The 72,089-nt window shown below is 31.5% G+C and overlaps 1 protein-coding gene across 1 annotated transcript; it reads right to left on the reverse strand.

Annotated features, from left to right (window-relative positions):
• Positions 1 to 31,675: 31,675 nt before the first annotated feature.
• Positions 31,676 to 33,724, reverse strand: LOC129218361 (leucine-rich repeat-containing protein 24-like). Its single transcript, XM_054852604.1, has one exon. It carries the CDS (start codon positions 33,722 to 33,724, stop codon positions 31,676 to 31,678), a length of 2,049 nt encoding a protein of 682 aa, XP_054708579.1.
• Positions 33,725 to 72,089: the final 38,365 nt, after the last annotated feature.

Below are 72,089 nucleotides of genomic sequence, written 5' to 3' on the forward strand. Positions count from 1 at the left end.
GTAACATCGTCAAAACGTTCTCTGAATTGCTACACATTGCACTAATGCAGTTTCTCACTGTCGTGAAAAATATTTTTAGCTACCAGTTCAAAGATTGACTGAACGTATTAATAAAGTGTATCGGCTTCTGTTCGAATACGGAATGTGTATTCGTCCATGCTAATCAGCTCCCAAAGCGAATGAGTATGAACTACTTTCGTTGCAAGAATTGCAAGCGCGTAAAATTCGAGATACATATTTGCAATTCTGGGTTTGCTTTGACAATGTTTGCGAAGCTGCTTATGGAGTTTTCTTAATAAATCATGAAGGTGCCAAACTATTATATGATACCTACCTAAGTTTACTCTTAAGGCCATGTTTGCAATACTTCTTATGGATTTTTCTAATTAAATCAGAAAAGTGCCAAACTGTTATATTATACCTACTTAAGTTTTATCTAATGTTCGGGAAACACGACTGGCTACAAGCGGGAAGATTTCTGAATTTTTCAGGAGACTTCAAGGAGAATTTAAGAAATGTTACTGAATTTTATCGGAAAACGTTTCTGATTTTTGTAAGGTATCTTACTGGTAGAAATTTGTCACATTAGCTGCATATTATTTTCCAGGAACAATTCTGAATCGTTTTAACAGTGATACTTACTGAATTTAATAAACGTAAGTATAGAAAGTAATGCTTTTACTGTAGAAAATTTAGTTAGTAGTTTAGAAATAATTAGTTAATAATTTAGTAGTCCTACTTCGGCCAAACACGACCATTCTCAATTCCCTGTGATTTAAAATCGACTGAACATTTGCCAGCATTGTTAAAAATATTGATTTGATCGTATAAAAATAATGAGTAAAAATTGATTTTCCATTATCAGCCACAGCAACGCGTGGCTGGGTCAGCTAGTATATATATATATATATATATATATATATATATATATATATATATATATATATATATATATATATATATATATATATATATATATATATATATATATATATATATATATATATATATATATATATATATATATATATATATATATATATATATTTTTATTTTTTTTTTTTTATTTTTTTTATTTTTTTTACTTTTAAGCATTTTAATATTGGATGCAATGTAACGCATAATTGTGATGTGTGTATTGCGTTTTGAAGTTTAAGGTGCCATTTATTTGAAATACTTGGATAGTTTAGAATTATTTGAAGCAGATGAACTAAGAAAACATACTTAGGTATTCTTGAAACTTCATAACTTTATTAAATGGCAACATTGGAAGCCAGTATTATTCATACAACGTTTTACTAAAGTAATTATCTACGTAATTGATAACACTTATGCATTGAGTTTTAGTTATTTTAAGTATTGGTTTTTATTGGATCAAATACTTAACAAAGGTAATATTCAATTAATCTATTTGCATCAATATTATTCATGCAAGTTGTTAAGCTATTTTATTTTCAGACTACTCAATATGAGCAATGAAATTCTGCGTAACAATTTTTTTTTTCTTCTAATCAATAGGGATGCATAAGATCTCTTAGCTTTTTGCAGGATCCCCGGATATGGCACCGAATCTTTTATGTGCTGCTATTAGGTGGCGGATGTCAAAGGCACACATTATTTTGACTCCCATTTTCAAATTATATTGAGGCACCTAGGCTCGCTTCGATGCAAAACTGTAGCAGAAATTTAATGTTGCTAAGAGAAATCAAGGCCGTAATAATACTCAATGGCTGTTGAACATACCCCGTAATAATGTGGCATGAGCTCTGGCGATCGTGTATGTTCATTTCCTGATGTTATTATTTATTTTAGGGTGTTAACTGAAGATATGGTTAAAAGTAAATACATCAGTGAAATGGCGTTTCGCTATTAAAAATATCATAAACTATTTAGTTTGCTATAAATAGAATTTATGGAAATTACACAATATCTTAAGTTTATAACGATTTTATTTTGACTATGTTAGAACGCATATACGAAGGCGAATGGAAATTTCAAAGCCGGTTAAAAGCGGGTTGTTTTGTTTCTTCAGAACCGGTTTCTGCTACAATCAATTCTGGCCTACATAGATGGAAGGTTAATATAAAATAAAACTTACGTAGAAGTATTTTGCATCCGTATAAACCATTTACGTAGAATAACTATTTGCTTGTTTGAACCAAAATATGGCAATAAACTGATACAGTTGAATAAAACCTGCTTATATCTTCTGTCGTTTCTGCCCAAAAATGTGTTGTCAGAACCTCTAGTTTTGTCTGTACAATTAAAGCAGCATAACCTCGGTGCATGAAGTTTAAAATAATTAGAATAATCTCAAATAAAATTATAACTTACTGAATATTTTTAAATTAAATGCATTGAATAAAGCATTTGTAAGTTAAACGAAAACCCATTAAAAGTTTTTCGCTAGCAACTGCTTCAAGTGAAATCCCGTTCTTTAACTTCTTTTTCATTCTTTATACAAATGGAGGAGACGAAAGGCATAAATATTTATTTTTTCTTTCACCAAATTGCGAATACAGTTTATGAAAGAAATCCTGAGACTTTCCTTTCTATTTCCTTTTACATCCCACACGTAAATTGTCTAGTGGGATTTGGAATTTTATCTTGCATCAGTTTTTCTTTACGATCAAAGGTAAAGCTTTAGAATCGGTAAGCATAGAATAGAAATACTCTCTGAAAAGTTACGACATCTTGGGATAACTTGCAAATGAGTCTGATTGAAATCTTCTGACGGCTTTTGCTTTCGATACTCAAGGGAATTCAACAATCAATTTGATTTGTAGACCTTGAATGCAATACTGTGTACGGTATGGCCAGTTTTTAGTGGGATTTAGATTTAAATGTGTGACTTTAAATTTGATTCCAGTGTATATCAGTCTGCTCAATAGCACTTTTTTTTTTATTAATCGTTGTATAAAGACATTGATGGATTTTTTCATGGCTTTTTTTTCCAGTAAAGAATTTTGAGAGACAGAAAGTATATTTTAAGAGCTCATTTCTGAATGCTAATGGTTAAGAGAAATTTTCTTGAGACGACTTTAAATAACACTATACAAGACGGTTAGTAAACATTCATGTTTCCCGTAATTTCTGCTTGTACAACCTTTTAGTTCGCTTCTAGTTATTTTGTATGGTATAACTCTTAGCAAACTTAATTCTAATTTAGAACCCTAAAACCATCATCATCACTTTCTGTATGAAAACTAAATTAATTATTATTTTAATAATTTATTTAAAACATGGGCAGGTGGTGTAATGGCATAGGTCCTATGGCTGGTTGTTAGATTCAAAAAGGACAGTGATAGCACAAGTTGATGACCGGATTTTAACAATCTAAATCTTCGAACTACACGAAAATATTACCCTAAGCAATTTTCTTTTTACATTTTAAAACAGCGATTTTCAATTTTTTTCACGTCTTGACCCCCCCCCCCCTTCTTTTTTTGCCAACTAAACCGACCACACGACCCCATATGTACACCCCCTCCTCCAATATATACATATTTATGCAGACATTACGCAAGTTTTACATCGGAACTTATCGTTCTTGAGACGATGTCTTTATTTTTGCGTAATAATGCATTTAACTCACAGTAATTGTACAAAGAAGAAAATGATTAGCGATTATAGTTTTAAATATCAACTTTAACGTATTCAAAACTCTTGCACTCAAGTATTCACTTTCGGATTTAACGTATGTTTGCGCTAAATACAACTAATTAAAAACAAATTTTGAAACCTTACTAAAACTAACACAAAATACAATTATTTTTTGATGAAATAGGAACTGTATGGCAACTCTTGAAGCAAAACATTAGGCAGTAATTTTTTTTCATAAAATTAACCGTAATTAACATCGCCACAAAGGAAAATAAGGATGAAGTTGTTTCCCCTTTATGCTATGGTTTTAAAAATGAGCATTATTATGTATTTCAAAAAAGAAATAACGTAACGACCGCATACGAAATGCTCTCACAGGTTGGGATCACTACAATGATTCGTTCATCTTGATTTTTTCAATGCGTTTTTTTCTGTATTTTCTAACTACTAGCGTGTGTGATTCGTCCCATAAATGTAATTATGCACTAAATATTAAGGAAAAATCTAATAAGTATGACCCATTTTACCCTTTTCAAAATAAAATGGAACAAAATGACATAAAATCAATGTTTTCTTATCTGACTGCTTTCAGCGTAGGTAATAATCTTCTCTTATGAGGAAATACCTTCAATTTGCCCTGCTAGATAATAAGATATAAATCCTATAAATACTTCTGACGCTGATAAAAAAAAATTCTTCCGATTGTTATGTTAATGATTTTTCTTCTTCTTCATATTTTTTTTCTGTGGTTTAAATGTGTTTGCAACAAACTAAAAAATATTACTATAAAGTTTGGCGAAAAAAAGAAAAAGCATCTTACTTGCATTTACATTGAGTTATTTACAAACTGACCCGTTTTACCCCACTCCCCTATATCATGTCCGAGAAAGATATTTCTCATTCTAAAATTAATAGTAAAAACACTAATGTTAAAAATGAAACACTGTTTCTTACAAGAGTGTAACGTCATCCACGATTTGAGTTTTTTTATTTTGTATCACTTTTGCAATTGTTATTTAAATATTTTTGTACTAGAAATGCACACTTTGTGATGTTTCTCTTTAATGCAAATCTTAATCAGTATTTTTTAAAAATTGTTAATTGCTGGTTTTTAAATCATTATTAAAGTTGTATTGGAAGCTAGGATGAAACTAGGAAAACTATTTTCAATCCTGGTAAAAGTTCTTACCAGAATTTCATTCTTTAAAACCTTTTTTTTTAAACTTAGACCAACTTTTTAAGGTACGTTATAACTTAGATAACATTTTTTTTTTAGGTAGCTTAAATACAATGTGTAGGTTTAGTTGGTGGTGTTACACAATTTTTTTTTTTGATAAACCTTCACTATATCCACCAGAGATACAGATGATCCATTAGAAGGGTTAAATCCGTTCAAGAGCCCGTTTACACAGACCAAAATATTAGAGACACTTTCAAATCTCGATAAGAACATTCTTATGGGTAAGGAAAAAAGAGGATCATTTCCGGTAGATTTATCGACCGTTCCCTATAATATGAACTGTAATTTCAAGAACTATGATCGTTTGAGCTTTGATTTTATAGTCCTTTTGCTTGTATAATATTTGAACTTATGAACAAATATGGGCTGTTTTCTGGTTTAATATGATCAAACTAAATTTTAACATATTGGTGTTTTAAAATAACTCTCTTTGAAACTCCTAGCTAAACTTTAACTATTTTAAACTGTATCTTCTTTCTTTTTACATACGCAGTCTTGTTCTCTATTAGGAACTGAATGTAAAAATTTGTTTTACATTAAAACTTTTATAAATGTGGAGTTTTATAATATCATTGGTTTTCGAACATCAAAAGAAGCAGATTTGTGCGTGCCCAAATCCAAAAGCAAACTCAGCAAAAACAAACTCATGGAAAAAAAAAAAAATCTGCAACTTTCTGAACAGATCGTTGCTGATGGTATTACGGCAAAATTTATGTTAAACTCTGTAATGGAAAAGTCACCTTCAAGCTTGAAATTCAAGCGATTAAATGCGGATTAGATATCAAGAGCGGGTTTAAGTCATATGAAGTCGACTGGATGGTTAATGAAAGCCATCCTTCATTTCCAGTCGGTCGGACATTTTGGTCGATGTCGTTAGTTCTGTCACCCTTGGTCGGTTTGGCAATCACATTTTCTATCAGTCATTATTAATAAACAGAAAGTTTTTAACCCACTATCAATTCTAAATTGTGAGTCAGTATGAAGCAGAAAGAATGGATTGTGTTGTACTGAAAAGCTATTTCTTAATGACAGTGAAATTGCTAGAGATTTTACTAAGCAATGAGCACAATTTTCTTCTGAAATATGGCTTAAAGGGATTAAACATGGACAGTTATCTTTCATAATGTATTTTTTATGAACTTTAATTGTAGGTTGGTTACACTGTGCTTCGATATAATTGATTTGCAAAACTCTCCTTCAATTAAGCTTTTAAATTATTCAGCAACTAAAATACGCAAAATGAAGAAAAAAACAACAACCTCCACTGCTTAAGTAAGTATTAACTAGTACAGAATTAGTAACTCAAATGCCACTTATTTATTTAATACGTATTATTACATTATTTTTTCATTAATGTTGGGCAACAGTGCGCGCACACGCACTCTCATTGTATAATTTTTGAAACAGCTTCTAAAATAAGCTAAGAATTGAAAGAAGGCTGCAGGTAAAGACATCAAGCTGTAGGAATTAACTCTATCATTTTCTGACATCTGTTTTAAACTATCTCTTTCAGACAAATAAATTTTATAAGGTGTGATAAACTGAATAAGCAGTAAAATGGATTTTTTTTCAAAGTTTAAAACTCCTACTAGGTACTATAAATTTTCGCATTGAAGTTATTCAGAGCCAAATTAGAGAATAGAAAAATAATTTACAATATTTTTTTCTGTTAAAATGCCCCATAGAAATTAAATTGTTTTTCTTTTTTTCTTTCTTTCTTTGTTTTTTTTGCCAATTTGTATTTGTGATAGTACAGCATATTTTAAAAGATGTGCATCTACCCTTAAGTTCAGCCACGTGACTTCTTTGTGTGGCACGTTTCCCCCCGTAAATGTTGCTAATTCATTCACAATCGATGTTTTCCGAATTCACCTATACTATTAAAACCTGTACACGTTAGTAGTTAGCTTTAAGTAGTAAATGTTTATCTTACCGTCATTGTATCCACAATCGGAGACATCTTCCATTTTAAATCGGAGCGTGTGTTCGGGCTGAACGCATACTATAATGAACTTTCATTTGCAAAAAAAAAAAGTACGATTTATTTTTCTGTAGAAAACACATTTTTTAATAAAAAATAATAAATGTTTAGCATTACGGAATAGTCGAGTAATCTGGAACAAATAGGTTAAACCACTGTAAAATTTCGAAAGTTCGACTTATTTTGTTTTTATTTAGCTTCTAGTCATTTCTTGTTTACATTGTCTTCAAGTACATACTTTAACACATTTTAGGTTACTATAGAAGAAACTGAGGTACTGGTGTACAAGTTGGAAAATATTTGTTGAGTTAGGCGTATCAGATCCAATGGAGAAAATAACCGGACTGTTTTACGAAAACGACCTGGAAAACGGACAATGGACCTGAGAATTGGAAGCTGGAATGTTTTGTCTTTATACAAAAGTAAAGCACTTTTAAAGTTACTGCAGCAACTAGATCAGTACAATGTTGATATATGTGCTTTACAGGAAATGAGGTGGACAGGTAATGGAACTTTCAACAGTAAAAACTACTTAGTTTTCTATAGTTGCAATGGTAGGAAACATGTTGAAGGAACTGGATTTGTTGTAAATAAAAGAATTTCACACCTCGTAATGGATTTTCAAGCAATTTCACCAAGACTATGTAAGTTGAGAATTAGGGGAAAGTTTTTTAACTACAGCCTTTTGTGTTGCCATGCCCCTACAGAAGATAAATCTGATGAAGAAAAGGAAACTTTTTATGAAAATCTGTCTAGAGCCTACAGTGGATGTCCAAGACATGATGTGAAAATAGTTATTGGGGACATGAATGCTAAACTTGGAAAGGAATTAGAATACAGCTCTGTTCTTGGTAGATATAGCCTTCATGATTTGACAAACGACAATGGATGTAGACTGGTTGATTTTGCGGTGGAGCATGGGATGATTGTTGGAAGTACCTTATTTTGTCATAAACTAATCCATAAAGAAACATGGAAAGCACCAGGTGGTACATGTTCAAATCAAATAGACCATGTTTTGATTGATGCTAGACATAGCTCAGACCTAATTGACGTTAGAACATACAGAGGTGCAAATATAGACTCTGATCACTATTTAATTATTTCCAGGATTAGAGCAAGGCTTTCCAATGCCAAGAAAGAACGGATTGAGCCCCTAAAAACGTTTGATTGTGAGAAACTTAGGAACACTGAAGTAAAAAAGGAATATGCTGAATGTTTAGAAAAGCATCTAACGGAAATCAGTGATAGCGACTACAGCATAGATGAATACTGGAGAAAAATAAAAGAAAGTGTTTGTCATACAGCTAAAGCTGTAGTTGGAAACATTGAACGCAAGAAGGATAAAGACTGGTATGACGATGAATGTGCTGAACTCACAAATAAGAAGAATCAAGCATATAAAATAATGTTGCAGAGAACTACCAGACATAACTCAGATGAATATAAAAGAGCTAGAAAAGAGGAAAAAAGGCTTCACAAGTTGAAGAAAAGAACTTTTGAAGAGGAGAACCTCAAAGACATTGATAATCTCAAACATAATCATAAGACATTGATCATCAATGAATGCAGAGCATTCTATAGAAAGGTTAATCGTAGTCGTTCTGACTTTAAACCAAGTTCTGCTCTGTGTCGAGACAAGCAGGGTGAAATCCTGGCTAACAAACAGGATATACTTTGTAGATGGATGGAACATTTTGGTGACCTTTTAAACTCGGAGGAACCAGTGGAAGACCATCGGCGCGACTCTATAGATTTAAATGATAACGAAGTCATCCCCCTCCCAGATAGAGATGAATTTCAATTTGCTTTAAATAAACTAAAAAATAATAAATCGCCAGGACATGATCTTATTTCTGCAGAGTTGCTAAAAAATGGATGTCCTCAGCTATATGAGAGCCTGCATAAACTAATAATTGATATTTGGAGCTCTGAATATATACCATCAGACTGGAACATTAGTATTTTGTGCCCTATTCACAAGAAAGGAGACCCAATGGTCTGCTCCAACTATAGAGGCATCAGCCTGCTAACCACATGCTATAAAATCCTATCCAATATTCTGTTTGTGAGACTAAAACCATTTGTGGATTCAGAAATTGGTAGTTATCAATGTGAGTTTAGAAGTGGAAAATCTACAGTAGACCAAATTTTCTGTCTACGTCAAATTATTGAAAAATCAATTGAGTTTAATATTGACACTCATCACTTGTTTATAGACTTTAAGTCTGCATTTGACAGTGTGGATAGAAAACATTTAATGGATGCAATGTATGAATTCAAGATCCCAAGCAAATTAATTAGACTTGTAATGTGCACTATGAACAACACTAAATGCAAGGTAAAATTCAAGGGTGTCCTCTCTGAAGATTTAAATGTTAATAATGGTGTTCGACAGGGCGACTCATTGTCTTGCCTTCTTTTTAATATTGCTTTGGAAAAAGCTATTCGTGACTCAAATATCAACACTAGGGGCACCATCTTTTACAAATCAGTTCAGATCTTAGCCTATGCTGATGATATTGATATAGTTGCTAGGACTGTACCAGCCTTGAAAGAGGCTTTTTCATCTTTGGAGATAGCTGCTGGTCGAATAGGACTAAAAATAAACGACTCCAAGACCAAGTATATGCCTGTACAAAAAATTCCGCCAAATGACAGGAACACATGTTTAGAAATTGGTACTCATTCATTTGAAATCGTTAGCAGTTTTACGTACCTTGGGTCCTGTGTTAATAACAAAAATAACACAATCTCAGAAATACAGAACCGAATAACGTTGGCAAACAAGGCCTTTTTTGGACTACGCCCCATCTTCAGATCGTCTTTGATTTCAAGAAAAACAAAGATCTTGGTTTATAAGACTCTTATTAGGCCAGTTCTAAGTTATGCTTCTGAAACATGGCCTTTGACTAAAACCGGAGAGCACAAGATATTAATTTTTGAGAGAAAGGTTTTAAGAAGCATTTTTGGAGGCATCAATGAGAACGGTGTCTGGAGACGACGATTCAATTTTGAAATTTACAGATTGTTTAGAGAACCTGACATAATAAAAAGCATAAAAATTAGGAGAATGAACTGGGCGGCCCATGTCTCTCGAATGAACGAAGAAAACCCAGTAAAAAAAGTTTTTGCTGCAAAACCTGTGACAATTCGAGGAAGGGGACGACCAAAAATGAGATGGTTGGATTCTGTTGAATCTGACTTCGATATTCTCAAAGTTAAAAATTGGAAAACCCAGGCAAAAAGTAGGACGTCTTGGAAGATTCTCCAAAGGAAGGCCTTGGCCCACCCTGGGCTGTCAAGCCAACTATGATGATGATGATAGGCGTATCAGGTACAGCTACATCAAGACTCTTGAAGCAGTAGACTTGCTTCGGAGATTGCGGATCACCTCGTATTCTATATTATCCAACCAGCCATATGTTGAAAAAGGATTCTATGAACTTATGGACATAGTATATAGTCAATTAACCACCCACAAAGAAGCCACGGTTTAAGAAACTTCAACTCCTTTGTTATTTATTGTTTTTAAAATCGGTGTTAAAGTCACGTGTAAACTAGTAGGGGAAGACCGTTTATATTGAACCACTGCTTAAATTGGACCGGGGGCTTAAAATCTATCGTAGTGATCTGTGCTACACTCTGCCGGTAGAAATACAAAGATTTGTATCTGAAACCTTTGAGGATGAAGTTTCGTCACATTTCGATCTGCATAGCTTAAGTTACGATGTGATTTGTGTTGAAAACGTGTTCGATCTTATTTTGAGAATTTGTATCAAGTAGAATAATACTATAGCTTTTAAACTGAGAAAATTGCTTTTATAGTGTTATAAACAGTATTTAATGGGGATTACAGCAATGCATTTACATACATGATTGGGAAACTTGTTGACAAGGAATAAATAAAAGAATAAAAAATGGCGTGTTTTCTTTTATTGGACCGAAAAAAAATTCCTTTATTGATCCGGTGGTCCAATTTAAGAATATGTAACCCAGCAAGCCTTTATATTTATACGTTATAATATAAGTGATTAGTGTAACTCAATAACGTAGTTAGGATTATTTAGAGCATATTTCAACACTAATTAAGTAAATTTATTTTGACTTTTTTTTTTTTTTTCAAACACACTTCCTAGAAGCTGCCACCCATAAAACTTAGTGTTTATCCAATAAGATTCAATTTCAGTTTTGTTAAATATAGTTTTTCGATTTGACTGAAATTCGTGCTTGTTCACTTTACTTGTTGACTGGTTATTTTATTAATTACAAGGACCAGTAGTCCAGTTTAAGAACATGAAATTCAAGCAAACTTTTTAATTTTTTATAGAAAATAACTTAGTGGTAACATTTAGATGCACATTTAGGATTACCTCAAATATAAATTATAAGGCTTATTAAGGCATTCACACTGGTTTTTATTAAGTAAGTTGCTTAGAAGCTTCAACCTCATAAAGTAGATTTTTTTTCTTCTTTTCTTTTTAGCCAGAGACTTCAATTTCAGTTTTGTTTGATAAAAGTCCTTATGTTTTTTAAATTTGAGTGAAATTTGTGCTCAATAACCTTTTTTAAGCTAATTTCTTTATTAATTACAAGCTACGTTAATTTCTATCATTCTTGGTTTTAGAAGATGTCTAAAAGGGGAAATGTGGTCCATAGGCGGGAAAAATGATGGAAAGAGCATTAGCTGTTTGTAGGAATGATGATATAAGGCTATACTATAAACTTGGCTAATGATAACAGTGTAATAATGCTTCCTCTTCCAGCACACACTAAGCATCGTTTACAGCCCTTTGACGTCGCCTTTTTTAAGGCTCTGATACGTGGATGCGAGAACATCCAATGAGGTCCATTACCCAATATAAAATAAGAGAACTGGTATGTGAATCCTTATGAACAAACGGCAAGCGTGGCCAATATTTTGTGAATGGATTCTCAAGAACAGGAGTTTGACCTTTTAGTATAATTGTGTTTAATGACAGCGACTTTGCAGCAACCGAGTCTGAAGTTTGTAGTCCAGATGAGACAACCAAAGTAAACAGGCTAAATGTTCGGTGATAGCTGTTCAAGTTGCACAAGAACAATGTACGGATAAAATTAACACAATTTCCGAGGAGTCAGTGGTTAGTTATCATCAAGTTATGATCGTCGGTTCTTTTGATGATCTTGTTAAGGTGGTCTCTTTGCATAAGAAGGAAACCTATTTCGGCAAACGCTGTAAAGTCATCGCCACACAAAAAGGACAAAGAACAAAAAAGGTCGCAAAAGAAGGAGCAAGAAGCCGCACAAAACAACTGGACTTTTAATATTTGCCATAAAGATGAAGTGCAAAGCATGACTTAGTGTATGAAATGCCATCAGTGGGTTCATCGACACCGCGCCTCGTTAGCCCAAAGCAAAGGAAATTCTATCACAAATCCTGTAAAAAGACTGTACAGTTCAAATTCAAGTTCATTTACTGTTACGGTCCAAGTTAGGAAGTGCATGGTTCACTATAGGGGCATATACTTTTGCAACTTCGTCAAAAATATTTTTTCCAAAAATTATCATCATATTTACAGAAAATTTAAGTACATATGCGGTTCCTAATTAAATTTGCCTTTAGATGCCCTATTTTTTATTTTTGTTTTTCTTCACATTTAGCGACGCAGGCCTCTTGTTCTTAGGGGGTCCAATATAGGCGGTCTTCCCCTAGATTGAAATGTTTAAAAACTTGTTTGGAAATACTCAGAAAAATCACAAATCACTCCTTTTTTTAGCTAGTGATAGAACAATAACAACGGTCACCTCTCACTGCTTTATATCATAGCAGTCTTTTTTTGCAGTTTATTATATTCTGTCTTGATATTGGCACTAAACAGAGCATGAATTTAAAAGCATGAATGTTGGTATACTATATTTCCGGCTTATGCCATTACACGAGCAGTTCATCTTTTTACTGGACTTATGACAAACCATATTTTTTTTCTTTTATAACCGTCTCCGAGACAAGTAACTTTTGTTCTTGGATTGTTATGGTAACTTAGCGCATTTTGTCTGGGTTAACTCAAAACAAAATGAATAAAAAAATAAAAATAAATAAATACAGTGTACAGTATTTTTTTTAGCTATAACATTGGAACATGTAAGTCAAAGTTTCTTGCACAGCGCCACACATCACTAATAACCCTAAACTAAGCATGTATCCGATTTAGAGACGAATGTTTTGTTCAAAACGTTATCATTGTTATACCACTAAATACTACCTGTACTTTGGGGGGTGTTTTAATGACTAAGATATCAGCTTTACAGAAAGTGATCGCAACGTTTGTTAAATATTTTTTGGCTTAAACTTTTACTCATAACCATAGTAAAATTTTGAACATTTCAAGATATCATTGTCCCTTGCTATATTAGAAATGTACATAAAAATTTTAATTAACTTTAACTATACATAAATTGCAAGTGGTAATTGCGTGTTTTAACTCGAATAAAAACCACATTAGGCTAGCTATAAAACTATTTTGGACATTATAATATAAATTGGTACTTCTTGGTAAAATGAATTACCTCAACTCTAGGGTGATTCCGAGAGAGATGGACCACCGTGTGAGATGGATCAGTCAGAAATTTCGTAAATGCGCCTCTCAATAACAACTATTTCAGTCGAATACGAAAATACATTTTGTATGGCATGTTTCTGTTTGCTTCTCAAAAAACATATTATTTTGTCGGCGCTAAGTCAAATAATTTTTTACATGGTAATAATTATAGATTCTAAGCTTTTTCATGAAATGTAATCTATTTCATTTTGATGCTGTAATATCTGAGTACATGTCGCTGCCTAATAAACTGAAATAACGACGCGAAATTCACAGTGAAGGTTTAGAGGGAATTGTACTTTTCACCCAGACGATCGGGAGAGATGGACCCTAAAAAAACTATGAAGTTTTAAAATACTGGTTGCCAAAGAACTGAATTTAAAATACAATAGGGTAGTAGTTTTCTGTTTTCAAAATATGCTAATTACCTATTGCAGAAAAGGTACTTCCACACGCGGATTTTAGATTCAAGCTAATTTGAAAAATGCTGTTAAAACCGTCAAAGAAAATATAATGGGTGTGAATGAAGCGGCAAAAACTTTCAGCGTTCCTAAAACTACTTTAAGGAAAAGAATTAAAATTCATAATTTTACCAAGTGATTGGTACTGGGGTGTGGCAATGAAAACAAAATTATTTTACCCATACAAAATCTACACAATCTGTTTTTCACCTTCCAGAGATTTTCTCAGCTATGGCTTACGAATTATCAGAAGAACTTAAGATACCTCATGCTTTTAGTAAAGAAGATAAAAGGACTGATTACGACTGGTAACAGAAATAACTTTAACAACTTACTTTTTTTTTTGTTGAAATTCAAATAGTAATGCAGGTAAACTTAACATTGAGTAATTTACTTGTATGTGTGTTTATTTGATTCTCATGTAGTGAAAGCAAGCAGTTATAAATATAATAGTACATGCACAATTATTTCATAATTTTATTGTAGTCGGTATCTCTCATTCAAATGGTCCACATCACCCGGACTACTTCGAGTGAGACGGACCGCAGGGCAAAAGTAAAAAAAAAAAAAAAAAAAAAAAAAAAAAAAAAAAAAAAAAAAAGTAAAAAAAAAAAAAAAACATTAAAAGAATTTTTTTAAATATATGACCTTCTACATAACGATTTTTATAAGAAACATCATACACTATATGTGTATACAATGATAAGCAAAAAATATATAAATGTACAGCTTTTAGAGAACGAAGAAAAATGTGGTCCATCTCTCCCGGAATCACCCTATATTACGTTGTATTTCCTTGTTTTTTGACGCACCGAAAAGTTTACTTTTTTCTGAATTTATTTCTATTATAAGGTAAAGTAGGTCAAAAGTCGATATTGGTTTTTGCTGTATTAATTCTTCACAGGTGTATTAAAATGTATTGTGTGAGATAAAACACAATAGACAGGTGAAATAAAGAGACAAATGCACCTTACAAACAGACGATCGTTTTACTTACAATTTCTTTCAAACATATGACATAAGCAGGGGACAGAAAATGTAACATAATCGCGCACAGAAAACTGTATCAAAGACACGGATTCCTTTTTTCTTCGGTTTACAGACTAGCAAATACTCAAAGATTTACAAATGAGCTCACACTCTGCGGGATTTCAACAAAAAGTTCGCAGACAGTGTGGCGTTAACAAGTGCACGCAAAGCGGTCATTCGCAACATTAGTATCAAAATACAGTCGAATTGTCATTTTAACATTATCTTATTTCTTTTCCTGCGTTTTGATTTAAAACTATAATAACATTAGTCCACGTGTTTGGTTACAAAATTCTAAACACCAGCCTTTATGACTGTACTTTTATAGAAACGTGTTGCTTCTGGTCTGCCTCGTACAAAGCAGTTCGTCACAGTAGAGTAAAACATTTTATGCATGCTGTACGACGGAACTTCAATCTTGTCATTTTTAAGAGTATAGTGTCTTTAGAGTAACTGTTCGAATAACGATAACTATAATATTCTCAAGGCAATTTCCATGAAACACATATTAAAGGATTCGCATCTTTAAATAGTCTGAGTGTAGTCGAAGGTATATGAAATAAATTTAGTTATACTAATGGCATGGGGGTTAATTTAAAATTAGTTAACTAGGACGCAAATAATGATGCACAATTTTATTATTCTTTTCCCAATAGGGAGGGACATATAATATGAAGGCTATCGTCATCCTTAACTCAGAGCAATTGATAATTTGCTTACCCATCAAGAGATGACGTCATCAGTTAAATAACGAGTTTTAAATAACAGAACTTTTTAAAGGGCTCAACTACTTCATAGTCGGAGCAAAATCGAAATTTTATGCAAGAAATCAATTTATGTTAATTCTTAGTAAAAATTGTAATTATGGCACATCTTCATTATTAACTTTCTTTTTTTAAATATGAAGGCATATTGCCTTTTTACTCCAGTAGAAATAGCGGTTGGGGTCAAACAAATTGCAACAGAAATGATTCTTGTGGGAAATGGTAGGTAACACGCTTCTAATGAATATTCAAAAAATATACATCCGTTGTCGGGACAAATATGCTTTTTGGCCGCCATTTTTAAAAATCACAGGAAAATTTTTAAATTAAAAAAAAAAATAATAATTTGATGGATCAAATAATAAAAAATGGTTTGTGGGAAATGGTAGGTAACACGCTTCTAATGAATATTCAAAAAATATACATCCGTTGTCGGGACAAATATGCTTTTTGGCCGCCATTTTTAAAAATCACAGGAAAATTTTTAAATTAAAAAAAATAATAATAATTTGATGGATCAAATAATAAAAAATTTGCAGCTAAAAAGGAACAAAATATGAGATATTAAAAGAGAAGTGAACATAAAAAAAACTATTCTCCCGTTCTATCGCGAAAAATAGTATTTTTAAGCCGACATCTTGAAAAGTCTTGAAAAAATTCATGTGTGGTATCAAATGAAAGGAAATTTCAAGCTGAAAAGGATTCTAGCATGATATTTTTAAAGTGAAGTGAAATGGTAAAAATATACACCCGTGCTACCGCGAAAAAGTGCTTTTTTTCGGCAGCCATGTTGAAAAAAGCATGAAACAAATTCAAAAAACAATTCATTTCGAAAATTAAATTTAAAAAAAACTATGGGTGGCATCAAATAAAAATAAATTTCACGCTGAAAAAAGATATTAATCCGATTTTTGAAGTGAAATGGTTTTTAAGAGAAAATAGGTAGAAAATGACAAAACTATTATGCTTAACGCTGTAAAACAATAACGCTCAAGATGCTTGTGAATTTTTAAACTACGCATTATCTACTTTGCCAACTACATTATTACCCCCATTTATTATACATTATTTGACCACAGTACTCAGCAAATGAGAAAAACAGATAAATATTCATTGGCAAAATCGTTAGATACCTTGAATGAAAAAAAAAAAGATTCTGCATGAGAGTACTTCCTACTTTCTTGATAGTGGCACATTGGTTCTTTAGTTACCCTTATCTACGTCTAAAATAATTGGAGATATGAAAGCAAAAGATTTGGGAAAGAAACCATAGTATTCGATGGGTGCAAGAAACAAAATATAAAACAATTTGATAAAAAATCACCTATAATTATTCCGAAAAACAATTTTCTTTCGAATTCTGTAAACAATCAACGTTTTGTCAATATACTGGCGAGTTGTTTTCAAAGGAGAGGTCATTCTGCGATTCAAGCGGAAGGTGACGCGGACACGGTGATAGTGAAAGAAGCTGTCAAAATTGCCCAGAAAAAAAGACGTGACGGCCTTGTTATGTTTTCTGAAAATACCATAAAGAATATACAGTAATAATATATCAAGTATTATATTTATTAAAACTTAATCCAACATCGGCATACAAATTAACCAACTATTAATACAACTAAATACTAATATCTATTATCACGAGTATCTTTTGTTTTTAAGATTTGGCTCCTAAGACTGTTGATCATGCCATTTCGGATCATCGGAAGATGTTACTTTGGAATATTTGATTGAAATCGGTTGTACGATTATTGTGTCACTATATGTAGGTAACATCGACACAGGCCACTAAAGCTATACCACTATAAGCAATACCTTAGGAAAACGACTTCAGCTAAAAAAGAATTGGTCATAGCTCGTTTGCCCCCAACGCAAAATGCATCGAAATATCATCTAGATATCGAATACATTTGCAGGGCTTTATTTGGAAAAACTTTGAATTACAAACTCGTGATCTTACACTTTCGGGATGGCAGTTGGTAGATGGAGAATTTCAGCCAATGTCCAGACTTGAGCATAGCGCTAGATCAACTCTTACTTGCCAAAATACGCTAGAAGAACCACGTTTCACTACAAAATGTATATGCCGTCGATATGGACTTCCATACTCGGTAATTTGTAAAAACTGTTGTGGAAATAACTGCACAAACACAAGAAACATTTTGAATTTGGATGAAGATAAAGATGAGATTTTATTTTGATAATGTGAATATTTTATTTTATATAACTCCTTTAAACTCATGATTTTGTTTTTTCTTCCTACTTATTTTTTTTAATGTGTTTGTTCAACTTTTTTGAAAAATGTCTTCGTACGCAAAGTTATCTACAGTTCTTATACCGCTTTGATTAAATGAATAATGTGTTTAACATAACAAGAGACTTCAGCGTTTCGGCTCCTATTTCATTATTTCCTTTCTTTTTAATCTAAAACAAAATCATTTTCACTTTGAGCAAGAAATTCCCTTTCATTTGATACCACACATGATGTTTTTATTTTTGAAAATTTTCTATGATTTTTCAAGATGGCGACCAAAAAACGCATTTCTCGCTTCAGTGCGGATGTCAATTTTTATTCTGCTCACTCCCATTTTATATTAGTTTTGAGCATGACATTTCCTTTTATTTGATACCACATATGATTAAAAAAAAAACATCTTTGTTCAAGATAGCGGCAAAAAAAAAAAAAAAACACCCATTTTTCACTACAATATAGATGTACGTTTTTAACATCATCACTTCACTTTAAATATCCCATATTATATTCCTTTTCAGTGTTAAATTTACTTCAATTTGATATCACACATGATTTATTTTTATTTTTCAATTTTTTAATGAATTTCCAAGATGGCGGCCAAAAAAACGCATTTGTCCCAACAGTACGGATGTATATTTTTAGTATGTTCACTGGGAGTGTGTTACCTACCATTTACCACAAGAATCATTTCTGTTGAAATTTGTATGACACAAGGTGTTTTTTGGCCTCCTATTTCTGATGCACTATTTCAGCATTTGCGCTTTTAAAAGCGATGAAATTGATGGTCTTTTTTGTAAAAAGGCACGTAATATGTCTGCCAGAATTATTCCTCAATCAGCTATAAATGGCATGACCATCAAAAGATGGCGCCACCAGTCATATCTACTTTTCAATTTGGATATGAGGTTGGAGGGGAAGGAAAATATTATTAAATCATAATTCATTTAATTTTATATGCGATACTTTTGGTTTTTGCGCATCCTTTTCGAATAAAAAACTCCCTATTTAACAAGGTAGAATATTTTATTTAGCGAACAAATATTTGCTGTGTTAGTTAACGAAGCATAAAATATTATCCGAAATTACTCTGATTAATATATACATATATATATGTTTAGTATTTTTTATGTAATGAATTTAGTTAAATTTATAAAATTAATGTACTTTAAAGTTGCTAAATAATTACAAACATAATAATCACGCTTGCTCTCGTTTGCTTTCTCTTTAATGAAGTAGTTGTAGGAAAATTAAGGACTTAAACTTAATCAGCAAGTAGTACGGATAAATATATTTTTGATGTTGTTAATATTCATTTTGTAATAGTTTAGTAGTTAGTCTTGGACATCGCATTTACCAAATTACAACGTAAAATAGATAAAATGCGCTCCTTCTTCATTTTATATGCATTACTAATGTTTTGTCTTACGAGTGAAAAAGAGGACTGACTTTTTAACAACAGTCAAGAAACCCTGCCATAATAAATTTAAACACATCCAACATTTTAAGGACTGAAATGGGACAGGTGTGTTCCCCAAGTTAAAAATGTATTCTGTAGATAATCGAATGAAAATAATTTAAAAATTATATTCATTTTTGTGGGATCAGAAACCTAATTAATTTACCCAATTCTGAAATCCCGATCCCGAATCCCTTGGGATACCGCAAGATATTTAGCGGGATTCACAACCCTGCAAATTTTTTTTTCCATTCAAGCTTTTTCCAGCTTTTGCCACTCATAAAACTACTATTTTCGCAAGCATCATCTGAAGTTTGAATCTTCTTCCTCGTATATCTGCAAGAGCAAGAAAAACTGTGTCTCGTATGACCAACGATGGATGTACCATTTAAGAACACAGTAAAAATTGAGTACATGTTTCTGAGAATGAATTGGTATACGAGCGGCACACTTTTGCTTACCAAACGATAATTGCTAACTAGGATCTGACTTTGTAGTGATTTACAATTGCTGCACAGAATTAAAGAAAACTATTAATTCAAGTAATAAAAGCCGTCATTCCTAAACAGCATAATTTGTTAAATATGAAACAAAATCCAGGGATCCCGTGGCTCCTTATAATCCCGAAATCCAGAAGGACTGAATTCGACGTGGGATTGGAAACCCTAATCCTAATATTAGAACAAAAAAATATTGCTCCACGAAATTCTGTTTTTTCTTTTCTTTTTTTTGAAAACCCTCATTTTTTTATATTCGACTTCAAAACTTATATTCCACAAAAGGTTAGACTATTATGATGCTTGAATGAGACTGTTTTTACATTTTTAGTATATGACGTAAAATTAAGCACGTTAACAATTAAATATAAATTCCCTACGTGCTTTCATCAAAAATTGTTAATGATCATATTAGAAATGAATCGGCGTTTGATAATATTTCCGTTTGAAAATTTCTTTACCGTATAAGATGCGGCACATTGTAATTTTAAATCTAATTTTCGAATTTGCTATTTAAATTTTCAATTCAAGTCCAAAAGACATGCCTCTGTGAATGTAATTGATACAGCGTCAATGTGAAATTAAATTTGTAATAATAAACTTACCTCACAAGAATGTAAAGCAGTATTTACCATAAGGGTATTTTGTTTATAAGCAAAACAAGCATTTTATTTTATCGATGAGATGTGAAAATTTACTTAAGTAACCAGCATACAAACACAGTGTTACAAAGTTATTTTTTTTTAACGACATTATTACGAAAGTGCACAATTTCAGAGCTTAAAGAATAAACACTTAACCAATCTAAGTTTATCATGCTTGAGTTATGCTAAGGATCTTTAACTGACTTTACTTAATAAGTTTTATACATAATTATGTGTTTTTTTTTTGTCGCATTATGTGGGTAAAACACAATACGCGTAATATGCATGGAAATTATAGCGTACTCTATGTTTTTACAGTACTTTTTGCTTAAACAACTAGCAGGAAGTCTGTGCACAAAGCTCAGTTCAGAATCATGACATTCAAATCATGTTATAACTAAACATAGCTAATTTATTTTATTCAAAACTTGCTCAACATGTTATTGTTTTTCCTCCGCTTCCTGAAGAGAATTATTTTGATATATCGAGTGAGTTTTCTGCTTTGACAGTTTAAAGGAGCACTTGTAAGATATAGGAAACAATCATTTTAATGCGTTATAATTTATTTAGCAACGAATCTTGTGCCTCAAAACACGTTTTGAAGTACCAAATATTATTGTAGGTTTGGTATTGTAATAAAAAAAGCTGGCTTGTTTTGAGAAATTACTTTTTTTGTCCATTCATTTGTGATGCAATTGTACTTTACAGAAGCTTAAATGTTGAAAATAAATGCCATTTAAGTTTGATGCGTTAAGATATACTTATATTTTAAAAAATCTAATCCGTTTACTCTTAAATATGAGGTTAATTGCAGTTAGAAAAAAATTTCATTAGAGCAACCGTTGATTTTCTAATTAGGAACATTTCCTGAAAACTCAAAGGAGTAAAAAATATTTTCGGTAGTACTTTTATTAAATGTAATTATTTTTCGAATAAAAATCTTTTCTAAAGGCAGGCAAGTACCTACTGCTTAAAATATTTGATGTTTGTAAATTCTCACTTTTGTAAATGCGAATTTTTCCTAGATATGCCAATTGAAAAGAAAACTATATATGGCAAAAAGCGTCTTAAACCATGAAAAAACGACTACTTTCTTTGTTCAATTGTGCTTTATTTTAGATGTTGATGAAGATATGCTGTTACGAATTTTAACTAAGAAAAGGAGTCATCAAATACCCTGCAAAGTATTAGTCTTATGCATCTCATTTTTATTTGACCAGATTAAATGAAACTCGGTTCTTGCTGACTACTAAAATCTAATCAATTTACCTGTAGTATTCAAATATTTTTTATTATTAGTATTATTATTTTAGAAATTAAAAGCCAATGTTTCATTTTAAAAGCAATTGACGCAAGCCACGAATAGAAATTCACGTAGCCAAGTAAAGGATGTTGGATTTAAGACTTTAAATCAATTTAAAACAATCAGCTTCATTTACATAATTTTAATTAACAATGTTTTTATCGGAATTTCAATTTTGCAACACTCTTAGGGATTTGTACGTGCTGTGTGCATTCTTCTAGATTCAGTTTAACAGTTTAATCCATGTTTCTGATGTGTCGTGTTTCGTAGTTACGTTATAGGTCAAATATGTTTGTTCGCCAGTCAAAATAAAATTATTTTTTATGAGAATACTGCTCAACTCTGCTGAGTAATTTAACAGGCTTCGGTCCCAGGCGTGTGATTCTCTACAGATAAATAGTAAAATTTTCACTTTAGTGTTTGTAAAATGGCGAAGAAAAAGTAACCTTCGTGAAACTTAAGAGCCATTGTCTGTAAGAATCAGGCAGTTTACGGCATTTGTGATTGTTGACATTTTTAATTTTTCTTATTTTCACATATGTTGTTCCTTATCATGAATGTAATGTTTGTGCAAAATATGAACTTTGTCTGCCTTACCGTTTTTGGGAAATTAAATTTTTAAATTTAGGGGGCGTAGCACATTTTTGCGTGTTTTTCAAATTTGCAGATTTTGAAGTTCTTGTTGCTTTAAGCGTCCCTGTAATGACATGGATTTTTAAATTCTATACCATTATATGGTCTTCTTAGATACTATTACAGCTGTCAAATCGGTGTCACTACGAGGGCGACGGCCACAAACTCCTTTTAAAAATGACCGAAAATGAATTTTTTTAGCACATTCAATGCCAATTTTCTCAAAGCGCCTTCATGATGACACCAACGTTTTTGCATAAATTCCTAGCTACACTTGCATACATCAAAAATATGTAAGAAAATTGGTGTCACTATAAGGGCGCCAGAAGATATTGGAACTTTTATGTGATAAATTTCACAAAAATGCAAATGTTTAAAATCTAACTACTACTCTCGCCCTCATAGCAGAGATCTGAAACTAATTAAGTTTGATAACCAACATGTTCGTCTAACATATGAAATAAAAAAATCGGTGTCACTCCTATTACTTTCGGAAACATTATCATTCGAAATTAGTATGTTATGGAGTCATTAAAAAAAAGACTTTTCTAATTCGAATGGCTTTTTGCACGGTTTGTTTTAAACTTTAACATAAAAGTACAGTAGTGACATCTAAAATAATATGTTTCTAATGCTTTTTATATAAAAAAAAAACTTTATAAAAAGCATTAGAAACACAATAAATCGATATAGGTACAGATGGACGTATTGTGTAATGTGCATTATGGCTAAAATAATCGTACTAATATTCATATTTTTTCAACCGTACTAATTTTTTATCTGTTATTTATATTAAATATGCAACTATTTATAACATAATGTTTTAAAGTGTGATGAACATAATGTATTATATAGCGATCATTCAGAATCTGAAACATAATTTGAAGATGACGTAGACTAAAACAAAGAAAACATAAAAAATCAAAACACCCAGTTCCAGAAAGACGGTCATCTCTTATTGATATCTGGTAAATTTGTAGCACTAAAGTTTGGGAAAACGTGGTATCCCGGAGAAATAGTAGAAGTTGACCGTTTGCTAATCTGAATACAACTAGCCCCCTCATAGCAGAGATCTGAAACTAATTAAGTTTGATAACCAACACGTTTGTCTAACATTTGAACTAATAAAATTAGTGTCACTGCTACTACTTTTGGAAATATATCATTCAAAGTTTGTATGTTGTGGTGCATTTTTTTCATTTATTATTATTTTTTTTTAATTTATTTTATTTTATTTGTTTATTTCTTTATTTTGTTAATTAAATCTTATCACACCCAGATATTATTTTGACCATATTTATTTTTAATTTATTACAAAGAAGCAACGTTTAACATAAATAGCTCTGGGCAGTAAGACCGTCTTTATCTGGAATAGAAAATGCTCGTTTTGATATAGGTACAGGTGGATCTATTGTGCATAATATGTTAAGATTATCATACCAATACTCGCCTTTTTTCCGGTCAAATAAATTTATTTATTCAAATCCTTCTGGCCATGCATTTGACCTTTAATTGCAAATGGTCAACTTCTACTGTTTCTCCGGGATACCATGTTTTCCCAAGGTTTAGTGCTACAAAATTACCAGATATCAATAAGAAATGACAGTCTTTCTGAAACTGGGTGATTTGATTTTTTATGTTTTCTTTGTTTTAGTCTACGTCATCCTCAAATTATGTTTCAGATTCTGAATGCTCGCTACATAATACATTATGTTCATCACACTTTAAGACATTATGTTAGAAATAGTTGCATTTTTAATAAAAATAACAGATAAAAAATTAGTATGGTTGAAAAAATATGAATATTAGTACGACTATTTTAGCCATAATGCACATTACACAATACGTCCATCTGTACCTATATCGATTTAATGTGTTTCTAATGTTTTTATAAAGCTTTTTTTAAAAAAGCATTAGAAACATATTATTTGAGATGTCACTACTGTAATTTTATGCTAAAGTTTAAAACAAATCGTGCAAAAAGCCATTTGAATAAGAAAAGTCTTTTTTTAAATGACTCCATAACATACTAATTTCGAATGATTATATTTCCGAAAGTAATAGGAGTGACACCGATTTTTTTATTTCATATGTTAGACGAACATGTTGGTTATCAAACTTAATTAGTTTCAGATCTCTGCTATGAGGGCGAGAGTAGTAGTTAGATTTTAAACATTTGCATTTTTGTGAAATTTATCACATAAAAGTTCCAATATCTTCTGGCGCCCTTATAGTGACACCAATTTTCTTACATATTTTTGATGTATGCAAGTGTAGCTAGGAATTTATGCAAAAACGTTGGTGTCATCATGAAGGCGCTTTGAGAAAATTGGCATTGAATGTGCTAAAAAAATTCATTTTCGGTCATTTTTAAAAGGAGTTTGTGGCCGTCGCCCTCGTAGTGACACAGATTTGACAGCTGTAATAGTATCTAAGAAGACCATATAATGGTATAGAATTTAAAAATCCATGTCATTACAGGGACGCTTAAAGCAACAAGAACTTTAAAATCTGCAAATTTGAAAAACACGCAAAAATGTGCCACGCCCCCTAAATTTAAAAATTTAATTTCCCAAAAACGGTAAGGTAGACAAAGCTCATATTTTGCACAAACATTACATTCATGATAAGGAACAACATTTGCAGAAATAAAGAAAATTAAAAATGTCAACAATCACAACCTGCCTGATCCTTACAGACAATGGCTCTTAACGGCACAAATTATGAAGTTTGGAAGTTTAAAATGGAAATGTACTTGACTGATAAAGACTTATGGGATGTAATAGTGCATGATGTGTCTGAAAAGGCTGGAGATGAACAGAATGCTTGCATTAAAGCGAATAAATCAGCTCGAGCTAAAATTGCGCTGTGTGTTGAAGATAATCAGCTGATTCATATCAAGCATGAAGAAAAAGCAAAAGGTATGTGGAATTCCTTACGAACGTTTATGAACAGAAGCATTTAAATACCAAGCTATTTTTGCGAAGAAAATTGTATACATTCAAGTGCGAAAAATCTGTTAGATTATATTCAAAATATTTTAGAAGTTGTCGATCAACATAGAGGTTTGGGAAAAATTATTCCTGAAGATGATATAGTGGCATTACTGTTGTGTGGAATGCCGGAAAGTTATGATTCGCTAATTACAAGTTTAGAAGCGCGACCTTCAGAAGAGTTGTCATTAGACTACGTGAAAGGAAAATTAATTGCTATATATGAACGTAGGGAAGAAACTGTGAAATTAAACTTTGAGCAAAATGCGTTAAAAACGGCTGTGAAATCTAAAAAGATTAAAACTGAAAACTTCAAGACGATGTCTGAAAATAAATTTCGAAGAGTTTGTCATTTTTGTAAGAAGCCTAATCATATAAAGAAATTCTGTTATTTGTAGAAGGCGGAACAACGTAAATTAGAAGACCATAAAGTCAAGAAAATTTTAGATGAGAATAAAGAATGCAAACATATAAAAGATAGAGATTTTCAATGTTTTAAAATTAATTCTAGGAATTCTTGTGAAAATTGGTACATAGATTCGGCTTGTTCTGCACATATGACGAATGAAAAAGACTTCTTTTCTGGAAATATGAAGTCAAAACAGGGAAAAGTAAGAGTTGCTCGTGGACAGCTATTAGATATTAAAGGAATAGGTGATGGTTTTATTGAATACGAAGTCAAAGATAAAGAAACCAATTATATAAAAATCTGCAACGTATTGTACATTCCTGAATTAGACAGTAATTTGTTATCTGTCAAGTGTCTTGATCAGAAGAACTATTTTATTACATTTGGATCCAGTATGTGCACAATTAAGAAAAATAATGAAATTATCATTGAAGGACATCTAGAAAATGATTTATACAAATTAAGCACTATTGAAGTTGCAAGTAAAGTTACAGAAGAATCGCATGTGAATTGTATACATATGTGGTACAGAATATTTGGTCATCATGAGCCTCGAGCGATTCAACAACTACAGGATGAACATTTAGTTACCGGTCTTAAAATGATGATCTGTAAATGTAAAATGAAATGCTTATGTTACGTAAAGACAAAGATTTCCACAGAAAAGTGAAGTTTCCTTATCCACAGAAAAGTGAAAATAGAGCATTGAAAGTTGGAGATCTATTTCACTCTGATCTTTGCGGAGCATTTCCCCTGCAATCTCCAAGTGGAATGCGTTACATATTGACTTTGATAGATGACAAGTCAAGATTTCTTACAGTTTATCTGCTAAGACAGAAAAGTGAAGCAGCAGATAAGATAATAGAATTCTTCAATTATGTGAAAACCAAGTTTGAAAGAACTCCTAAAGTACTACGTACCGATGGAGGTGGGGAATTCGTAAATGAGAAGCTGAAAAATTATTTTGTAAGGAATGGCATAAAGCATCAGCAAACAGTACCCTATTCTGCATCTCAAAATGGAGTCGCGGAAAGACGAAACAGATATTTGGTTGAAATGGTCAAATGTATGCTACAAAATTCCAAATTAGATCAAAAGTTTTGGGGAGCTGCAGCAATAACAGCATGCTATTTGCAAAATCGTTTACCAACAAAAGCGTGTAACTTAACTCCTTATGAAATATGGAATGGAAGAAAACCGACAGTTCAACACCTAAAAATATTTGGGAGAAGTGTTGTAAATTACATACCGTCTGTAAGAAGGAAGAAATTGGAAAATAGAGGAAAAGAAGGTATATTTCTCGGTTACGCATAAAAATCAAAAGGATATCTTGGATTACATAAAGAAAGCCACAAAGTAATTGTAACAAGAAACGTAATTTGTGTTGACAATTGCAGCAATGAAATTTTAACAAGAGTTGACGAAGATAAAAAGCAAATTAATGAAGTAACTTGTAAATTATATGAAGAAAATGAGTCTAAGTGTGAAGTTGATGAGACAAAAGACAAATGTAGACGTTCTGAACGATCGAACAAGGGTGTACCTCCAGATAGATACGTATGCGCTTATAAAACTGTTCAATTCGTTCAGGAACTTTCTTCTTGGAAAGAAATGAAAATGTTGCCGCAGGAAGAGCAGGAAAAATGGATAGAAGCAGCAAATGAAGAAATGAAATCTATCGAAAAGAAAGAGGTATGGGAACTGACCGATTTGCCAAAAGGAAGAACAGCAATTGATACAAAATGGGTATTCAAAATCAAATGAGATGAAGCAGGCGAAATAAATCGCTATAAAATGAGGCTTTGTGCAAGAGGTTTTACCCAGAAGCCTGATGAGGATTTCAGTCAGACATTTGCTCCAATTTCGAATAATGCAACATTTAGATTATTGCTCACATTAGCAGCAGCAAGAAATATGAAAATTAAACACTTAGACGTGAAAAATGCTTTTCTCAATGCTGAGATAGGAATTGTATATAAAACAACCAGAGGGCTATATTAAAGAAAATGAAAAGGAAAAAGTATATAAGTTAAAAAAAGGTCTGTATGGTCTAAAGCAATCTGCAAGAACTTGGAATGAAAAGATCAACAAAGTTTTAGCTTCAAATGGTTATTTAAGTAGTAACGTAGATCCATGTTTTTACTCAAGAAAAGAATCGAATGGTTGGAGTTATATTCTATTTTACGTTGATGACATTCTGATTTATACTTTGGATGAAGATAAAGAATTAAGAATGATAAATATGTTTAAACAGCATTTTGAGATTTCCGATTTAGGGAAAATCACATACTACTTGGGTGTTCAAGTAGAACGACTTGAAGATGGAAGCTTTGCAATTAATCAAGAAACGAAATTTAAGCAACTAGTAAAGAAATATGGATTAATTGAAGCAAAAGAAGCAAATATTCCGATGAATTCTGAATTTATAAAAGATGAAGAAAAATCAGAAGAATTAGAAAATAATGTCGCGTATAGAGAAGTTATTGGATCACTTTTGTACATTTCAACAACATCGCGACCGTATATAGCTACAGCAGTTGGAATTTTATCACGGAAAGTAAGCAAGCCAACAGAAAAGGATTGGAAAGCTGTAAAGCAAGTAATGCGATAATTGAAGAAAACCTCTCATTTCAAATTGAAATTTGGAACAGATACAGGCAGTTTAGAAGTATTTGTCGATGCAGATTGGGCAGGAAATATTCCTGATCGAAAATCAACAACTGGTTACGTCATCATGCTTGGAAGTTCCTCGATTGCATGGGCAAGTAGAAAACAAAATTCAGTATCCTTGTCCTCAACTGAAGCTGAATTTATTGCAGTATCGGAAGTGTGTAAAGAAGGCAAGTGGATAGTACAATTACTGAATGAAATCGAAGGTGATAAAAATAGAACATTTGCAGTGCATGAGGATAATCAAGGCTGCATAGCAATGGACAAGAATGAAAGGGTGAGTCAAAGATCAAAACATATTGATGTTAGGTACTGTTTTATTAGAGAACTGTATAAAGAAAAAGCTATAGACATTAAGTATTGTGAATCAGAAAATATGATAGCAGATATATTTACAAAACCTTTGAGTAATATTAAATTTGAGAAATTTCGGAAGAAAATTATTTCCGATGTAGCTGATTGAGGTGGGGTGTTGGATTTAAGACTTTAAATCAATTTAAAACAATCAGCTTCATTTACATAATTTTACTTAACAATGTTTTTTATCGGAATTCCAATTTTGGCAACACTCTTGGGGTTTTGTACGTGCTGCATTCTTCTAGATTCAGTTTAACATTTTAATCCATGTTTTTGATGTGTCATGTTTCGTAGTTACGTTATAGGTTTAATATGTTTGTTCGCCATTGTTTAATTTTAGTCAAAATAAATTTCTTTTTTATGAGAATACTGCTAAACTCTGCTGAGTAATTTAACAAAGAAAGCAACAATAATTGCAGTCGTTGATTCTGTCCGAGTTTCCCGAAGATACAGAAAGTAATTTGTGTTAAATTTAATGGAAATAATACAACGTTTTTTTGAGCAGGTAGAATTAAATACAATCGGAAAATTTAAAGAAAATTATGCACCAGTACAGATTAAGATATTCGCACAATGCCATACCCAAATCATCTGCAGTTTCTTTTACATCATGTTTTAATTTAAATCTCCATAAAATTACTGGTAGCTTGTGTCTATTGAGCTCTGTGATTTAACCTGGAGTTTCTGAATTTGAAATTGTAAAAGTATCAGTTTCTAGGTATTTGATAATGCCTTTTATTCAGATAAAAAACAAAGAATTCAGTTGATTCTGCAGTTTTGATACGAAAATGATATTTTAGAACCTAGTCGCGCTCAGTATTTGCATTGTTAATTGATATATCTTTATGTTTACTTTTTTGTAAAACTACTGGATATTATATTCTGAAGCAAACTGGGTGAAAAATCTATACATCATTTACTAAGCACCATAGATACATTATATGCTTTCCTCAAAAGAAAATAATTATCGCATGGAAATAATTTTACGTTTTAATTAATAATAACATCCATACAAAGCATAGAAAAAATGCCAAAATCTTAATGGGGGAAAAATATTTTTGCTTAATATCATCACATAGTATAAAAAAGAACATGTCGTAGCTAACGTAACAAACTCAGTACCTTGTAATCATCTCAAACGTATGTGTGGCAACATAGTGAAATAAGCTGTATATTTTATTGCACAAAAACATTATTTAATATTAGTGACCGGTGAAAAATGCAAGCAATACATGCCACTTAAATGATTTCTAATCATATATATATATATATATATATATTCATTTATAATTCAGCAGTTCTCAAATTTATTTAATATTTTTTGACTTTATGAAATATATATCTTTAGAACTTAGCAAGATTATTCACATAAGTATTAATATAATTGTACTTTTTAAAATATTTTTTTAGTAGTTATTGCAATTTGAACATCCCTGATTAGTTTAAACCCTGTCGTATGACGTAGGTTGTGAGTGGAATCGGAAAGTGAGCTCGAGAATAAACTTTGAGTAAATAAGAATGCAACTACAAAAGGATTGCACTAAGGCACAGAGGAAACAATACTTTCTGAATCATGGATTGGGGGATACACTGACTATAATCTAATTATCTTAATACATGCTTCAGACGAGACACATATGTTTTTTTTTAATTATATATCAAGAATGTTTCTTCGAATGCATGAATAGTGTAAATTATTTTGATCAATCATTGAAGGATAGCAATATAAAATTAGTTTGCTCAGCTGTGGTGCACCTGTTGTATAAGAATTTAAAATGTAGTAAATTTTAGTCATCTCTTTTCCTTATTCATTCCGTAAGAAAATATCATTTTCAATTTCATTCTACGTATCTTTCTATGTACTTTGAATTGCAAAATATCATTTTTTCTGAATTGGTAACGTTTTTCCAAAGTTTTCCATTAATTCTGAGACTGTGCGTGTAATCTCGAATAATATGCAAGATAACGCAAATACGTGGGTAGAATCATACAGACGCCGCATTTGCGGCATTTTTTTTCTAGAAATTTAAGCTACACTGTTTCATAAAAATACAACATTAAATAGTCTTTGAAGCTTAATTTCGTCTCTCAGTCACACGTGAACCACAGCTGCTGTAAAAATCCTTCTCGACCCGCTTGAGATTTCATGGTGCTGCAAACGTAGCACCGATAAAATGGCTTTCATGCGAGTAACAATTCTCTATGTAAGTTCTTTATTATTTTACACAGTATAGGAAAGGGACGCATCATTAAAAAATGAATACACTCTCGGCAAACATCCACGTGTTTTAAACAATCTTCGATCATTTGTATATTCTTGATAAAACTTTTGTACGACATGGAATCCTCATATCACATTATGAATGTCCGCTTCATATTTGAGCAACACCACTAAGCTGTATAGACGGCACACTTCCATGCAATCGTTTGCGTGTGTGTATATATATGTGTATATATTCTGTATATAATGTATATATGTATAATATATAACGCTTACATGCATATTCAACAACATCTCAATATCATAAGTTATTTTGTTTACAAATGAATTAATTCATTCGGCATACTTCGCAAAAAATATACAACATATCCATCGCTATCTCAAAGGGGCATCAGTGTACTGTTATGAGCACCACTTCGATTTAAAAAAAAAAATCTATCGCTGAATGTTTCTCTTACCAACATGCAACGGATTTTGTTTAGAGTTTGGGCTATATGCGTTTTTCCCATTCTTTGAATCATAGATCGTGGCAGCACACCGAAAGTATTTCTCCATGTGACATGAGGTAGAGTTACTTCATTACACTTCAGTGGCTGTCGATTCTCCGTCACTACTCATACGAGAAGCAGCAGTGATGCTTTTAGCTTGGGCCGGTCTCCTATAAAATTCTGCACCAGGATCCATATTGGGCTGATACATCCATTGCTGCGGTGGGCTGTTTTTCCAATCCTCGTTATCTCCGGGAATAGCACGAGCATGATCTATCAAATCAGGACCTTTTTCTTCAGAGCATTTATCTGACAAAAATGATGAAACACGGCTGTTTCTTTCCTCTTCACGTATAGTTGGGGTATCATAGTTCATTTTCATCCCTTCAGGATCCATCGCATCCATTTCAGAGCTGCCATCACCACGTTCTCTCTCTTTCCGGTCACCACCTTTTTTACGCAAGGTATCAGAAAGCTCATGGTGTAAGCGTACATGAATATCATCTGCGGAACCAGGCATCATCATGGGGACAGTGTTTCGTTTGTCATCAAGAGCTGCTGCAGGTATCATCATTACTGGTGGAGGATTATGACCGTCCCATTGCAAATCAGCTGTCGGTATATGTATATCTCTTACCATCCAAACTGGTGGCTCTTTAGAAGCATCGACATAGTGATCGGTTCCATGTCTAGCAGCATCCAAAACGGGATCGTAATGATCTATTTCATTAGTTGGTAGGTTTTCATAGCCTCCGATGCGATTTGCCTTTCCCATGGGATTAACTCCAAGTAGCTTCAAGTCAGAGTTGTCTTGAGCAGCTTTCGGAGAAGTTGGATTGACCGAGTTGCACATTTTGTGGTTAGCTTCAATTCTTTTACGCTGCGCATTTCTTTGTCTCCTACGGTGGCAAATATAAAGAACAGCCGAAAGGATAACTAGGACAATAACAGCTCCAGTAACCATACCGATGGCCATTCCAGCCATTGAATTACTTCTATCTTCTTCCTCTTCTTTAACTTCTTGAGTTTTCTCTTCTTCTATAATTTTTACACCAGTAACTGGAATTCTGGATACCATTAACGTAAAATTCTTAGCAACCTTTCCAGCTGTATTGGAAGCAACACAAGTATATACACCTGCATTCGGCTCTTGAACAGATGATATTCGTAACCTTGAATTCTTTTCTTTTTCGGCGTATTCAGACATTATAAAAGTCTGCATGGATGATATACCTTCGGATAAGTTAGCAATCACCCTTTCTCTCCACAGCCACTGTATAGACGGAATAGGATCCCCGGAGACTTTGCACTCCAATGTTACGTTTGAACCTTCAAATACATTCATGGCACTGGATGTATTTAAAAAAGTGGGAGCACAAGCATAGTCCTCAATATTGACCTCTGTCCATATTTTATCACGCAGTCTTACTGGTCTGTAGCAAGTAGGAGGAATATAAGGAACGTTGTTTTCGTGTAGCCACTGACGTAAGCCACGAAGTTCACAATCACAAGTCCAAGGATTACCATCTAAGGTTATTCCATGAAGAAATTTAAATGGCATCATAGTTTTTGCGTGAAGAGTTTGAAGGTCATTACTGTCTAATTTTAAAACTTCCAGTTTCTCTAGACCTTCAAAAGCTCTGGTGGCAATAGTATCAATTTTACAGCCGCTTACTTCTAAGATGATCAGGGTTTTTAATTCCACAAAAGCTTGAGTTGGAATGATGACAAGTGGATTTCCACTTAAAATCAGATGCCGCAATAATGGCAAATGACGAAATGCAGCTGTAGGAATGTAAGAAATAAGATTATCGCTGAGGTCAAGCTCCACCAGATTTGAAATTCGATTCAATGCGAAATCATCAATATGCTCTATCCCACAACGAGCTAGATAAAGCTTTTGAAGGTTTACTAAACCAGCATTCAGAAACGCATTTGGAGGTAAGAGTGTGAAATTGTTCCGAGTTAAATCTAAGACTTGAATGGTTGGTTCTAAACCGGGAGGAATTTTTTCAAAGCCAGCCATCGAACATTCTGCTGTTACTTTTCCTTTTCTCCATATGCATTGGCATTTCGGGTGGCACGAAATTGAAAAACTGTGAGTTAGTATACTCAGCAGAAACAAAACACTATAAATCATTCTTTTCATCATGAGGTACTTTCTTTCTCAAGAGGAGTTACTTAAGTTTTTCATTCATCTTCGGACAGCTTTCTGGGGGGAAAACTCCTTTGCCTTTCTGCAAAAGAAAAAACAAATAATAAGTAACTCATAATGTATTCAGAAATCAAATATCATTTAAAGAAAAATCGTAATTAACTTTAAAAGGCTCCTAAACTACTTAATGCCCTTTATCAGACAGATAAGCATAATATAACATTCATCCAGAAAATACTTTTTAAAAAAACATCATCCGTTTCTGGAAATCTCGAGAATTTAAAATACGTAATGATTAAAAATTAACAATCTGAATTTTGAACAATTTTTTTTCACTTTACTGGCACATAGTTATCTCGTATACCTGGCGCATGTAGTATAAAAACGCATAATCAATGATGACACATAACAATTTGCAAATTTAAATTACATTGAACGAGATCACAAAAAATAAGCGCATTATAAGTTATTGGAGTATAATGCAATATTTTAATATATATAAACACACTAAAAATATTACATTTAAAAAATTTGGATTTTTCTTTCTTTTGAGATGTGCTATGATTGTTCGTTGAGTTACGTCTTGCTTGTCATTGTTAAAATAATTATTGTTTTATGGATTTATTATATTAATGTTATTATGTTATACATTCATTATATATTCCTTATGTTATTAAGTATGGATTTTTCATTCTTTTGAGATGTACTATGATTGTTCGTTGAGTTACTTCTTGCTTGTCATTGTTAAAATAATTATTGTACAATAAAACACAGCTTTACACAAAAAGAGTTGACTTGTAAGGTAAATTAGTAAAAATGAAATTTAGGTAAATCATTTTGTCTTTGAAATTATAGAAAAAAATTACTGCCATTTGTGAAATAGAAATTTTGTTTTCAATTCCGGCACATATTTGGATAATTATTTGTTATTCTTGTTGAAAATAAACATTTCTTTGTAGTGGTAAATCGTTTCTGGCGCTTTCTTCTCACTCAGATTTCAAATATTTAATAATTCTTTTTGTTTCAGTTATAAATTTCTCTTATTTTACAAGCTCCCTAATTTTTTGATATGATTTCATTAGCGTCGAATGTTTTTGTATTTATATCTTTCCCAAAGTAATCGAAGTACATCAAAAGAATTTTTAACTGTTAAAAAAGGTCCCTAGTAGATATCCAAAAAGTAATTTGTATACCTATGTATTTTTCATTAAAAGTTCTTTCATTACAAAGCTGGTAACACGGCTTTTTGCTTTAGAACTTAAGTTTATCCCAGAAAAAGATCCCTTTTGGAATCGTTTTAAAATGCAAGACTTTTTGCATTAAAAGTTGGAAAGTTGACAAAAAAAAAAAAATGTTTGAGATTCGAAGATGTATTTAATAGTAATAAGAGAAACACCGATATAGAGGCATTTCGCAATCTTATAAATATATTTTCATTTTCATTTGTGTTATTGCTGGTCATCTATTGCTTGCTTATTTTTGTCTTTTACTCGTTTTTTACAAAACAATTAATCCATTCGTCCTTTATTTTTCGATATTTATTACATCATTTCTTTTTTTATTAGTTATCGTATGAGGGAATAGATAAATGAGTTAATCCCCTTTTTAAAACCAAACTTGACATTAATAAGTATAAAAACATATTTTAACAAGCCCCTTGTGAAAAAAATTTAAACCTCACCTTTAAACAGTTTGGTATTTCTGATTTTCAATAAATTTGACGAATAATATGCTGACGACTTTCATCGGGTGAAACAATTGCCATTTGTTGTGTTCTCAAAGCTTTCCGCAAACATTCGCTCGTTAACAGATGAACGAAGAAATAAGGTCAAGTAATAAGCATAATGACGCCATGCATTACAAGAGTTCTTTTGATCGGTTCAAGTTGGTTACAGTTAAACAAATTTATTCAACACCAATAAGTAAAAATAAAAACAATTATCCATTAGCACTAATGCTGATGGGTTTTTTTTAAAATAGTTAATACCAAATACTATCCACTATAATTTATTTCAAAATTGATATTACGGTTGAATGGGATAGCTCTGTTAAAAAAATGATTTTATCTTCTGCTCATTTCATATAAAAAGTGGTATAGTACTGATGTCGTGCACAAGCGACTATTATGTTAAGATGCAGAATACAAAAGAAAAGTATAAATCGTTATAAATGAACAATTAAAAAAAAATCAGGACATTTGTTACTGGAGCAACATTTTCAAAACAAAAATATGTAACATTATGTAAAAGGGGCTCTTTGTTACCCGAAACACGTGTCTACTATTCTTGTTTTTCAAAAAAAAAAAAAAAGGAAAATGTATTTTTACTTTCTGGCTCAAATGTATTTATTTATTTCTTTTACATTTGAAACTAATGGCACATCAAACTTTTCGTTCAGTATTATGTTAGAGGTTTTTATTGAAAGTGTCAGATTTACTACAAAATAATACAATTTTTAAAATTATTTATTTAGTTTGAAGATTAGTTTAAGTAAAGAAGTGCAGTTTTCTAAACTCCGACTAACATTATTTATTTGACTTACATTAATTCTAATACACTACTCGTAAATTCAAGCGCTTTAAAATTATCAAGCCTCCTAAAAGATATAATTATTAAATAAAAATTTCATTTTCTAAACGGCGAAAGAGACGCAATAACATTAAGACATGATAGAAATTAATTCCTTAGAGATTTTAAATGTTTTAAAATTTTTCATAAAAAAGAAATTACAAAAACTTTTTTTTTAATACAAAAGTTTGTTTATTTCAAAACAAGTTAGTTTAATTTAAGGTGTAGGAACATGAACTGTGTTTTTTATGTCATACTTAAATCGTTCACTTATATGATTAATTATTTAATAATTTCTTTTTAATGTAACTTGTTCCTCAGTTAATTCTATATGCCCTCAATTTTGTTTAAATTTGAACAACTTTTAAGACATTCGGAAAAAGAAAAAAAAAGAATAATAGCGGTTTTTTTTTCCTTTTTTTGCTGAGAAATGAAAATAGCATATGAAAATTTTATAAGCACAATGTTTTTGATGATGTCATTTTTTTCATTCGTTAAAAAATTTAAACCAACTGTCAGTCGAATATTTTTTTTGACATAATATAAAAGCAAAGAAATATGACTTCAATCTAAACTAATTCAAATTTTAATCCTTTTTATTTTTTCCATGAAAACAGCAAATGAAAACATGTGCTGAAAATATAATTCTTTCTTTTTCTTCTTATGAACTAAGTGATTAAAACAAAGTCTGCTATTTCGCAAAGATTTTATGAGATTATTATCAATTATAAGGTTTCTTTTGCGAAATGGAATTAATAATAATAATAATAATAAATCTATGTAAAAGTAAATGCGAGTAAATTGAATTATTTGAAGAATAATTAAATTTACCTCTTGGAAATTTCATCGCTCTCATTTTTCTTTATCTATTGTTTAGTTTAATCAATAAAGAAAGCTTTTTTTTAAATAGAATTCCTCCTTAAAATCTTAATGTTTGTCTGCAGCCATATTGCATTTTATTTTCCGTAAATATTACTCTAGATTTTTTACACATATTGTTTTTATATTGGGCTAATATGTTAAACATAAGTAGCCTGATTTATTAAATGAAAGTTAAATCTTGATGTTTCTTAGGTGTATCATTTAGCATTCTCATTAAATTAAGCAGTGTCTAACCTAATATTCTTTACAGAATAATTTTGAAGGCAGTTTTGATGTCATCTGCTAAAAAAAGTATTTTGTCTCGTAAGTTAAGCAAAGAAAAAATAATAATAAAATAAATACAAATAAAAAACGATCCGGAATAAAACACAAACTTCGAAGTATTTCAAAGGGTCTATTTCCTTTTTTCGTTACCCTACTTTCCAGTGAAAGTCAGAGAAAGAAGAAAAAAGCATGAAAGAAGGCTTAATGCATCTTTAAAATATCGCAAAAAATAAAACAAAGTCAAAAATAAATAAAAAAATTAAATACCTATCGAAAAATTACAAATTGGAAAGTGGGTGTTAAAATGCGGGAAAATGTCTGTCTATCTGTCAGTCTTTCTGCAACCAATAACTTTTGAGCGAATAGTCTGATCGGAACATATTGTTTTTTGTTCGAAAGAAATTTTCGAGGACACCTCATTCCTGTAATTCACTTTTTGACATTTTTTTGTTCAATTTTGAACAGTTGGAAAAAAAAAATTAACATTAGCGCTTACGGGGAAATTCAAGGCAATCCCGAACTTAGAGGCGAATTTTCTCCAAAAAACTTTGTACGAAAAAGCTTTTCATGGAGAACGTATGTAGAAAATATCTTTTTGATTTGAACAATTTTCCGTTCAATTTTTAACAGTTCAAACCCCTTAAGGCCTACGGAAAAACTGGTGGTCAATACAGATTCCGAATTTAAAGGCGGATTTACTTTAACCAAATTTTATTGGAAATAGCTCTTGACAAACAACACTCGACACCAACTCTGAGAATTTTGGGGCACCTGACTCTGACTCCTGTGCCCGAAAATTAGTCGGACTCCGACTCCCCGACTTCGACTCTTACTTCGTTGCTTTGGTAAAAATTCAAACACGGAGGAAAAATGACCGACTTCGACTCATTTATCCCAAAATAAGTCCAACTCTGACTCCGCAAACATAGGAAGAGTTGCGAACTTTAAGGACTGATTTCAACTCAGAGTTGAAATCGGTCATTTTCCCTTCCTTGTGTTTGAATTTTCTCTGTGCTTGAATTAAAAACATTCGGCTCCCGAATCTGATTCTTTTGTTCCAAAATGAGATTGACTCTGACTCCGCAGGCCATGGTTTTTACTGAGAAATAATTATTGCTGATACGATTTGTTTTTACTTTCACTCTAAAGTTTTAATTTATCTGTTCAGTTTTTGGCGGATAAATTCGGAGTTTTTTATGTTTCTACATAACGATATGCGCAAACGATTTTTTTTAAGTAAAATATATTTTTTTAAGTTGACGTTTTATTGTTTTTATTTATTTTTGAAAGAAGAGTAATTTATTATTATTATTATTATTTTTTTTTTTTTTTTGGAACCAGGGGAGAAACAAACATTCGTTTTTTTATATGATGTATATTTTAATAATCTTATTAATTTTTATCCTTTTTTCCTCTCTTTTTAAAAGCGGTTAAAGATGTTTTTTGAATGTAAAAAAAGTGTATTAGATGCTTTGTGTAAAAAGTGCTTCTGATTTATTTGTTCCTTTACTCTTTTTTTACGCATTTAATTCTTTAGATGAGTGAGGCAAATAATATTCCTAGAAATCAGTTTAAAATATTAGAAAATCATTTTTGAAATAATTTGCGATTTTAGCTATTTTTGAGAATATTGATCGGATACTAAAAAATCAAGACTGTTGTAGTAGGCTCTTTTAGTTACGGACAGAACTTCTTGTTTTATTAGTATTTGAAATGCTTTAGAAAAATAATAAAGTTTTATATCGCCGTTAGTATTAATTTGATTTTTTTTCAAGTCAGCAATATAACCGCTTAATCCTTGGTTTTTGTTTGTTCTTGTACTGTTAAGTATTTATGAATAGAAATCTTATATTTGTATTTGCTCGTTGAAACACAGGTGCGTGATAAGTTTCCCCGAAATGAAGATTTTTTTTTTTTACTAAAAAGGTAATTTTTTGTGTCACTATCAAGTGTGATGTCGCTTATTTGTCACTAATAGGATGCATAAGGTCAGATTACTTTCATCACCAATGGGGAAAATAGTAATTGATAAAATTCCATTCCTGAGCCTTCCTACTGTCAAGCATCAAGTTTGATTAAAAAATATTGTTTATTTAGTACTATAGCATTTTTACTTCCCTAAGTAATAATTTTATCATAATGGTAGAAGTTATAATAATTACAGAGGTATTTATATTTGTATTTGCTAATTGATAAAGGGAAAAAATCTTAGAGTAATGCAGTAAGAAATAACAACTAAGAATGTATAAATAATTTAAGGTTTTTAAACATATGTATCTTGTAGATGTTATATGTGTGAATTTTGATCACGTAATGCGATGGCTCAGTCTTGCTTCATTCAACTTAACATGTTAACAAACATTAACAGCGTGTTTTTTCTATTTACACAGTTCCGCTTAATCACGGGGCAAAAGCAGTACTAAAACATGGTGTTTTGCAACCCCCTATAGGAAAATAACACGTGCTATCAATAATGTTGTTAAAGCTTGACCACGGAGAGATGGCGGAAGACCTTGAAGCGGAACTTTCGTTTGTAATAGGTGAAAGCAACCAGAAAGCGCCGAATAGTAAGCGGCGGGTTCTCGCCGATTGTATTTATTACAAAACAATGACAAACAACTTATTACAAACGATACAAACAATGCTTCTATTTCAAGGTCATCCGCCATCTCTCCGTGGTCAAGCTTTAGTAAAATGTTTATTCAAGTGTAGCAGGCACTGTATCGCATTGTGTGTCTAAAGGCACACACATAGAACACCTGTAAGATATGTGAAAAACAAATCTTTTTTTTTCTGCATTCCTGCAAATGTTCTCTTTAGTTGTTTTTGTCTTTTTTACCTAAGTGATTAGAAATACCAGAGCAAATAATAAATAACCCTGTCCAATAATGATGCATCAATTAGATCTACAAATGTATATTTTTTATTTTGCATCGAAAAATTTGTTGTTCTAGACCTGTCTAACTTGCTTTGTATCACCTGTTAATTGTTATTAAACGCTCTTGTTCAAAGTTAGCAAACGTATGACCTTGCTGAAACTTACATGCGTGCATTTAATCTTATAACCCCTTTTGAAATTTATGCAGAGAACAATAATATACTAAAATGGTTCTCTGGATAACGTTTTTTACTAAATTTTAACAATTTCAATTACATCGCTAATAAATCTGACTAGTAAGAACTGAGTGCTACAAGGTCAATATTTAGCAAATAAAAAAATGTAAAAGTCAATGGATACAGAGCATAATCAAAGCTATCAATGAAAAGGATGACTATAAGTCATGACAGTGTATTTTTAAAAAAACTCGGTAACGTTATAAAGCGTTAAGTTACCGATCTTAAGCCATGGCTAAGGCATAACTACATGCAATATACCTACAGCCCGGTTATGCCATTCAGAGATTGTAGTTCGGTCCTTGTTACGGTTTCATCAGTGTGGAACAGTCTATAACCGAGCTGGAGGCAGATTTCATCTCATTGAAGCTAAAGGTGTCGGAAAAGCGGTATCTAAAATAAATTCAGCAAACCCGCAAGAGTCCTCAACAGTGGGGAGATTCAACTGTTTATTCATCATGTTAATTTTAAGTCTGCTGCAATGTGCACTTTTGAAACTAAGATAATGATACGATGCCAAATGAACGTCGATCAATACATACAGCATATTTATTTAATGCTTCTCTAAAAACAGTTTCTGCGAATGTATTTGTAGTTAAAACCTTTTATTTTAGCTGCTTCTTTGGATCAACACTAAGCAATTGAGCTCGTTCATTTGTAAAATAATTTTTAATAACGGAAAAAGTCAAAAATAATAAACTTGTTAGATTAATTTTCCTCCAAAATGATTTTTATAAGATTATTGGAAACAAACAATGTGTCACAAAAATCGCTTTTTCTTCAAGCAACTATTTCCCAACTTTGAGTCATAGCAGCCAATATCATTCAGCTGTATCGCTAGCACTATAAATAAGGCTTTTCGAATGGAACTAAGAATTGATACCAGCTGCAAGACCATAATACGGAATCTTGAGCTGAATTCTATGACATTAAGAAATTAATGGGTCTCCACTTGCACTTGCCCGAAAGCGGTAATATTACAGCGTTGGAGGGAGATAGGGGGCAGTTATAGGCCAACGTCACATCTTAGGGAAATAATAGCCAAAATTGGTCAAGTAGAGGTCATTTATCGAGGTAATAGCTACACGACGAAAATACTTCTGCTACGAATTGTGTTATTTGAATTCTATTAGAGCTTGTGATGTTTGATGTGGATTTCAGCATCTTTAGAGAAAGTTTCTTTATTTGGAATTGTTTCATAGGAGTTGGGAAAAAAAAAAGAACGTTGATTAAATGTTGATTGTGGATTTAAAGTTTTGATCCGCTGATACGTTATAAAGTTAAAACTAAACGTTATGTTTAATTTAAAAAACCGAACGTACAGCGCTAAACGGAAAACGGATAAAAATGGTTTTTATTCATTATATGCAAATTGCTTTTTATTGGGGTAACTGTTTCTAGAATGCTCGAAAGTGTTTTCATCCTTTTTATTTTGAAGCCGAGAATTTATTATTTTTCATGGCATACACTAGTTCAAAATTTTTAACCCTTTTTTACGATCATGCTGTAAATTCGTCTGAAAGAAATTTTGTTTGCTCTTGCTTTTGTTGGAGCTGCAAAGAGACTGATTGACAAAACATTTTTGAATATTTTGGACATTTGTACCTGTAAGAGATAGAGATTAAAACTATGGTGCTTGCAACTGTAGTGCTAAACAATATGATAACGCAGATTTGAAGAACAGGATAAGCGCAAAAAAAAAAAAAAAAATGGTTCCGAAGTTTGATCGCAAGATGAAAAGTTCGAATTGTTTTTTATCAGTATCTTTTTCTTATGGATTAAGTCTTTTAATCGATAAGCTCGTTACTTTTTGCATTGAAAAAGGCGTTTCTTGTAACGCCGAAACCCGTGTCTGCAATAATCTGCAATTTGTGTTTTTTAACGTAGTTACTTCTTACTTTATATATCGATACTTGGTATTATATTTTTCTATTAGCTTCTCAACTAAACACAAAACATACAACTTTAACAGAATCATTTGCATGAATTATTACGCTTTAAACTTTTGTGTTTTCTCAACAGACAGGAAAAATAGAAGCTCGTTCCATCCTATTTTAAAGCTATAAGTTTCAAAAATTAGACAAACTTCCAACCCCAAGTATCTTGGACTAACTCTAGATGCAGAGTTAAAATTCTCTAAACACCTTTGAAAACGTTTCAAATAAAGAACTGTAAAAGCTAAACATCCTCAAAAGATTTTGCGGTTCTTCCTGGGGAATAAGTCCAGAAACTCTCAAGAATACCTACACTTCTATCGTCAGGCCTGTTCTCGAATACGCAGCACCCATATGGGCATCGGCAAGGCCTACTATTAAAGACAAGATCGACAATGTTCAATATAGAGCTTCTAAAATCATTACTGGAGCTGTTTCTTCAACGAATAACACAAAAATTTAAAAAGAATGCGGCATTGCCCCCTTGGAAAGCAGAAGAAATTTAACAGCCATTAAATTTGACAACATAATCCAAACCCTTGCTGATCGCCATATCTCAAGTAGAACCTTTTGCGCGTGGCGTGGAAAGTACAGGCTGAAGAGATCCTCAACCCTTCAATTTGATCATGATATAGGGAATGATATCAACCTCAAATATGAGACATTCAAAACTTATAAAGAACCTTACAACATACTGTGCCCTCTCCCCCAATATATTTTAATCTCTTACGGCCTTGCACCAAGAAAGAACCCACAGCAATAATCAAAGAAAAAGACGACCATACCATTAAAAAACTCACGACCTGAACTCAAGATCTGACGATCGCCTACACAGATGGTTCTTCCAAATCTAATCTGGGTAGAGGAGGAGCAGGAGTCTTTTTCATCGGACCAGAAGGAGCGCAGGAATGCCACGGTATTCCTGTTGGGAAACTCGCCTCGAACTACACATGCGAACTCGTCGCCACCAAAAGCGCTCTGGAGATTTATCTTTCTAAGGAGGACCAGAGTTCCAGAGGCATCATCATTTTCTCTGATTTTCAGATCAGCATTGCAGGCGATCCAGAAGGGCAAATGTCAACTTAGCCATCAGATCATTGAGCTTACAAACAAAATCATTGCTGCCCAAAAATCCTGCATTTTACAATGGATACCGGCTCATGTCAATTTTTTTGGTAACAAGAAGGCCGATGATCTCGCAAATGCATCCCGTAATTCTTCCATCCAACTCCCTAACCCTCGTTGACCCCAACGCTGTTGCTGTCCTAAGACTAATCGGTCAAGAAGCGAAAAGAAACTCCATTCCGGATTTGAACTCTGACAGAGCCATATCGGCTACTATAACCAGACTTTGGACAAATCACTTAAAGGGGATGAGGATTTCTGCGGAGGGACAGCGCAGTTACACCAACTTTTGTCCTCATTGCCCAGATGACACATCTTCAGCTATCCAGCAGTCCAGGCCAAACTTTTTAACATCTGCTTAGAAGACCCAGTGCACCTACTCTATACAGAGAAGGCTGTAGAAGTTGCAAAGACTGTCTACGACAACTTCAAAGCCATATAATTGCACATTATCATAGACACGACAGCATCATCATCATCATTACGCTTTTAAAATCAATCAATGGGAAACTTTTTATGAGTATAAATGCTTGACTTTCAGCTAATATGTGCATTGTTTTGTCATAATTTAGTAGTTGCATCGTTTGAACTAGTAATTATATCCGAATTAAGCTTTTATAAAATTACTTTTAAATAAAAAAGAAAACCGCCTTCGAAAAACACCAATGGACTAAAAAGCAAAAAAAAAAAAAAAAAAAAAAAAAACTAATTACACTTACCTACAATTTCCTACCCAAAACTAGAAATAAAATTTATTTTAAAATTCAAGTACAAAAATCAACTATACTAAACACACAATTACAAAATAAGCAATGATTTTAATTATTATATGATTAATTATTTTAAATACCTAACTAATTATATACTATCTCTTAATTTTTAATAACCTATTAAAGTCAGGGACTCCTATAAACGACTACCTAACGTAACTGACAACCCACCAAATCCTGAATTGAACACTAATTAAACTGCAGTTTATAGGAGGTCCCGACTTCAATAGGTTATTAAAATTTAGAGATCGTATATAATTAGTTAGGTATTTAAAATAATGCATCGTATGGTAATTAAAATCAGTGTTTATTTTGTAATTGGTGTTTAGTTTACTTGATTTTTGTCATGGAATTGTAAAATAAATTTCATTTCTAGTTTTGGGTAGGAAATAGTTTGTAAATGTAATCTTTTTTTTTTTGCTTTTTAGTTCCTTGGTGTTTTTTAAAGAACGTTTTTTTTATTTAAAAGTAATTTATTTTTTACTTTTTAGTAGTGTAAATATAAAATAAGTTCGTTGGATAGAGTATGTGGTATATGACGTTGAGGCCTTTTTTACACGCATGTCGAGTAAGGAAACAACGAGCTCATGATATGAGCTCAAGATGAGCACAATAGAAAAAGAAATAGATCACAGCGTCTAGACTTCCGACGACTGTGAAGAAAGGCTTTTTCAAATGCGCAACTATGTACAAAAAAAATTTTGTCTTCATTATTTGTTCGACTTTATTAAAGTTTGCTTTCCGAAAGCAAATGCACGAGTCACTAAAAAAAAAAAAGACTTTAAGTTTTAAATTGTAAATTGTAAATTATAAAATTGTAACATTGTTGTTGGACATATATATATTTCACAACAAATACGTACGCACGACGAAATCATAACCACATTTTTTTGAAATCGGTTAAAAAATAGCAATAACGAGCCTAAATACAGGAAAATTTCAAGCTTGCCGCTAAAATCAAGATTGCTATTTTGATGATCTCTCAATGCAGCAGATATTTTTTAACCTTTTCAATACATCTGCATTTTAATTTTAATTCTAGGTGCAAGCCTTTGCGATTTTTTTTTTTTTTTTGCGAAATATATAAGAATTACGCAGAGAGAGTCTCTGAGGAAAGTGTCTGCCATAAAGTAGTTAAATGTACCCACATTCGAAATGTTCTTCGGAATTGATTTTTCTCTGCCGCCACGAAGAGGAAAAGCTTGATTCATTATCAAAGTATTGATTTTGGGAAAGTAAATAGAGCGAAAGAGAAAATTTTTGTAGAATGTTAAGAAGCATTAGAATTAAACTTTTGGAAAAGAAATCACACGTTTGTTTTCCTTATGTCAGATAATTCCTTTGCAACTGCGCAGAAAGTTTATTGTTTGTGATATATAAGTCAAGTAAGATAAAATGGTTTTTCTAAGACGCTAAAAATAAAATATAACATATTGTGTAGATCTTAGTTAGTTAATTATGCCTGCATCGTCATTAATTATCCAAGGCATAAATGATATTTAAAAACATCATCACTCTTTATATATGTCCGTGCTAATATAAAGGGATTCTTAAAGGATTAACGACACATTTTATACATAGATGTAAATCAGAGACGCCGCAAGAAAGCATTTTTACATAGAAACATATGAATAGAAACATAAAGTACAAGGTAATGAGACAAGAATATCAAATGAATCAATATAGAAATGTTAGAAAAACAGGTTTATTAAACATCGTGTGCATAATGTTCTAAATTCGTGTCATCTGCAACAATACAACGGCGAAAGGATTGTTCTGGACACGCCCTTTAATGAGCATACATGACATTTCAACGTACGTATATACTTCAGCGCAAAAATTGTTTGTTTTGGTATGTTTGACCTACTCTTAAAGCTTGTCATAAATGTGTAGAGGCAATTTCTGTTAATTTTATGTGGAACAATAGTCTCATCTCTAAAATATATTTTTTAAAGCAGAAAAATACGGTCATCTATTTGAATAGTATTAAATGATTTATATTCAAGCACAGCACAGTACGAAAACACTTTATAATATGTTGCGATTATACTTGATGATTTTTGCAGTCTAAATTAGTAGACTTTACACATCCGCGAGCATGTGTTCATTGCAATGCATAACCACGTGTAAGTTTCATCGCAGGTATAGAACAAACAAAGTTGATTAATTAATGGATGACGTAAAGGATTATTTCAATTTAGGTAATTCGCTTTCAACTAAGCATTAATGGCTGATTTAGTTCCCCTAATTGAATTAAAAAATAGGTTTAAAAAATCTAGTAACAAGAAAAAAAAAATAGCTGTAAAATTTATAGTATAGTTGTAAAATAGGAACATGGTGGATGAATTGGAAGAAGAAACATATCCCTTCGTTTTCAGTTTGGTGGGATGAGCGAGAATACGCAAGCAGAGTAACATTTTTACTACCCTGGCGTTTTCAATGATTATACCTACTACAAAATGAAGTGTTCTATTTTCGCTTCCAGCTCATCTATAAGTGGCACAATTATGGGATAGCGAAACAGCGTGTTTTCTTCAATATTACAATCAATTCAGATGGTAAACAGAAAGAAAGAAACTATTTTCAAGCGGAACACCTGTCCGTAAATATTTATCATATTACGTGTTTATTCCCCCTCCCAAAAAATAATTAAATGAAATAAAACAAACGTCTTTAATTACTTTACTCGATCCAAAATGTTGAAATGAATAGAAAAATCTTAATTTTTTAACCTTACAGTAAAAATCGAAAAATTAGTTTGACGTGCAAAAAAGACGCTGGTAGATGAGTAATTTCCGACAAAACGTTTAAATTAAACAATCTTCCTGTCAGCTGGAAGAAATCGACTTTAAACAGTATAAATACTACAATATTTTAAACGTTTGAGCTAAGAGAAAAAAATAAGCTCATCAGGTGAAAATTTAAATCGCTTCCTGTAAATCTTAACCCGTTGACGTAAGTTTGGCAACGAGTAATGACTTTTATCACCTCATTTAAGGAAAGTTTAATGCACGGAGAAAAAAAAAAGTCGTCTCTTGCGTGAAGGATTGGAAACTGAATGGAAGGAAGATAGGAAAATCGAAGTTTCTTTTTTCTATTCAAGAGAAGTTGAAAGCTGAGATTTCGTTTTTCATGAAGAGTAATGCAGAGCCATAAATTAAAAGATTTCTTCTGAAACTTTGTGTTCCAGCCCATACCCGCTTAAATCATCCCGAGTGCTTTTCCTTAGCTTTGTTACTGAAAGGGCTATTCAGAAAATTGCGTGTTCAAAGTAGCCCATTTGTGTAATGCTAGCTATGGAAGATAATTGGTAAAGGGATAATGGTTTGAATCCGATTCGTTTAAACGTATGGTTATTAAAGTAGGTTTGACTCGATGTGGTGAATACTATATCATTTTGTTTTCGAACAAAATAATTGAACTTTTATCGATAACTTAAAATTAGGTTGATGCTTCTCATGAAGATAACGGCATAGTTGCACAATTTTCTAGATTAGTTTGATTGATTTCAAACTCCTATATGGGTTTTTCTCAAATTTGTTACAACTCTACCAATTGACCGTTTGAAATATTTATATGATTTGTTTTAAATGGAAAACAACGTGAATACAAAACATATTTTCAAGAAATTTATGCAAGAGTGCTCAAAACACACACACAGGCAAAGAGCACGGACTCATTGTAGCTTTGAAAGAGGTATTTTGAGCACTTTCTTAGTTATTTGTGCTTTATTTACGCTATTTTTTATTTTAATCACATTTTAAAACATATATATATATATATATATATATATATATATATATATATATATATATATATATATATATATATATATATATATATATATAATTTCCTTATAATAATTTCCTTTTAATATTATAATATGGTTAACCTAAGCACAGAGGATACATGTTTCGCACACAAAATTTAAGCCTTACTCTTCTTTAGCATGCATGAGAAATTTTCCGCATTAACTAAATTAAAATTTAACAAAATTCAAGATAATGTATATTATATTTAGTCGGCTGAATTTACACTTGCTTTACAATATTCACTCCTGTTAATCTAATCGCAAGGCCATTCTTATTGTCTTCCAGGAATTTCAGACGGAAGCAATTCACAAAGACATACTTGCTCATTAAATTTGAATCAATTGCATCTACATCATCTATAATAGTTGCGAGTGTACAGAATGAGATTTTCTGCTCCAGAAGACTCCTGGTGCATTGTTTTCGTATCAGAATTAGAAATTTTCCGACTACACTGCGATTTGTTAACGGTATATGATCATAGAGAGTTTAATCAGGTTTTATACTAAGCGGTGGTTTAAAATTAAACACAAGAGTTGAATGAATACTTTTGTAACAAAAGGTATTGTCTTCATAGCTATTTTTGAAGTATTTTTGATTAATTAATTTGAATTTCGTACTTTAAAGTGGTTTTTAATAAAAGCAAAAAATTGAAGTCATAAGGTATTAAGTGTTATTATATTTTTTGAATCGCAAATTTTTGTAGTAAATTAGTTATTTAGATGAAAATTAACGATAACCTTTCTGGCGGACCATCCGTTGCTATAGGATTAACACTTATAGATAGCGCTTTGTATGAAATTTTAGAGTCCTAAAAATTTCTGCCAGAATGTCAACACATAAGGAAAGAGGTTTTCTCTAATGCATTTTAATTGTTTTTAATTACCTCAATTAAAATTACTTAAAAATCAGTCATATCTGTTTCAGAGACTAATGTGCATCAAAAAGTTTTTAAAAAAATCATGTGCTATGATTAGTGTTATTTGAAAGAGGATTTCTGAATGAACAATAAATGCAAGCTTTGGCTACTTTGAAAATGGGGTTGAAGCAGTATTGAGCCTTCTGTATTTCGAAACAAGAGAGCAATAACACTCCGGAATAAATCGTTAGAACTAAAAGCCTTAAAGTATTGTTGCGATGCCTACCAGTAGTACCAAGCATGATATTCTAATATTAATGTAACTATGATCAATCAAATACTTTGTTGGTAAAGTTAACGTGCTGTTGAAGTCATTAGTGAAAAATGTGCTTGATTTATTTTAGCACATTCTTATTTATTGATTTATTCTAGATTAAAAAAGCTCTTCGATACTTGGTGTATCATAAGTTTTTGCAGAGTGAAGGACGGAAGATAAAAACAAAAAAGGTAGAAATTTATTCTTGTATATATATCTTACGTCACATTATTGAACTCTGACACTACAGAAGTGTACGGGTTCAAAATGGGCAGTCAATTTAAATCAATTAGATACATTTTGCTTCCTGAGTTCAAGGCCATAACGAAATCGAATAAAGCAAGCATAAGCAGCGGAAAATCTGAAGGCTCAGTGTACAACATTATTATAATAAGATGGTTATTATAAAATAAATACTTATTATGATTAATGATTTTCATCTTATTAAACATTGTAAAATATCATTACCCTTAGGATACAGATGAACTGCCTTAAGACGGAGGAAAATTGTGACCTGCTCTTCAAATGTTAGGTTTCTAAAGTTCACACTGCGTTACTAAAGAAAAAAGAGATAAATTGCAAAACTTATGACTCAGAATTTATGTTTCTTCTTGGACACTCCACCTTTCATTTAAGGCTGCGTATCCATAAAAAGAGAAGATGGAGATTTTATGTATGATAATTCATGCATTATTTTCAGTGAATTGATCCGAGAAACAGCAAAAAAATAATGTTGTTTCAAGCGGAAACTAAATTGTTCTGTGATACTTTGCTAGTGTTTCGCCAGAATTCAAATGTTCTTAATGTAAAACATATTATATTAACCAATAAAAATAACAGTATTGTAGCACATACATACGTAATGTAGTACAACAAACAAATGCACTATTTTTGCAGACCGACTGATTTTCAAGTAAAAGAGAAGTATTAAATTGATAAAACTTGAGTTTGATTTTCCTTAAAAAGGCTTATAATCAAAAGAGAAAAAACAAAGTTGCTTCAAAAAATTTAATAAATCTAGAACTCGGCAAGAAAGTTACTCCAGGCGCAAAGCAAACAAAAATACCGATTTTCTCATTTAGGGTGGTCATTATAACCAGCTGGCATTGAAAAGAAATTCTAAAAGTGATAACCTCAAAATACGGGAGAAAAAATATTTAAAAACCACGGATAGTTACTTTTTCATATGTATCAAAAGGTTATTTTTTTCTTTTTACTTTGAATCTTAGATGTTACAGAGGAAATAAATTATTGTTCCAGAAAGTACTCCAGAAAACTTTAGTTTGGAAATTGTAATGATTTAAATAAATGTATTAATGGTATTAATGGGCTCTAAAAGGGAAAGCTTTGCATGTAATTAGACATACAGCCTATGAAGTTTATAAACCTTCACTTCTAAAGTTATTTTTTCTTAAAATTAAATTTTTTAAAAAGTTTAATTGCGAATTGTTATCTATGTGGAAACATATTTTTACTTATATTCTTTTATTTGTTTACTTATTACTTTTGTTTGTTTTCTACAAATGTGTGCAATTTAAGACAATTTAAAGGACGAATCTAAAACTGAAAACAATTACAGTTACATTCGATCCAAGTAAATTGGATGCAAAACAATACGTAAAAAATACAATATCACAGTAATTTTTTTTCAGCTAGCGAGAATTACTGAATCTGTTACGTGATTAATCGAGTTTGAAAATATTTTAAAAAATGTACTGGTAAAAGCGTTTCAATGTTGCATTGCTTATTTGCTATTAAAAAGTTTGCTATTAAGATTTGCTATTAAAAAAAAAAAAAGGTTATCTGAAAACGGGGTGGGGGGGGATAACACTGCTTTAAAAGATTACTTTAAAAGCTAAATTCTAACACAAATGCTACTGATTTACATTTTCTTTTGCGACATATTGACATTTTAAAAATATTTTTAAAAAATTAATCCATAATTGTATAGCTCTTACTTTGATTATTATTGCAGTCGGATCTCGATAACTCGAAGCTTATAACTGAAATATTCCTTTATCTTGAAGATTTCATTGGGCCTTGAGACTGCTGTGGAAATTTCCCATAACTCGAACTGCCAATAACTCGAACGGTTTAGCCGGTCCCTTGGGACTTCGAGTTATTGAGAGTTGACTGTATTCTTGTTAATTCGTAGAAGGAAGGAGGGATATCTCTAGAGTGTTGTAGTATTTGGGAAGAGGTGCGTTACTGCTTCCGCACTCCCGGGAAAACGGGCACATTTTGGTAAAATCATAACATATTAAAGGGTATCCTTGCATTAATGTACAATTCTCGCAGCTTTATTCCGATGTCTATTAAATTGCTTCATGTATTTCATATACAAAGCATTTTGAACTTGTGTTATTGTTGCATTAAGTAATTATGGATAATCCAACAATCATGACAATTTCAAATTTCACAGTTTCGTTACAAAATACTTTGGGCAGTATTTTTGACATACATTACATCAATGTATCGTAACAGTACTAATCTGAAAAAGAGGGTAGCACTAAACTTAGTGATAGAGTTTTATAGCTTATTTAAGCATCCATCGTAATCTATATACTTAAATAGCTACTTCTGTATGTAAGGATGCAAGTATGTCCGGGGTAATCTTCAAAACTACTGGACCAATTTTAACCATTTTTTCACCATAGATAACTACATTTTCAGGAAGACATATAGGCTATAATTCATTTCTAAAAACAAATTATCTTAAAAAAGTTATTATGAAAAACAGTAACTTTCATGCGATTTCCCCATTAAATGATAAAATATAAAACCCATTGCTACAAAAAATCGTTGTCATACAACTGCAATATTAATAGTAATCATTATAAAAATTTTGAACCAAGGCTTCTCTGGAGCAAGGATGAAATTTGTTCACTACTAGCCTGGTATCCGGCACTGCCAGGGCATTTAATTCATTAAAAATAGTGATATTTTTTTTTCTTTTTTCACACTACGGGTAACATAAAATGTATATATATATATATATATATATATATATATATATTTGAAATATTTGTTTTTGTTAGGGAATGGGGTGGTCAGGTTAAAATAAATAGAAATGGATTTAAAAATTTTTTGAGACAGGTGGTATAAGTAAATAAAAGACGCAGCAAGTGGCACTCTTGGAGTGAAAAGGTGAATGGCACAAAACAGAACTGGAGATAGATATAGAAAATATTTTATTCATATTAATTTTGATTAAGATAGATATAAATTCATTAATACTGCATCCAACTTTATCTAAACAGCCGCCAAAGGCGAGGCAATCTTGGCGTAAAAAGGCCAAACAGTCGCCGTATGCGGCTGCTTGCATAGAAAGGGTGATGGCGTAATAAGGCGAATCAGTCGGTCGCCGCAGTTGGCAAGTTATATCTATAGGCAAATTTATTTTGTTTCCTACGAATAATAAAACATCGAGAAAATCACGAATAGGTGCATTTCATAAAGCATTGAAAATATACACATTTACTTCTATTCGTACGTTATTTTTGTTGGGAATTCCAAATAATATTATCAATTTGTTAAGTTTATTTTGATACATTTGGCTTTAATTAAATCACGGTTTTCATATATCTTGCAAAATCACAAATGCTAATTCAATGATTGTAACATATTTTCCGATCTTAGACACGTGCGTGCCTTACGTCATGAAATAACGATGTTCCTTTTTTTTTTTTTTTTTTGATTAGCCGCCGTTCTAACATCGGGCGATGCGCATCTCAAATGCATGCCTTGAAATCCATGCAAATCATTCTGGCTGACTATTGATATGTTGTTTCGGTAGCTCATGTGCTTCTCTCTCGTTTAAGGAGCCGTATTTTTATTTTCATAGTCAGCTAAGTCGGCTGTTTGCCGTCGATGCTCTCGGTTAAACACTTTAAAATTGTAAACTTAGTCAGCAATCCATACGTTTAAATTAATGGAACCTCGATTAGATAAATGACTCTTCTTTAGTCACATTACAAATTTATCAATAATGGTTCTGCATGTTTACTAAATTATCTATGATTCGAGAGAACTTAATTTCCAATTTCATATTTCGTATGTAAATAGCTCGCCAATGATATCATTGTATTATATCACCATGGAGGAAATAAAAAGAAATAATTTTAACCACAGGTATTGTTTTCTGCAAAGGACTCCAATTACACTCCGTAACTCAAAAGGGCACTAATTAAATTAGTCATTGGTGCAATAATTTCTTTGGATCTAATCCCATCGCGCAATAATTTTTACAGCCCAAAAACTTAATTCCAAATATTTTACTACTGATATGCCATTTACATTGTTGCTTTTACAATAGATTTGATAGCTAGCACTTCAATGGCTTAAACTGTTAACCTTAATTTTCATGCATAGCTTTTAAAGAGGCAGTGAACTCATGTTAGGATTCTCACGCTGTGTAGTTAGCTGGTTTTTATGCAACGCATTTCTCTACTTGTAGGCAATATTTGAGGGGGGTTTTTTCTGCTGATGCAACTTAAAAAATATTACCATGTTAACAAAAAATCTTATTTTTTGACGATACGTGTAGTTAACATGTTCGAACTGCTTGTTTAACTCAAATATATGGTGAGTTAGAATTTCCCTCTCAACTTTATTTTATAAAAATATCTTTGCTTAACAAGCTTCAAAAGCGATTGAATAGACTGTTAAACTCGAAGAGCGAATAAAACGAGAACAACGTGACTGAGTAATTGTGCAGTTGAACTTGACGGATTTATTCCATTGATTAAGCCATTACTACAGGGAAAAAATACACTTGTGTAAGGAAAAAGAAATAGGAACTGAAATTTTTCGCTCGAAAAAAAAATGCTCTGGAGGCAAATAACACACCCCCAAAAAAAAAAAAAAAAAAGATTCAACTAAATCAGTTTCTTTTCTTTAACAATAGCAGCAATATCTTCACCTCATTGCAGCATTATTACGCTAGAAAGAGAGTCGGCATTTTTAAGCAGTTTTGTTACAAACGTAGAAATTGAATTAGGTGCCTGCTGAAAGAATGATCGAGAATGATTGATGGGTTCTAAAGTTTCGCTTGAAAGGTCATGAATGCAAATTGAAATCGCTGCTCCAAAGTGTAAAAAAAAAATAAAATTGAAAGCAAATGGGAAATTTAGTTTCAAGTGAAAGTTTTTCTCATCGAATATAGCTGTAGATAATCTGTCTCAACATCAAAAGATTCAAGTTTCCAGGGATTTGTTTTATTTGCTTTAAAACTCGCAGGTAATTACTAACCCCTAAATAATGAGGTGGGGTCTCTTCGTCCAAAATGATTGAACTTTTGCATTCAGACGTTTGTCAGTGTTTACGCATTTCACTTCATATGTACATGTATGTCACCTGTAGAACTGTTTGGGGCGTACTGATATAAATAAATATTACGCAAACTATTGGGCATATCTGTAACTTAATTTATTTAATTTTGTGGAGAACACAAAAACATAAATTTCCGGCACATTTCAGCACATACATTGCCAAACTATTGTCGTTTACCAATTCGAAAAATAACTGACACTTTTTTATAATGAAACTAGAACTCGTGTACAAAATTAAAGCAAAAGTAATAGTTAAATCATTATTATTAACTGCGAAAATTAAATATTATAGTGATAAAATGATTTCAAGCTTTTTTATGAGCAGCGGCAGTGATAAGCAAAGGAATGTGTAAGTAAACTTTTTTAATTTCAGTTCAAAACCTAGGTCAAATTGTGATTTTTCAAAAATGATTCTGTATGGCAGTACCTAGTAAAGCTACTAGTATCAAGTAGGGGAATATGGGGCAAATTAAAATAATGAAATATTTGCTCTGTTTTTAGTGCCAACTATATAGTAATATTTCAACTATGTATTAACAGATGTAGTCTATTCCAGTGAATAAAAAATTACCTCTGAAAATCATAAAATATAATAATACAAGCAATTTTCAAATTTGAAACTCGTATTGTAATATTTTGTTGTAAATCAAAAATTATTTTTGTTATTGTTAAATGATAAAGTTCCTGTTATTATTTCCTGTATAGTAAATAGTATTAATTGAAGCCTATTTATATTTGGTTCAGTATTTTTTGTTTAATTACAAGTTTTGTTTAACTTTTGTTTAATTTGTTTAATTAATGTGTTTTGTTTAAACAATTAGTCAAGTGCATGCGGGACAAAGTTAAATAGATTATTCCCCCTTACTTATTCAGTCTTTTATCAAATCACTTATACATTCATTTATTATTTAGTTCATTCACATTCATCCATTTAAAAATTCCCTTATTCATTCATTCACCACTTCATTTACTCATTTATTTTACCTCATATACTTTCTTATTTATTTATTTACAAATTTATTTATTTTTTCATTTCTTCATTAATTATTTTATTTACTCATTTAATTGACTGAAAATATCTTTAACAATCGAATAGAAAATATTTTTTAAGAAAAATATTTCATTCTTCACTTTACCCCATGAAAAAACAATGCAAAATATTTCCGACTTTTTTTGGTGGTAAAAACTTTTAGCAAAAAAATAAAAAATAATGTTGCAATGCAAGTTTTTTTGCAAAAAATATTGTTCTTTCTTGATATACCGTACTTTTCTAAGCAAATTTTTAGTTTGTACATTTTGAAAAAAGTAAGTTATCTTAACAATTTCCCTTTGCGTCATATTCCCCTACCGCCGTAACCATTTGTACAAGTTATATCAATATATATATATATATATATATATATATATATATATATATATATATATATATATATATATATATATATATATATATATATATTTTTTTTTTAAACACATACACTTACGTTCTTTCCTTAGCTTTAAAAATGTTCGTGGGAAAAGTGTTCCTGACTCAACTTGATTGTAGTATCGTATCGCTAAAAATAGTCATCTAAAATAGTCAATATAAAATCTAAAAATAGTCATCGGTTTAATTTTTTATCAAGTATTTTAAACACAAATGAATTTGAGGCTGATACATAAATCAATGAAACAAACATTTTTCAAAAAGCAGCTTAATAGATTTTTGCAGTATACAATAGTTTGAGATCGGACGTGTTTAATGCACTTATGAAAGATAAAGGATTAAATTTACAGCGCAATAAATGTTTTATGTTTTTTATTATTGTTATTATAACTTAATTGGAGCTCCCACTCGTATGCAAGCAAACGTGTTAAGGCAACAAAAACTTTCAAGTATTGTTTTGTTCTCACGTAGAGTTTTAAAAACATTAGTTTAAAAGTAACTAATTTAATTAAATTCTGCTAATCTTTTTGAAAATAATTTAAAACAAAGTTGGAAATCGTTCCATCCTATCATTAAAAATTTAAGACGTTTAAAATACAGACTTATTTTTGTAAAGCTATTCGGGGTTTCCACTAGGGTATCAGTCCGCTTTATTATTTTTTTTCTCTTTACGTGAGACAAAACAAGTTCTTTCAAAATGAATAAAAATGCTTATAAAGTATTTTTAATGAAGAAGATATCACTAATAGTTCGTCTCTCTCAACCTTTTCAAACGAATCGGAGCATAATCATAATAAAAGATTAGGTCACGGTTGCCGTAGCCCCCATCCAGTTACAATCAACCTCCTTGTTAATTAATTCGCTGGCAAAACAAAAACACCCTCTTTTGTTCTCTCAAGGGAAAAGGTAAAGGCTCGGATTAGAAAAAGAATATCCCAACGAAGACTTCATTAGTGAAAGGCACCTTGCAGAAAGGTCTCAAGACAATAGGAATTTTTAACCCCCCTCTTTAGTTGCGGGAATTGGTTTTTTTCTTATTTTGTTTAAAGATTTCGACGCTATTTCGTAGAGGTTTTTCTTGTTAAGTCAAGTTCACAGATTCGTTGAATGTTCGTTCAAAGTTTTTTTGAAAACATCAACTCCTTCTGTGTTACAAGTTTACAAGGAAAACTTGAAATTTAAACTACAGTAAACTCCGGATTATCCGCGGGGCGGATTATCCACCACCTTTCACACTTAAAAAAAATAAAATATTTTCGGCGATAATTAACTGAATGTAGATAATTGAATCCATTTAAGCGAGTAAAAAATCTATTCTTAGACATTCCTTTTTATTTTGTATTCCTGTCCCTTCACTTGCGATGACATCAAACCTTCCAAAATCGCCGAAACCTGATTTTTCGATGTACACAAAAAACTGATTTTTAAATCTACACTGCTAGTTAAAAACTGATTCTTTAGTTCTGCACTACTTACTACTTTTGATCAGCGCTACATATTCAATTTTATTTATTTGTTATCGCGTTTTAGATAGTGAATTTATTGTATTACGCATTTTCGTGCATAAACAAGTAACTAGACTAGTTCAGAAAAATTCCCCTCTGGCATTCCCCTCGGCCGTGGCATATCTTAAAAACGAATACAGTATTGGAGAAACTCCAGGTTTTACGTAATATTATTTTTTACTTATTTATTAGCAAATATCAATGTGTACGATAAAAAGTACAACGTGTTTTTTTTTTAAATAAATGATTCAAAACATGCTAACTTTACATAACTGCTGCTTTGTAATCTAAACTACAGTAAAATCTGTGAAGTTGACCACCCTTGTAGGTTGACGACCACCTCTCTAAGTTGACCGCTTTTTTCAGGTACGGAATTAGCCCTTATCATGTAAATCAACCTTTGTAAGTTGACCACCTGTTTAAGTTGACCACTAAAGTAGTGCACTGCAAGTGGTCAACTTACACAGGTTTCACTGTACTATGTTGTAACTAAAATTTCAAAAGGCTTTTTTTTTTGTTGTGAAATTTCAATAATGTACCGCGATTAATTATGTGTTTTACATGCAACATTTCAGTTACATTACGTTAGATAAATGCCTATGATGTGACAAGAAAAGTCATTAACTTCATATAGTAAATAAATAGTAATTAATACTTTTAACAGAAGATTTTGCTACTAGTAACTTTGATCTTTACTGCGCACTATAAACCACCTATGTTACTTACATCCACGTTACATTATACAACAACGACATGAATGTTCAGTATTTATAAAGATATCTAGTATGATTTTCGTGTTTTTTAAATAAGATAGATACAGATTTTGGCACTCTTCTATACGTAAGGCAGTGCGAAGCAAAGGAATCTAAGTGACAAAAATAAAAATTTGGAGGTAACCAGTACAAATGGAAGGTGAAAATCTCGTCTGTCTTGGAGCGAGATATAATACTATTAGCCCTGTTAGGTGCTGTTATAGCTGCTGGTAGGCAGCATGTTTTAGAAAAACATTTCAGAAAAAGCCTACCTAGGACCTTATCTTTTAACGCGTTTTACTCAAAATCTGAAAGTGTCCACTTAAATCCTGTTGCTTCTCAATGCTTCACGCGTTTTTCCCTAAAGATATCTAAATTTAAGGCAAGTGCAGTAGTCATTTTTGTGGAAATTAAAATTGTAATAACATCCGTAATATTTTTTTATTGATAATATTAAAAATCTGAGAAGTATGGAAACAACTATGGCATATTGAATGCCTGAACTGCACGAAAACATGACAGAGCAAAACATTCGAATATTCGAACAGGTAATACTCACATTCAAATGGGACAAAACATTCGAATATTTTTAAATTCTTATTCCTTTTCCCCGCATTTCCCACGATGTTTATTTTTTTATTTAGATATAATACGCTTGACTAAGCTTTTAACTAAGAAAATCTCATTTATTATTTAGATTTCTAAATTCGCTTTGCACAATATAAATGAATAAAAATTGCTTATCCTGTTATACTCTAACATTTGTAAATCGATTTTTTCTTCACCACCAAGTATTGAAACATGCGAGCGCCCTCTTCGCAAAATGTGTACGTAAGGCATTATTTCTCTTTAATTGTAGGATGTTAGTACGGGAAGTGTTTGTCGAATGCGTTTCCGTAAATAGTCATTACGTTAATTATCCTCTTTAACTTTGTCGGGTGATGATAATTCTGACGAGACGCATTTTAGCATTTCCTTGATGGCATGCTGTGTTTAGTAACACATGGGGGAAATTTAAGCGAATGTCACATCCCATATTCGGTAACCTAGAGTCCGAAATTCGTTTCGTAACTCGAGAGGAGTTCTCGTTAAACAAAACATAATCAATTAGTCAACGTCGTCAGAGATCAGATTCGAGGCGAAAAGCTGCCATCAAAGATAACTCTGATCGAATATCCAATATCTTTAAATGTATAGTAAAGTATAAAAGTAGAAATATAATTCCTGAATTTATCATTGTCAGTATGTATGAAAACATTGCCACGTCAGCAAGTACCTAGAATTATAAGTCTGAAATGCATACCTGTATAATATATATATATATATATATATATATATATATATATATATATATATATATATATATATATATATATATATATATATATATATATATATATACACAAATAAGTGTGAATGCACTCATTTTAGTGTAGCACGATACTTGAAAATTCGTTTCCATTAAGAGAAACGAAGTAGCAATTGCATTAATTTGTAAGAAAAATAAATGTGGCTACGCGTTTCAGGGTGCTATGAAATTCATTTTTCAATGCAGAAAATGATTTTCTGGATGAAAAGATATGCGACAAAAGTAAAGCGATAGAACAATGCATAGTTTAAATAGTAAAAACAGCCAATTATCAAAATACGTAAATCAAAATTACATTTTGAGCTGAAAATTTTACATGTTTTCAGACTAGAAAACACCTTTAAGCAGTAAATTTTACTCAAAAAATTCTTTTTTCACAGATGTTTTTGATTTAAGGAAAAAAAAATTCGGTTTTTCCTTGCCATGAGTTGTGCAATACATTTCGTTTCACAGTTTCATGCATCCGTTTGTTTTGCTAACATGATAGTTTTTACTATTTAAACCATCTATCGTTCTATTTCGTTTCTTTTGTCGGATAACTTCGCATTAAAAAGTTCCTATTTTAATCCTTAAAAAAAAAAGAGTTCCTTTAAACTTCAAACACATGTCTGCAAAAGGCTGTGAATGTGTACATCTATTACCCTGCTCATCTCATTTTTACTTTGTAGCACAATGGTATTCGTCTCAATTATTGCTTCTGGAACGCAGCGTTCTACTTAAAATGGTGTGAATTTAGGAATGAACTTAGTGTTCAGAACATATAACCTAAGAATAAAGGAAGTTTTGAACATCCTGCATAATTAAACGCTTAAACTTTGGCGGCGAAAATATGTTACATGTAAAAAAAAATCAATCTATTTTTGTAATAAAACATACCTACTCTGTTTGGCATCCATAGTGATCCTTCCGTTACTAGTTTGGAAGAAAAATTTCTAAACTTTTTTATATTAACAAGAAACTATGTGTTGCGAGTAATCTTAACATATTATATAGTTTTGTGTGTATTCTAGCATTTAAATAAAAAAATCAATAAAAAATATTGCCATTAAAACACATACTTGCCTTCGAATCTTTTTTGGAATGTGTTACTGTAGTCGCTGGTCAGTGATTTTATAAAAACATCATCCAGCACATTTGTTCTTTATTTTCATGACACACACATTTAGATAATGTAAGTTTTCACTCTACAAAATACCAATTTTTAAACGCTCTGAGAAGAGTGTCACTCATCGAAAAGATAAAAATTTAATGCTACGTTTTTTTCATTGAAGTTTCTTTCTGCGTAAAAACGAAACCCGTTGTTAAGAATACCTGTTTAATCGAGATTATAAATCAAACCGTCTCCGAAGAGAAAAAATACTCGGTACTGGTACAAAAATGCGTAAAAACACTGCTATAAGAAGATAAAAGCTATCGCATCTTTAACTGGGAATTTCAGAAATTCAGTATAGTATCAAATGCGGAAATGCGCTGAGTCAGATTTTGTTTTGGAGCTCAAACAAATCATATCTGAGTGGGCATCATTTGAGTAAAACGCCATTGGGGGTGTCAAAATGACGTAACTCGAGATAACGCTGTCATCAAAACTGCAACTGAATAAAGCGAATGTGTCAGTCTCTACCCTATGTTACATTAGCCGTTCACAACAGCAAAACAAACTTTTGTGTGATACATCTTTATCGCCAATTTTCTCCCCTTCCCAGATGAAAACGAGCTGATGTGTGCATCACATGACTTCCTTTTACTCCAATTTAATGTCATTTCCCCATTATTCGCTATTTTAATGTGATTCAATATTTATTCTCTAAATATCACCAACAATGGCCAAATTGAAACCAAAAAAAAAAAAACTCCGCCAAATTTGTCGCCAAGTTGGCGACAAAACTTGGCGACCAAAAGACTGGCGATATATCGCCAAGTGTCCGACAAATTATAACGCCACTTGAGTTTACATCGAAATTAACAATGATTTCCCCCCAAAAAGGTGCAAAAGACCCCCTTAGGAACATCCGAAAGCAACCAAAAGGGGAGGTGCACAACTAGACCCCACTACGAGTCTATGTACCAAATTTCAACTTTCTAGGACATACCATTTTTGAGTTATGCGAGATACATACGCACATACGCACATACGCACATACACACATACGCACATACATACAGACGTCACGAGAAAAGTCGTTGTAATTACCTCGGTGATGGTCAAAATGGATATTTCGCGTGTCTATACATTCTTAGGCACTTTTCCGCATGTGGTCGAATCGAAAAAAAAACTCAACATTCATTTGGGGGTGAGCAAAATGGAAATTAAGGGCGATTTTTGAGTGAAAATTTTTTCGCGAATACAATACTTCCTTTTTTGTAAAAGGAAGTAAAAAGAGTTAATCAATGTATACATTCTGACATTTCAATCTTTTCCAAAACTTTGTTGTTTTATTATTTCTAATAATCATTTTCTCAGCAGATAAATTAATTTAGCGTAAGAAATGATTCGTAACTACTGATTTTTATTTTCATTTATAGAAACAGATAAGAATTTACCCTCAAAAATTAAAGTGACATTTTAGCGAAAAGAAACACGATATAATTCGCAACCAACCACTCATACAGTCAATAATTTTATACAGTTGCTTTTAGAGAGTGTAGTCATGGACACAATACATGAAATTTTATCGCTTTTTCAGCCAAAAGAAAGGGTTGGGTCTAAATTTGAAAGATTGAAATTCCATTTCATTTCATCTCGATAGACTCTATATATAATTTTTGTTTGTAGGATTCTCCGACGAGCCTACTATGACGTCGCATTTTCAGTTCAGCGGATGATGATTTCTTGTTTTGTTCAAGACCGAGACTGATGGTTACAACCAGGACTGTGGAGTCAAAATCGAAGAGTCGGAGTCGAAATGATTTTGATGTAAAGGAGTTGGAGTCGTTCGAAAGCATGCTGACTCCGACTCCGGGTTTCTCTTTTTTCTTTAATTTCCACTGACTCTCCTTGCATTTTTAAAAAACATGTAACCAATTAATTTGACTACATGTATAAAGGCCTACTAATAAGAAAATAACTCATTGTGGCAACCAGCTGGCTTGATTGTTTATCAACTTTCTGTTACAGCTACCTACGCCGTCTCCTAGTTTGCTTATTTTCTAACTTGATTTAACTGATAGCAACAGTTTTGTTGCTTAACATTTTCTAAGTAATCACTTTTAAATAAAAATAATGATATATTTTTTTTTACCTCGATCTCAGTTATAAAATAGTAAAAGGAATGTATGCTTGAGCAAGTCGGGAGATTTTTGAGTGTGGCAAACTTAAATAAGTGTTGGCACGAAAGCGCAAATCCAGAAGTTCCGATTAAATATAAATGTTTTTCTTTAAATCTGACTAATAAGATTTTTTTCTAAAAACCATGGTTATCACTGAAAAGTACATAATATAATAAGTACATGATTTATTGGTTACAACACTTAATTGTAAGTAATCCTAAAATCTTCATGTTAAGGTTAATTCTTAAGGTTGCCAATAAATTTAAAATTAAAAATTGAGTCAAGAAAAGTACGTATTCGTACAAAGCTGTATACCGCCGCATTTTGTGTAAAATTTGCTCCAGACGTACATGCACCCGACCTCTCTCTACAATATAGTGCAATATTTTTGTTGCATTTTTTAAGATGAAATTTAAAATGTATTATTTGGGAAATTTTTCAGAATTAAAGTATTTTAAATTTTATAAACTCTGAAACTTAGCATTTTTTTCTCTCTCAAAACGCTTTCTCTCACTCTTCTCAGTGCTTTAAAAAATTGAAAGCACAGGATTCGATCAACATCTATTTGTTAAATATTAAAGGGGAGAATATTAATCCTTTTCATTAAAAAAAATAAGTAATTTTACTTTAGAAATTGCAGTCAATGGATATTTTGATTTTCAAATTAAATTTCTAACGTTGTACGCATCTTAGGTTTACAATAAAATACAAAGTGAAAATTTCATAAAAAGGAATTAATGTGTCATTTTTTTTTTTTTTTGGACTTTTCCCCCTCCTTATGAGGGAGGGTTATTTGAAAAAATAAATAATTAAAAATAAAAAAGCCGGAGTCGGAGTCTTACGTTTCTAAATTCAGGAGTCGGAGTCGGCTATTTTTCTTCTGACTCCGCAGCCATGGTCACAACAGTAAGGTTTAACGTGGCATAATACAAAAGTGTGTTTTAGGAATTAAATCTCTATTTGGATATTGTCTTTTGTGTAAAAATGTAATGTGATAAATTTACCAGATGAGAATTTTTAGATTATGAAAAAAAATATATTCTTCACCTCTTTTTTTTTTACAAAGTTAACAATAACACCGTAAAATTTTGGAATAAACATTTATCCAACAATACTATTAGACTCATTTAAAGCTAAAAAAGCAGCACTTAAAATTCTACACCTTCGATGTTTTAAAATTACTGTTAAGTAAAGCCGAAAAACAGTTAATGAAAAATATTTCATCAGCTTTTGATACACTTTACTTTAGTTTCTCGAATGCATAAATAATCAAGCCAAAAATTATACTAATTCCATTATTAAAACTATTTAACAATTCTTATTTCACAGTATGGTATACAAATAAACTTCTGTGAATGTGAAAAATTTAATTATTGCAATGTGGTAAAAATTCTTGAACTACCCTCCCCCGCCCTGCATTTTTATCCAAACCTTTGCTCTTAAACTAACGTGTCTTGAAACAGTAAAAATATTGCATTTTAATTAAAATACTCTGTTAAGATTATTGTTATTGTTTCATATCCTGCACCTACTTATTTGAATAAATTTTGATCTCTCAAAGAACCTGCTTCCTTTCTCATAATTAAAATTTTGTTTTTACTCTTAAATATTCAATACTCTCTAGTTATGCTTGTCTAGGCATCATTTTTTTTCTTATCTCATTGTTTCGTGCACTAAAATGTTCATTGTAATACAATGTGTCCTTATTTACAACGTATTGCTTTTACGTCGTATAATCTAGAAATGTTTTGGTTTTGTCGAGGTATATGTTTTAAAGTGTATAACACTTTCATAATAAGAAAAAAGAAGGTTAGGTATTTATGCAATAAATTAACTTTAAAAAAATTCACTTATTCGGTTTTTCAGAACAGAATTCACATAACCGATTTTTTTCTCTTTATATACAGGGTGTCCTGGTTTTACCAACAAGGCCTCTACTTTCGCAACCGTTAGTCCTAATTGCATATTTCCAAATGCAAAAATGTTCAAAATCAGATGCAAAAATAAGGTATTGAAAGTTTGAAGCAGAAAAAAATGTCAACAAATACAAAATTTAACTTTTTATAGGGGTCCTAGGTCCCCTAACTTATAGTTACAGAAATAATCTCCATTGAAAAATACTACTAACACAAAAAACGTGTCATTTGTGCGGCCAAAACTCAAGAAGTTTTAAGGGACCGTACAGAGATTGGAACTTTCAGAAGAATGACAAGTTTTCAAAATAAAATTACACAATATAGTTATATTTTTCATTACTATTAAAAATAAATGCAAATGTTATGCCATTTAACCGCTATATTTTCCCCCAAAAGTTTTATTGACGGCGAGTGTAAAGTGTTTTAAGTCAAAAAACGCTGCTTTTCACATCTCGGTGAATATTGGTCGTACTAAGCTAAGCATTTTGTGTTGGAATTATTTTTAGTGGACATTTTTCCCCTAAATATATGTTAGAGGACCTAGGACCTGTATAAAAAGTTAGATTTTGTAATTTTTGATTCATTTTTGTTTTCGCTTCCATTTTTTAATACAGTAGCCCCTCGTTATATCGCGCCTCGTTATATCGCTCATTCGGATATATCGCTCTTTTCTTCTGTCTCCCGAAAAATTAAAGTCTAAGAAAAAAATTTTCGCTTTAAGTTTGAAACCATTTCTGAAAACATATAGTATTGCTCAGAGAAGGTCTCTTTCTTCTTTATTTTGTCAATAAACAAAAAGAAGCTGTTCTTCAGAATCCACTGGAAAAGCAGCAGCAGTACCTGTCATCCAAATGTACGTACCCGCGCAGTATATATCAGTCTGTAAACTACTTGACATCTTCTTTTGTACTGATACATTGCCTTTACAGTGAGTGAAAGACATCAAGCAGGTGTCATACTAGCCCATGTAGAAGAGCACATACGCCCTTCATTTAGTACAGAAAAGATTTGTGCTTGGTTGCACAAACCGGGATTTGCATCAAAAAAAAAAAAAAAAAAAAGATTGATATAGACGGGCAAAAGAGTTTTCTGCAAACAATGGGGTTACTTTTACTTTTCACATCCTTTCTACAGCAAGTCAAACGTATTAGAAAGTCTATTGGGAATAAGAGGGTATTGGAGAATGCTCACTCTTATCTCCCGCCAGCTCAAAAAGATCGTCTTCATTCACCATTTGATGTTTTTAACTTTCTGACGGTGAAAATTTACTTAAATTTCAATCTTGTTTAGATTTCAATAGGTGTGATAGTACATTCGTGAACTACATCGAAACCATTAGAAAATCATGTCAAAAAGAACGAATGCTAATTTACTTATGTATTGGACTTATAACTATTTTTAATGAGCTATGTTATATTGCGCTTTCGGATATATCGCTCTTTTTCTTTGTCCCCCGAAAAGCGGGATATAACGAGGGGTTACTGTACCTGAACTCTGCATCTGATTTTGAATAATTGGAAGTATGCATCTAAGACTGACGGTTGCAAAATTAGTCTTGAATATTAAACCGGAATACCCTTTATATAAATGTATGGTGTTGAGAGCAAAAGTGATGCAGGCTAATAAAACAAGATTTTTAATAATTGAGTGGTTTAGTAACCACTTTCGCATGAAATAATATATGTATATGCATTATTTGAAAACTACAATTCAGAACAAATATGGAATCACTTAAAAACTACTCAGTAAATGTGTTTTAAACGATAGTTATAATGAGAGCACACAATCATAATTATTTGTTCTTTTTTTAAAGTTATTTTTCTTTGTAGTTTCCTTTATCAGAGAATTTAAAGAATGTATATTTATTTTTTTTAAATATTTGCTTTGTTGTGTTTAGCTTATTTATGCATATTTATAGAACTATTACTTATGTTTTAAAACACATTATCATTTCTTTGAAAAATGAAGTTATCTTTTATACGTTTTCTGCTTATAATTTCCAAAGATTTTTTTTTTAAAAAATAAATATGCATAGTCAAATGTGCATGCTAAAATTCGAGAAAAACAAGATATGTGTTGTTAAAGTTCAGGCAGTATTATGGACAGTTTTGCAGTAATGTATAAGGAAGACTGCGGAGAATTGGAGGCTTAGAAAAATAAAAATTCTCCGCTGAAATCTAACAATGACACAAAACCTGAAAAAAGATGCTCAAAACGGGCTTTCTAAGGGAACAAGTTTCCTGTGTGTTTAAGTATCCCCACTCTTCCCTACAGTTAAAATTACGCTCTATTTTAAATATTTTCTGATAAACAATAAATAGTGAGAAGTTTTCTGTGCATTACAGTTTAAAAAATTACTGATGTTGATCAATATATTCAAAACTAAAAAAGAGTTTAAAATAACAACGATAAAAAAAAATTTGAAAACAAAAAACACATTTAACGTTTTTCAGAGAATATAATTGATGATTTAGTTATATTTTTATTTCCCTAAATGCCATGTATCTAAAGGCATCAGTATCGACCTAGTAGACATTGTCAGTCCGGAGGAGATAACGTTACAGTTAATACGCGAAGAGTTTTTAATAGTACAGATAGTGTATAATTTAAGTGGTATATCTTTCATGTTACTTATGATACTGAACTGCACTTTTCACATAAATTGCGAACTGCAGTGGTCTGTTTAGTGGATAAATTGTTTTTAAAATAACTATTACGCATGCGCACTAAAAGCTATCTTCTTTATATATATATTTTTTAGCTCTTATCGTCTTTCCCGTTTAATAATTTCTTTTCATAATTTTGCATGCAATTTAAATTATATTCCTGAAAGTTTTGTATATTGGAAATTTTAGAACTCAAAACAAAAAAGTGGAAAAAAATGATTTATGCACTTAAATATAATGACCATTATTTCAGTCGTTTCTCCTGTGGAAAAAAGTTATTACTAAAATGTGCTACTCAGCCAAACCTAATTTTTGTTACTTTTATATTTTACTTTTGCTGCATGTTGTCTGATGCATTTTATTATCGGCATATGTATTCCTTGTTTCCTGTGCTTTTTAAAGTTTTTCGTTCAAAGCAGTGTAACTTTTTATGTTTTCTGGCTCGAAAAAATGCTACTGCCTTTTCCCGTTATGCAAATTGCAGAAATGTTTGCTAAGTGTCTCTAAATTAAAAATGGTAATCGTAAAAATATTTTTTTTTGACGTTATGAACATTTAAGTTTTACATAGCTATTTTTAAGATGCAGTATTTAGAAGGGAAAATGCCTTTTTTTTTAAAGTATCCATGATGAATTTATCTTCACCTGTCATTTACTAAGAATGACCCTTTACTATACAATTCTAAACGATGTTTAAAAAAACGGAAATAAATACTGACAATTATGTCTTTGTGTTCTTTAAAATATAGTCCCCTCTTAAGGAATATAAATTTCTGACAATATTTATTTTATCTGACGTATTTGTCCAATTTCTCTTTTTGTAGTTTTAATATTTTTTTGTAATAACGGTATTTGTCCCATTGGATCGGTGCCAACATCTGTCACTTGGTTGAACCAAGATTTCTCGGGAAAAAGTGGAAAAAGCTTACGGAAGTTCGCTTCAAAAGTTAGCTTCCTTCGGTGCCGCAAGATGTCTCTCAAGAAGAAAGAAATCGATTCTTTTGAGAAACGTTGGCTCCTCATCGTATAAAAAGGTATTCTTTTCATCTTTTAGAAAGCTGGAAGTCCCTATTGTGGAAATATTTTGAGTTTTTCACATACTTTATCCTTTCACTTCTCATTACGAAAAAGGACTAATCAAGGATGATTGCTCGCTCTTTTAAATGCTTAGACAAAAGCAGTTTAGACAATTTTTAATTCTACCTAAAGGGCGCGTTAGAGCAATTTTGAGTTTTTTTTTTATTTGGCTTCTTCATTATAAAAATGGCTATTATTCATATTTTTCGCTTTGTAGTAGTTGCTTCTTATTTTTGAACCTACTAAATAGTGTTAGCTGATATTTTTCATAATTTTTAATGAAGGGCGGAAAAATTAATAGTTGTTTTTGAATGTGTTTCTATTTTTTAAAAATAACAAAAGAATAGTTCATATTTTTGTAAATTAAGTAACTAATAATGATGCAATTTAGGATATTTAAGAAGCTTTTATTTAATTCTTGAAACTATCATGTGCGGATATTTTTAGAATTCCACCAGAAAAACTAATTAGAGCAATTCTGTGGATTTTTGTGGATTTTTATATTTTGGTTCCTCTATAAATACTGTTTACACTTTTATTCTCTTTTACTTTTTTGTCATATTTCTCAGAACCATTCCATTGTTTATAGCTATTGTCTTCTCATACTGAATGTTACAATTGATATGTGCTGTTGAACACCTACATCTATTTTTATTACAATAGAATAACTGCTTATATGTTTGTAAATGATAAAGCTAATATTTCAGTAATTTTAAGTATTTTAAGCAGATTTTTCCTTTTTATTTTAAAATTTGCAAAATATCATGGGCAAAAGCGTGTTTAGAATGAAAATTGTTTTCCGAAATAGTTACTTTTGTTGCACTTATTTCTTTCACTGACCTATATAGAGAAATGTTTTTTGGAAGATTTTTCATGCATCTTTATTGCTAAATTTATACGAAGTAATATTGTTATTGTTACATTTTATATAAATACCTTTCGACTTGATTTCACTCAAAAGTTAATCACGGATTGTAACACACCAATTACTTACAAGTAAATCCACGATCGCAAAAAAAGATGTTTTGATATAACTGACGGTTTTTCGTACAGAAACGTATAATTTATTGGCGAAATAAAATGTACACTTTGTTATTGCTCAGGCCCATTCGATAGTAGGGATACCTTCGAAATTAAAATGAATTTCCCTAAGTTTAATTCATTTTACTAGGTTTTTGATTTTGGTATAATTTATTGATCTATACATACCGATAAACACATAGATAAATCATCATATTTTTCAATATGTTTCTAGAAAATCTCGAAACAGGAATAAAATCAGGAAACCAAAAGACAGATTTTTTTTCCAAATGGAGAAAGCAATCGTTATTCTTTCTTTACATCGTCATTTTTCTCGTGAAGATAACGGCAATCCGAAGCGTGAGAAGAAAGTGTAAAAGTCTGTCATGAGAGCCTTAAAGTGATTCGGCATCGCGACATCTAAAAATAAATTTGCTTTTTGCTTGACTATATAGCTTTCGTGTCTGCCCTTTTCCTTTCAAATACCAGGAGCTAAACAATATTTACACCTCTACTTAAACTCCGAATCCGAAAGCCAAACCAGATGGCGTGAAACATTTTCCACTGCTTTACCAATAAAAGCGTAAATAAAAGGTGGCACGACCACTTCTTTCTTATTCTTTTTTTTAAACTTATTTAGTAGATTTTTCTTCCCTCAGAGCAGGAGAAGAGGGGAAGCAATATCGAGAATTTATGGAGTGGCTGATGGGAGTTGGTCTTCAGCAACGACACGGTCCACTGACTACTCAGTTGTGATCCTTCTATTGCTGTCAAAAAGTCGATTTTATCACCCCCTTCACTTTGACGCTTACTTATATTGCTCTCGATTCATATTAAATATCGTTTATCTTAATAGAATCACGCCAACGTTATGCGAATAAATAACACCGGCCATTTCTCAACAGCTGGCGAGAACAGTCTGAGCAATGGATTCCGAATTTACATGGGACCGTTGGGTCCTGTAGAAATAATCACTGTGTGTCGTTTTCAGCTCGGAAATTGTGACGAAAAATATAAAGCAAACGTTGTTCCTGCTTCGATATATCATGCATGTAAAAAGGCGTTAATGTTTTCTGAGATGAAATGAACAAATTTTCATAGATAAAAGTCCCTACGTTCTTTAACAATGTTGTTTACTATTTTTTTCATATAAATAGTTGAACTTGAGTTTTTGGATGAAGGGCATGAGCTGGTATTCTTTTTAAGCGTGCATCTAAAGCGTGATACAGTGGACATTAAACTTGCTGACAACTGAGCAAAAATCAAACATTTTTTTTAGCCTTTTTTTATTACATTATCAGCTATTTTATTCAGAGCAACTAGATTTTTTTTTATTCATGCATTATTTCATGAGTTATGGGTTAGTTTTGTTTTGCGCATCTGTGGTCACGCCCCTTAGTTTACATTTTGCAGCACTTATACACTGCTGTCATTGTTTATATAAAAAAAGTAAATAAACTTAAAACGTGTTATGCATCACAATATTTATCGGATTATAATTAAGCTATGGAAAATCATTCGAATAATATCTAATTATAGTTGTACGCATGAATTTCAGTAATGGTGGTTATGTAAAATAAGAAAGTCAACGCTTTTGTTGCTAAAATCACCGTATTGCTGAAAATTTCACATAAATTCTCCTTTTCAGCCCTTTTTTTTTATAAACTGTCTCATAAAACATTGCATGCTATGTGTACATGAATGTAATTATTCCTAATGACTGAAAAACAAGTGGAAATTCAAAGTTTGAAAAAACAATTGGAAACATGAAACAATATGAAACTTGTGATTTTTTTTTTTGAAAAAGTATTCATTCTTTTGCACCTTTTTTTTGGTTTAAACGTAATAAATATACAAGCACACAAAGGTTTAGGCATTTAGATCATTTACTGGAAAAAAATAATAAAACAGAATTGTGTTTAATGTAGCCTTAAGTCCTTTTCTGTTGAAAACAAAATCCGAGTTTTGGAAGGGTTCCTTAATTCCCTCTCCCCCCCATGGATGTTCTCCTTGAATAAGACTCGATGTAATAAACGTTCTAATAAAAACTCATGCAAAGTTACTCGCACTCAAGAGGCAATATATGTTTCAATTTTCATTTTCGTAAAAATGTCTTAAAATCCTACTCTCAAAATAAAAGATGCTTTGAACCAATTTTCAGAAATTATTCTTTGGTGTTGCGTGCTTTCGATCGCTTTTGATCTAGTGTCTGGGTTAAACTTTTCCGTTCAATTTTATTTAATGCCTTACTTACTTTACAAAACAGAAAATCTGTCACAAACTGCGTTTTTTTCTGGGTGACAATTCGTAGCTTATTTAAAAAAAAAAAAAATCATATAAATAACAATAATTGAAACGCTAATAATAATGATAATAATAAAAC

Source organism: Uloborus diversus, chromosome 3 (assembly GCF_026930045.1).
Source record: "Uloborus diversus isolate 005 chromosome 3, Udiv.v.3.1, whole genome shotgun sequence".
Lineage (NCBI taxonomy): Eukaryota > Metazoa > Arthropoda > Arachnida > Araneae > Uloboridae > Uloborus > Uloborus diversus.

Excerpts from the sequence above, each read along its gene's own strand:
- LOC129218361 (XM_054852604.1), bottom strand. The coding sequence starts at position 33,724 with ATGATTTATAGTGTTTTGTTTCTGCTGAGTATACTAACTCACAGTTTT.